The sequence below is a fragment of the Desmodus rotundus genome, chromosome 4, assembly GCF_022682495.2.
Source record: "Desmodus rotundus isolate HL8 chromosome 4, HLdesRot8A.1, whole genome shotgun sequence".
In the NCBI taxonomy this organism is placed as follows: Eukaryota; Metazoa; Chordata; class Mammalia; order Chiroptera; family Phyllostomidae; genus Desmodus; species Desmodus rotundus.
The window spans coordinates 26,459,125-26,531,213 of NC_071390.1; the positions used below are offsets into that span (position 1 = coordinate 26,459,125).

General features: G+C 40.3%; 1 protein-coding gene and 1 pseudogene across 1 annotated transcript; both read right to left on the reverse strand.

Annotated features, from left to right (window-relative positions):
- Positions 1-12,707: 12,707 nt before the first annotated feature.
- LOC112307379 (cytochrome P450 2C18-like) lies at positions 12,708-48,424 on the reverse strand. Its single transcript, XM_053922802.2, has 9 exons — positions 48,186-48,424; positions 44,110-44,272; positions 43,785-43,934; positions 29,120-29,280; positions 27,784-27,960; positions 24,167-24,308; positions 21,184-21,371; positions 13,954-14,095; positions 12,708-13,230 (listed from the first exon to the last, which is right to left on the reverse strand). Exons 1-9 carry the CDS (start codon positions 48,351-48,353, stop codon positions 13,049-13,051), a joined length of 1,473 nt encoding a protein of 490 aa, XP_053778777.1. The 5' UTR covers positions 48,354-48,424; the 3' UTR covers positions 12,708-13,048.
- Positions 48,425-49,053: 629 nt separating this feature from the next.
- Positions 49,054-51,835, reverse strand: LOC112307334 (vacuolar protein sorting-associated protein 37A pseudogene; annotated as a pseudogene).
- Between the last annotated feature and the right edge of the window lie 20,254 nt (positions 51,836-72,089).

The window sequence follows — 72,089 nt, forward strand, 5'->3', positions numbered from 1 at the left end:
TCTCTTGCTGCTTTAAGACTCTCTCCATATCTTTAATTTTGGGTAATGTAATTATGATGTGTCTTGGTGTGTGCCTCCTGGGGTCCAAATTCTTTGCGACTCTCTAAGCTTCTGTGACTTCCTGGAAGTCTGTTTCCTTTGCCAGATAGGGGAACTTCTCCTTCATTATTTTTTCAAATAAGTTTTCAATTTCTTGGTCTTCCTCTTCTCATTCTGGCACCCTTATGATTCCAATGTTAGAATGGTTAGAGTTGTCCCGGAGTTTCCTAAGCTTCTCCTCATTTTGTGAATTCTTGTTTCTTCATTCTGTTCTGGTTGAATGTTTATTTCTTCCATCTGCTCCAAATAGTTGATTTGAGTCCCATTGTCCTTCCCTTCACTGTTGGTTCCTTGTATATTTTCCTTTATTTCACTTGTCATAGCCTTCACTTTTTCCTCTATTTTGCGACCATACTTAACCATTTCTGTGAGCATCCTGATTACCAGTGTTTTGAACTGTGCATCTGACAGCTTGACTATCTCTTCATCACTTAGTTCTGTTTTGGGAGCTTTGGTCTGTTCTTTCATTTGGGCCATATTTCTTGTCTCAGTGCAGCTGCTACATTGTAAGGGGTGGAGCCTTAGGTATTCACGAGGGAGGGGCAACCCACAGCACTACATTGTGGTGGTGTATGTAGGGGAGGGTCAGAGAGGGAACCATGTCACTTGCTCAGCTCTTGGCTGGCTTTCAGTCACTTCCCCCACTACTCACAAGCAAATTGGGCCCTTCTGGTGCTGATTCCCTGCTGGGTGGGTTTGCGTACATTCTAGGACACTGGGGGTCTCTCCAACCACCTTCCCTGTGAGATGGTAGTTTCTCTTACCATCGCAACGCCCTCAGGTTTTTACAGCCAGAGGTTTTGAGGCTTTGTTTCCCTGTGTTGGAACCCTCAGTTTTCTTGTCTCTCTCCCTCCACAGTTGTTTCTCCTGGTTTATCTGCACACAAATATGGGGCACCTGGTCCACCAGCCACTGTGTTGCCCTCCCTGGTCCTCTAGCCACTGCCTTGCCACGCATCCTCTCCACCACGGCTGCCCATCTACGCCCCTCCTACCATCTGAATGAATGTTTCTTTTTTAACTCCTTGGTTGTCAGACTTCCATACAGTTGGATTTTCTGGCAGTTCTGTTTTTATTTTTTTTTAAATTTGTTGTTGTCCTTCTTTTGGTTGTGTGAGGAGGCAAAGTGTATGTACCTACACCTCCATCTTAGCCGGAAGTTCCCCTTCACCCCTTTTACCCATTCCCCTAAACCTCCACTAAACACTAAACACTAAATTCTATGAATTTGTGACGAAGCCATGTTCATTTTAAATTATGGCCTGTTAACAAGAGAAAGAGACAGAGAGCAAAGAGGGACTAGGATATTGACTAAATTATCCTATTCCCCAAATATTTTGCTTTCTGTCCTGACTCATGGTTGCCAACAGATTATTTTATAAATCTTACATAGTATACAAGAAATAAACATAAATATGGAATATTTCCAACCTTATCTTTAAATCTTCTCATCTTCTAAAAAGCATAAGAAGTATTTGGACTCAATAGAATACAAAGCATGAAGCACATATATGCTCTGAAACGAGGATTATAAAGAAACACATAGTAAGAATGAGTTGGAATTGATATTACAAAAAGTCATTTAAAGTAATTACTTGAACTATCTTCCATTTGGGTTTGGAGCTGGACTGGAACTACCCAGTCCTCTGGGAGAGGGTACAAAACAGGTAAGGTCTGACTGGGGCCTTTTACTCCTCCGCATTGGTCTCAAACTTCATCTTGAACAAGTTTCCTAGGAGCATTGTTTTCTTTTTTTCCATTGGTCTTGTCTTGACTCAGGAAGTCTGGTGTTGAATATCCTTGGTGTTTAGAGCACACTTCAGCCCTAGCTGGGTAGCTCAGTTGGTATGAGTATTGTTTCCGTATATCAAGCCTGTGGGTTTGATCTGTGGTCAAGGGCACACACAACAATCAACCAATGAATGTATAAATAAGTAAAACAACAGATATTTCTCTCTCACGTGCTTTCTCTCTCTCTCTCTGTCTCTCCCCTACATCCCTCTCCTTTCTCAAATCCCTTACCTGACCAATAGAATTTCATGAGCATCCTTCCAATGCACAAGAGCTCTTTCTCCTTCTTTCAAGAACTGGCTCCATTTGTTGCTGCTCCTAAAATTCAATTACAATGCATTGAATTTGGCCCAGAAAATTTAACCTATTACTCGGACTCACCATGACTTATTAGCTCTGTAATCAAGGTGTAAGAATTTTCTCTTCATGATCGTCAACATTTGTAGGATTTAAATTGGGACAAAAACTGATTCTCAGAGGTATTGTGAAGTTTAGAGGAGTTAATGGATGAAGAAGAGTTTAATAATGTGTAAAACCAAGAGTCTTGACCAGTAAGCTGGTAGGCTGGGGTAATAGAGAAGGCAGGCGAAGTAGGGCTCAGTGGGAATTCCTGAGGCTGACACCATTATATTTACATTTCTGCTTAAGTGACGTTATCATTTCCTGAGATAAAAGACCCTCACTTAGAATTACTGAAATCAAAATATTTTTAAAAGTTATGTTTTGTCTTGATAGGTCTTGCGTCCAGCAATGGAGAAATATGGAAGCAGACCTGGCATTTGTCCCTCATAGTTTTGCAGAATATGGGAATGGGAAAGAAGACTATTGAAGACAGACTTCAAGAAGAAGCCTTGTGTCTGGTGGAAGCACTAAGAAAGACCAATGGTGTGTAGGTCTTTGTGTAATTAGTAGGAACAGTTTGAGTAGACTGAATGCTGTTACAAGTAGACCACAGAGAGATATGATGGTTCAAGTACAGCTAAAGTTTACTTTTTGCTCATATAACAGCAGGAAGAGGTGAAGGAGTTGGCTTTTTCAGGCTTTTTGGGTACCGGGATGGTAGATGTTTTGAAATCTTCACCATGTGGCTTCCAGTGTCACCCAGGATTCATCTGTTTGCATGGTAGTGGGAGGAGCAAAGAACAAGGAAAAGAGCCAATAGTGTTTTCAATAGGCCAGGTAAGGCCTTGGTCCACAACACTTCCTTCCCATTCCTTGGGCTGTAGCCTAACCACAGGGCTACACCTCCCTCTAAGAAGAACTGGGAACTATAGTTATCTATGTGCTCAGGAAGAAGAGGAGAACACGGATTTTGCTAATCAACTAGTAGTTTTGACCACAATAACTCAAAAATCTAAGGAACTTCTCTCGTAACTTCTGGAGAAACATTGCAAAGATCTCACAACATATGTACATTAATTCATTATGCTGTGTACCTTAAAATTTTACAGTGTTGAATGTCCGTTATATCTCAGTAAAACTGAAAACAAAACACTGGTGGTTCAGGGGTAGAATTTATGTCAAAGCCTTTTCAACGCACAGGGCTGCATTTCAGCTAAGCTGGGAGTGTAGGGTGAAGGGAGGGAGCTGCGGGAGCCCACATATGCCCAGTGTGTATATCTGTGTATATGTGCAGCGTGTATGTGTGTGTACATGCAGGACTGGAGGAGGGGTGGGAGAGAAAGGCTTGGGCAGGAGAGTTGGCAGGACACAGGAAGATCAGCACTTGAGATATATGTGGCTTTTAACCTCAGTATTTAAATGTTTTTCATGAACATTATTAATTTAATAATACATTGATGAGAAAGTGAAACATCAGTTGGTTGCCTCCCAAACCTGCCCTGACCAGGGATCAAACCACACAACTTAGATGTGTGTTCTGACCAGGGATTGAGCCTGCGAGCTTTTGGGGTCTGGGATGATGCTCCAGCCAACTCAGCAACATGGCTAGTGTGCCGTTGTGTTTTTAAACTGTCTAGATAGGTTATTTCCCTTTCTCTGATAATTAATATTAAGAATGCCATTATTACACATACTTACGTAATTCTGCTCTCTTCCTTGGAATACATTTCAGGAAATAGTGGTAGATATCAATAAACAACATTGTTTGCAGTTTTGACACATATGACCGGGGAAGGGCAGGAAGACCAAGCAGAAGAAAAGATAAGAACACGAGGCCTGTACTGGGTATATTGTCCTGTAACCTTATGTTTAAATTTAATATATTAAATAAATGTTTTTGACATGTTTAATTTTTCAATGTTTTTAAAAAACATTATTAATGGAATAGTACACTTGAGCTTTTTTTTAATCAGTTTTTCCAGATGTGAGAAGAGGAAGAACAGTTAAAGCTTAAAAGCTGTCAGCAGCCAAATACCAAAAAATGGAGTCATATTCTGTTTTACATTTAGAAAGCCTGTTTCCTATACTATATATTTTTAAATATATGAATATAACTCCAATTTATCTCATTATTCACCTCTTCTTCAAGAAAAGCACACCCAACTTATTTCAACTGTATTTTGTAAAATAAGATTACAAATCTCTACAGTCTCTTGATTTTCTTTTCTTTTTTTGTCATTTTAAATCTAGAGGTTTTATTTTATTTTATTTTTTAGATTTTTTATTGTTGTTCAGTACAGTTGTCTCCATTTCCCTCCCACCAACCCCCCCTCCCACCACAGCCATCCCCACCTCCCACCCTGAATCCTACCCCACCTTTGGTGTTTATGTGTTCTGAAGACCCCTCCCCCCTTCCCCCCTTTATTCCCTCCCACCTCCCCTCTGGTCACTGTCAGTTTGTTCTTAATTTCACTGTCTCTGGTTATATTTTGTGTGCTTGTTTGATTTTGTAACTAGGTTGCTCATTTTGTTTTGGGCATCATGAAGAAGTATCCATGCTGAGGGCAAAATTTTACATCTTTACAGATATTTTTACCTTAAAAAAAATGAAATCTTACCATTTGTGACAGCATGGATGGACCTAGAGGGCTTTATGCTCAGTGAAATAAGTAGACATAAAAGACAGATACCATATTATTTCACTTAATTTAAATAACAATGTAAACTAACAAGCAAAACAGAAATAGACATGGAGAACAGACTGATGGTTGCCAGAGGGGACGAGGGTTGGGGGACTGAGTGAAAAAGGTGAAGCAATTGAGAAGTACAGATTGGCAGTTCCAAAATAGTCGGGGATGTAAAGTACAGCATGGGAAATGCAGTAAATAATGTCATAAAATAAATAAATACATTTTTAAAAGATATTTTTTCAAAAACTTCCTTCTTGTGGATTACCTTGTGGCTTTTATTTGGAGAATGCTGTAAACGGGAGAATACTTGGAGGGGGGAATTGATGAATATATTGGACTGCATTAAAAGGTTTTGTTTGGGGAAACACATGAATTTTATTTTAGACATGTTGACTTTATAGTGATGGTGGCATGTCTAGGTAGTTCCAATACTTAAAAAATCTTTGGAGTCAACCCTTTTTAATTATTTTTGTAAAAGGCAAAAGATTTATACCATCTGAAGAGAAACCAGAGTATTCCTTTTCACTTATTTTAAACAGTCTACTTGAGATTTAAATGAAAATTCTACTCTAACTTTTAACTCTTATAGTTTTTAGCATCTCCCTGTGATCCTTCCTTCCTTCTGAGCTGTGCTCCCTGCAAGTGATCTGCTCCATTATCTTCCAGAACCATTTGGAGAACAGTGATGGGCAATTTCTAAACATGATAAACAGTTTTCACAAAAACTTCAGAATTCTCAACACCATCTGGGTATAGGTAAAGTCAAGTTCTCTTTAAGTAGCAAATAATTATCAGACTAATCTATTGCTCATGCCTACCCCATCCCTTTGCCCTATTTCGAAATGCCTGAAGTATTTATCAGAATATCATTTATAAACAATTAGTGAGTTATCAAATTAATTCAGCATGTTAAAATTAAATTTAAAAAATGAGATACAGTAGTAGAAAGAAAAATGTTATAGTGCATCATGATAACAAGGTATGTATTTGAAAAACTATTTTTCTGATTTTTACACATACAGATGAAGAGAGTGATGGTGTGAAGTGTATGTATTTCTTACTATAGTAAAACACACTGTCAGATGATGTATATCAGAGTGGCCTATCTTATACAGTCATAACAACTAAAATCCAGTGTGGATGATAAGGTCATGAGATGTTCCACCTCTAAAAGACCCTGGTGAACAAATAGTTAACTCCCCGTTTTCTAGAACAGGAGCTATCACTCACAGATAGGATGCATGATTTCCAAAGTAGCCTAGCCAAGACAAAGAATGAACTAGACCTAGCATCTAGATTCCTCAATTCTCTATCTAGTTTGCTACAGGCTACCAGACTGAATAAATGGTTTCAGTGCCTACCAAGGGTACTACTAAATCATGAAGGCGCCGGCTAAAGCAAAGTCAATACACTGCGGGACTGGGAATGCCCAGTGAGTAAGGGTAAAATGTGCACATTCTGCAGGGTGTAAGTGCCTAAATGAAAATAAGCTAAGTACTTTGGGCGTTCTCTTAATCTCCCCGATGCACTCTTTATCCATTACAAAACAAGGGTATGAATGCCACAAACTTTTTAGATGCCCGTAGAAATATGTGTAGGGTATCCTGGGGAGAACACTGGCTTCTAGCTCTGTCACTAGTTTGGTCTTAGACTGGTGGACTGACCTTTCTGAAGCTCCATAGCCCCTTTTGGAAAAGGGTGGTATGCTCCTGAATTCTTTCTGAGACTTATGGTTAGGAAATGAATGCAAATGGTTGTGGAATTGCTTTGTCACTTGAGAGTTCTGTAACTCTGGTCATTTTATCAGTTCCCTGTCTTTCAAGCCCTATCCATCTTTACTTCCTCAACATATAGCAAAGTCTCTGATGTGCACTATAGGCCTGTAAAGGTTGGCTGAGTGAATTAATGAATGGTTTTTATTCTTTCAGCTCTACAATGCTTTCCCTTTTTTAATACATTATCTTCCAGGAAGTCATAATGAATTATTTAAAAACATTGCAGAAAATAATACATTTCCTTTGGAGAAAGAAGAAGAACACCAGGAATCCCTGGATCTCAATACCCCTCGAGACTTTATTAACTCCTTCCTGATTAAAATGAAAGAGGCACAAATGACCATGCAACTTCATCTTTGCAGATGCCGTGACTCATGGGTTAGTTTTGATCTTTCCTGTGAAATTGGGATGTTAAAACTAATGCTTCTTGCCCTCAGTGGTGTGACTCAGTGGGCTGGGCATCATCCCACAAAGCCAAAGGTCACAGGTTGGTTCCCAGTCAGGGCATATGCTTGGGTTGTGGGTTTGGTGCCTCGCTGGGGTATGGGTGAGAGGCAACCTATCAGTGTTTATGTTTCTCTCTCACACTGATGGTTCTCTCCTTCTCTTTCTTCCTGTCTTCTATACTCTCTAAAAATAAATGAATAATATCTAAAAAAAAACGCCCAATGCTTCTCCCTAAAGAGGTATTAACTTCTTACGTGTACAAACCATATTTGATATCTTGAGATAGTTCTAAATTCTCACTAAAATGACTTACAAGACTTTATATTTACCTTGTTAGCTGTTATTTATTTAGAACAGATTGAACACATACATACAAACAAGCACACACATTTAAGGTTAATGGTAAACAACATTGTCATTCATAAACTAAATTTCATGAATGCAAGATGCAACATGTGAGGGAACACAGGAATGGATAGGAATCAAGAAAGGCTTACCTTTGGAAAGATAGTAGGACATCTTCCCAGATGAGGCAGTTTTAGGGGATACTGGCTTAGATTAACAGAAGTGACACAATAGGTTAGGGAATGATGATCGAGTGTGTGGAATTCTCAGTGGTTATCTTGATTGTAACTGAGGAACTGTCATGGGTGTAATGACTGGTGACATTGGGAATAGTGATGCAGTTGTGGGGTGGGTGGTTCTGGTGCCTGAATGAGAAATTTAGACACGATAAAATAGACAAGAGATGCTAGAACTGACAGTGAGTAGCCATGATGACTTGATAAAAATTATGTTTGAAAGAACTGATTAGCTCTCATGGATGAGAAACTGAGAAAGCGGAAAGAACTTATTGAAAGCTTGTAACCCTGATTCTATTTTAACTATTTGAATGAACTTAACAACTCATCTAACTTTATTTTCAGCAATTACACTCTCTAATGTCTGACTTAATTTGTCAAATAAGGAAGTTAAGCAAATAAAGATGTTGTATTGAGTTATATTATGGTATCTCTAAGGCTCTTTTATTTCTCAAGTAATTCTAGTACATCATTCCTAGGAAAAGCACATTAAACAGTCTGTGTTTACCATGGACCTCTTGATCAGCACCATACTGGATGTGCTTGGTACAGGAACAGAGACCACGAGCTCCTCCCTGAAATGCAGAGTCCTACTCCTGCTGAAGCACCTGGAAGTCACAGGTAAGATCACAGATGATGGGCGGGATGAACATCCGGGGAGCCATTGCCAGGCAACACTGACAACTATCCCACTCTTCGCCTGCCTAGACCATGCACATGAAAAATTTCCATCACTGATACATCTTCCTATCATTGAATGAATTAAATTCAAATTACATTATGGTACAGTAAGATTTAAAAGTATTTAAAGAGCGTAGAATTAAAGGGCAGAGGTCATTGTTCTCCTTGCTATGGTGGAGTGTTCCTGTATTGGGTCAGACCAGATGAATAAGCAGAGTTGTCTTAGGATCTGGAAAGAATTAGCCTTCTTCTTTCTCTGAAAAGATATCACTTGATATGCCTTCCATGTCCAGATAAATATACAGGGTGTGGCAGAAGTAACGCTTTCTTGAGTGTGGTTCGCAGGGTAATGTTATGGATGTAATAAGTTATAGTTTCAATTTGAACATTTCACTGAAAATGCCATATGGTGTGCTTGGGTGTGAGATTGTTATTCGACAGAATTACATGGTTATGATTTTGTAACAAAAGATTTTGTAATAAAAAAGAGGCTTTATTTGTGCTGGACCCTGTATAATTTTTTTGTTGTTAAAAGATATTTCTTCTCAAATTCATCTGCAATTTGAAGAATGACTCAACAACATTGTAATCTTTATCTACTAAAGAGATGTATTCTCTAAATAAAAAAGTTATACACAAATAATTTTTTTTTAAATATACCCTTTTGGGCTAACAAATATTCCCTCATGAACATGATTTCTCTTGCTAATGTAACTTTCCCATTTTCCTCCTCATTTCCATAGAGTCCTCATGTAAGAGGATATTTCCTTCACCACTGTATCATTTTCTGTGTTTTGGCACATCGAGACACTTTTAGTACAATTAAACCTCATAATATTATCTCCATAACTTCAGCATCAGAGTTTCCTACTTTGTGTAAAGTCCTCTGCCCTCCGTTAAAAATGAGATGTTTTCCAAACGGTGCCATGTAGAAGCACAGCCTCCAAATTCCTTCGCTGGTGCACAGTGTGGGATATGGTGATGATGTGTTGGGGCAGAGATATCAGGGACTGACACAACATAGGGAGGGGAGACCTGAACAGAGATCTTGTTGAATGAAATAGGGAAGAAAACCAGTTTCCCCAGTCTCAAGTCTGTGAGAGGCACCCTGCTCCCCATCATGAGTTAATCAGCTGCTACTGCTGTGGCTTGTGGAGAGGAACCTTGCAGAATGGGAAAATTGCTCTGAGACTGGTTCTGAAATTTTCTCAGCTGCTCCAAGCCACACTAGATCTCCGAGTCTGTCCCCACTGAGTCCAGCTGGGTAGAGAGATCAGAAAGTTGCTCAACAAGGGGCTTGCTGAGGCCCACCCAGCTTGGCCAATGAGCAGCCTGGGAGCTGTGCAGAACATAGAAGTCTGGACTCTGTGTGATGCAAAGGCAGTGTGCTGGGATATGCTGGGCAAGAGTTGAGCCCCTAAGATTCTTTGCAGCCAGGCAGACCCTGCCCCAGGAGGGTACAAATCTCTGGGAAGAGACAGGTGTGCCCACCCGTTTCCTGCAGTATTGCAAACAGCACATCCAACAGGGAAACTCTGCAGAACAGTCCTGCCAGGCCCAAGATCCCCTGCAGGGCACCTTTCCACAGGGGAAAGAAAGAGAAACTCCTATCAGGGACTTTCTGAACTTTTCTCAGCCCAACAAGCCACACTGGTTCCCTGGGTCCTGTTCCATTGAAACCAGTTGGGCAGAGGGAGCACAAATGGGTGCAACAAGGGATTTTCAGGGCTCCATCCAGCCTCAGATCTTCTTCAGAGCTGCCGTCAGCACCAAGCAGGAAAGAGCTGACCCTGTTACACACATTGGACCCTCATTGAAATGGACAGGTAACTCATCAGAAACTGTACATTCCTGGAAATAATCGAGGACAGACTAAGTGTGTGGCACAGGGGCAGGGGGCAGGGGAACATTCCCTGCATCTTCCCTGAAAACTGAACTGTGCCTCCCAGGGGATGATCCAGGGGTCTCATCCTCCCAATTGCACTAGAGGTCCTCTCAGGAACAGACGGGTCAGTGGCAAGGCTAAGACTAATGGCAGAACTGCAGATAGAGACAGGTGGAGGTGGTACCTGCGCTGCTTTCAGACATTGAATAACCCACCCCTGGGCCCTGTGCTGATAAAAAGCCAGCAGTTCAGAGCAGAGAGGTCCATCCCAGACACAGCAAAGCCTGAAGGAGACAGCCAAAGACTGTGGATCACTTGTAGCCTTGAACAGGCTGCCTAGAGCTAGATGGGGACCGCAGGGGATATTACCAGAGATGTAGCCAGAAGGAGGAGCTGGCAGGCCAGCACCAAACTCCGCTGAGATGAATTCCACCTCATTCTTTTCGTTATTTGTGTTTTTCTTTTGCATAGCTTTTGAACACTTTTTCTTTTTCCTCAATTTTGTTCCTATTGTTTCAGTATTTTTATTTCAAGTCTTGTTTTATTCTGTCCCATTTACTTATCCCATTTTGCCTGCTTCCTTCCCCTTCTGATTTTCATTTCAAATTTTATTTTCCCTTTCTTCACCTTGTTTCTATTCCTCACTCGTATTACTTCTCCTCCCTCTATCCTCTCAAAATCATTTTTCTTTACTTTAGTCGCATCATAGTTATTTTTCTTTCTTAAAATATTCTTTATTCTCTTTCTACCTTTACTGATATTTGCCCGAGGAATTCCTACCTCTTGCAAATGCATGCATGGAACTGGAGACCAGTATGCTAAGTGAAATAAGCCAGTTGGTGAAAGAGAAATACCATATGATGTCGCTTATAAGAGGAATCTAATGAACAAAAGAAACTAATAGCAAAATAGAACCAGAGACATAGAATCATGGAATAGACTGCAGCTGGTAAAGGGGAGGAGGAAGGTGAAAACTGTTTGAATGAAGGAGAAGGGATTCGTCAACATATAGAAAGGACCCATGGACGTGGGCAATAGTGTGGGAATCGACTACAAAAGTGGGGGGCAGCTGGGTGAAGGTGGTCTAGGGGGAAACATCGGGACAACTGGAACAGCCTAAACAATCAAAGAAAACGTGCTCAAAGTCACCCATCTACAGCCAGAGCCAGAATTTGAACTCAGGAGTTTGACTGCAAGCTCGTGATTTTCATCATGGTATGTATTGCTTTCTCTCTTTCCACTTTTGAAATTATCTCAGAACTGTCATCATTTTTGAGAGGTAATAAAAGAAAACAAAGAAACTACATGAAAATGTTAACCATTTTTATCTCTGAGTAGTAAGGTGATCAGCGATTTATGAAAAAGTTAACCCATACTAAATACAAATTCCTTTTAGAAGGAAAACAATCTATGTGAAAAAAATATGACTCAGGCCTTGGGCTATACTTTTAGCCCAGCCAGCCTCTTAGAAGCCTAAGGATCACACCATCCATCCTGAGCAATAAGTCACTTACATCATTTCTCTACTATTAGCCCTTCCAGGTGTTCAAGGATGTCTATGGGGGTACAAGCTTGGATGAGGAAACATTTGAAATTGAATCCATTCTTGATACCGACTTACCCCCTCCTCCCAAGCCCCTACAATTCCTCTGAGCAGGGTAAGGAAGATGTATGTCCCTTGAGTTTTTATCTATTTAACCTCACTTGACTGACACATAAAACGATTTCATTAAATAAAACCCTCTGAACTCGCTGGTGTGGCTCAGTGGTTTGAGCACCGGCCTGCAAACCAAAGGGTCGCTGGGTCCATTCCCAATCAGGGCACATGCCTGGGTTTCAGGCCAAGTCCCCAGTTAGAGTGTGTGAGAGGCAACTACACATTGATGTTTCTCTCCCTTTCCTTCTCCCTCCCTTCCCTTCTGTCTAAAAATAAATAAATAAAATCTTAAAAAAAACAACTCCCTGAAATGGTTAAAAATATTAGTTGAGACCAGTATTGTTAAAGAAATGAAAACAGATTACAAAAAATTACCCTTTTTTTAACCTCTCCTCCAGTCTCAAGGTTTTCAGTCCTCAATACTCCGCTTCCCCACTCTGCAATCCCAAGGAATCATGACCAGAAAGTACTGAATTCATTCACTTCTACTCCTATAAATCATTTCCACCAAGGAAAGGATATTAAATAAAATTCTCATAATTGTTGTAGGTATATCCATACCGGGAAAGGCTTATTGACACATAAAAAGACAAGACAGTACACTCTTCTTAGGCACCTTGGTCTCCCTGATTCCCTGATTCCTCCCATTGTATTCTACCTGCTGTTCCTCCTATCTATCTGTTTCTCTCTCTCTCTGTTTGTCACTCTTTCTCTCCCTCCTACAGATCACGGACATACCCGTACACACACACAAGTATCCAAAGACTTTTCTGTTAACATTTAATATTTATATGTCTTTCTCATTCATGTGTTCATTTGAACCTTATCATCAGTAATTATCATACCTGGGTTACACATGAGGATCTGAGTATGGACAGTAGCAGAGTATAAAGAATAGCAGATAAACATGTGAAGTGTAACTCAGGAAACTTTCTTGAATGGAGGCTGGAAGCTCACTGGAGGGAATGGGGAGATGTGAGAGGGCAGGTCAGAGAAGACATTCCTGGGAAGAGGGTGAAGTGGGAAGGAAGTGAACAAAGCCCCCAGGGGTGTGATTTGTAGAGGACAACACAGCAGCAGCCAGAAGGTCTGCTCTTCCATCACACAGGAACAAAGCAGAGCTGGTAAGGAGGTGGCACAGAAGCAAGCCCATTGACAACTGGGGTGATGTCGATGTCCTTTGGGTTGACCACAGGTTTCAAGGTAAATTTCTGTAAAATGGCGGTCAGGAATAAGAACAGCTCCATGCGGGCCAGGCCCTCTCCTGCACACATCCGTTTTCCTGAAAATAACACACACACAGAGTAGATACTCCTTGAACGCTCATTTTCTGGATGCCAGAAAGAGAATGTGCAGTAATTGTATGATTCGTGGTTGAACGGGGGAGGGAAGGCAGAATAGTTGGAAAAACACATGGAAAAAGGGTGGACATATATCCAATCCACCTAACATCCTACCCAACTTATCCAAACAGGTACTCTTCTTTCAACAAATATTTATTGAGTATCAGCACCATGCCAAATATTCCATTAAGTGTTCCACAGTGTAACTTCTATTTCGAGTGTCCATCAATCTTTTTGTGGAAACACACATACATTGATAGTACTTTCTGTTCCTAGTCTGATGTTTCAGGATCCTTCTTCACACCCTCTGCACTTGCTCTAAGAATACCTACTCTTCATCAATCTCCAACACACCCTGAAGTTTTGAGTTCTACATAACACTGTTCTTTTTGGTTGGGATGCATGTACTTCTCTCTCAGCACCAAGCTCCAAGTTCATTTCTGATTTCGAAGAAGTGAGTCAACTCTCCAAAGCGCCAGTGATCTGGCCTCACAGTGAGGCTGCACCATGAGGAAGGAAAGTGTGTGGGTATTGGCAGTGGGGCTTCTGGTAATGAACAAAGAGCAATCCTACCAGTCCTACAGTGAGCACTACACCAGTTCCAGCTGTTCCCCCCAAAGTATCCTGTCCTCTGAATACAAAAGAAAACAAACTTGTATTACCTGCTGAGAAAGGCATGAAGTAGTCACTCTTCTTAAAGTTGCCCTTCTCATCCAGGAAGTGGCCAGGGTCAAACGTTTCTGGGTTGGGGAATTGTTTGGCATCACGCATTACAGAAGTCAGAGATGTTACTATGGTCGTGTCCTGGAAAGAAGAGAAGATAAACTGAGTTATGGAAAAGTCATGGAGCTGGAAGAAAGGTTGCAAGTCACTTAGTCCAAAATTATGATCTATGGATGAGGAGTCTTAGGTCCAAAGAAGGCAGAGCATTTTGAGCCCGAGAGAACAAGTAATAAACAATGATCAGTTTAAGATCAGTGGCAGTGCTGTTGCTAACGTGAATTCCAATAGCATTTGAAGAACGGAGGCCCTGGGTCCTAGGGTGTCTAACCTTCTGAATCCATCCTGCTTTTCACCATGTTTGGACACTGGTGTATGACCCCACCAGCTACTTTATTTTACACTTAAATCTTCACTCACCTCATATATGGATTATGGTTTGAAATGGAAGTCTCTGTTGGAGCTGAAAATGTCTGGAGTTATCTGTTCATAGGGCTTTTATAAGTAGACATCTGATCTAATTTAAAAATCTGTGATAACAACAGTAAGTACAGTGGCAACGATTAGTGCTATCATCGCCATGTAGATTGTCTTAATTTAAAAACATAGAAACAAAGAACACACTGATGGCTGCCAGAGGGCAGAGTGGTAGAGGGTTGGATAAAAAAGGTGAAGAGCAACATAATCAATAATAGTGTGATAACTTTGAATGGGGACAGATGGTCACTAAACTCCGTGTGGCGAGCACATCATAAGATAAATGTTGGAGAGTCACAAGGATGTAAAAGTACAGCATAGGGATTATACTCAATAATATTGTAGTAACTGTATGTGGTGGCAGGTGGGTACTGGAGTCTCTGAGGGGGGAACACTTTGTAAAGTATATGATGTTCTAACCACGATGCTAAGCACCTGAAGCTAATACAAACTAAGATTGAATGTAAACTAAACACAGTAACAAGCAAAATAGAACCTGAGACATGAAAATAAAGAATAAACTGACAGTGATCAGAGGGGAGAGGACTGATGGGAAAGAAGGGGAAGGGGCAAGTCAAGGAAAATGAATAGAGGACTCATGGGAACAATGGAGTGGGGACTGACTGTGAGAGTGGAGAGGGGTGGGGCAGGGGAGAGCAATGGGGAAACAGGTGGGACAGCTTTAACTGGACAACAATAATAATAAGTTAAAAATTTAAAAGATACAAGGACAAAAAAAAAGTACAAAAAAGTAAATGTTGAGTTACTGTATTATATACCTGAAATTAATATAACATTGTATGCCTATTATTTTTAAGTATATTTTATTGATTATGCTATTGCAGTTGTCCCATTTTTTTCTCCCTTTCAACCCCCTCCACCCTGTAAACTCCTCCCTCCAGCATTCCCCCCACCTTAGTCATGTGAATTGGTCATACATATAAGTTCTTTCCCTTCTCCATTTACCATACTCTTCTTAACCTATTTTGTGACCACCAGTTATGCTTCTTAGTCCCTGTAGCTTTATCCCCCATTTTCCCCTCATCCCCTCCCTGCTGATAACCCTCCCTATGATCACCATTTCCGTGATTCTGTGCCTCTTCTAGTTTCCTTAGTTTTTGTTTGATTTTTTAGGCTCGGTTGTTGATAGTTGTGAGTTTGTTGTCCTTTTACTGTTCCTGGTTTTGATCTTTTTCTTAGATAAGTCCCTTTAACATTTCATATATTGAGGGCTTGGTGAAGATGAACTCCTTTAACTTGACCTTATCTGGGAAGCACTTTATCTGCCCTTCCATTCTAAATGAGAGCTTTGCTGGACAGAGTAATCTACGTTGTAAGTCCCTGCTTTTCATGACTTTGAATACTTGTTTCCAGCCCCCTCTTGACTGTAAGGTTTCTTTTGAGAAATCAGCTGATAGTCTCATGGGAACTTTGTAGGTAACACTCTCCTTTTCTCTTGCTGCTTTTAAGATTCTCTCCTTGTCTTTAATCTTGGGTAATTTAATTATGAGGTGTCTTGCTGTGTTTCTCGTTCAATACAACTTCTTTGGCACTCTGTGAGCTTCCTGGACTTCCTGGAAGTCTATTTGGCCAATATTCTTTACATAGGACCCCCCCGCCCCCCCCCCCCCAAAAGCAGAAATCAGCCTCACATCACTGCAAGGTGTTCCGTTGATAGTCCCAGACATTGACAAATAATAAGCCATGCATTTCAAAGACACGACTAAGTGGCCACAAGAAGAAGATGAGAAGACAATCAAAATAAACACATTATGGCACATTTGTCACATGCATTGGTGAGTCCAACAGACCTTATATCAGAAACATGACAAGAAAATTTTGAAGAGGAAAAATTGTAGACCAAAATATTCTTATCAATATAAATTAGAAGTCCTGAACAATATGTAGCAAATCAAATCCATCTGAGCGTGTATACTTAGAATATATATTTTGAGTGGGAAAAGTGAGTCCAATATACAACTATTCCAAAAGATGTAGAAAATTGATATGAAAATATTACGTACAGATTCATGACAAAAAATTGTGAGAATAAGAAAAGAAGGCAAACTGTCCAATCTAATAGAGAATATCTACCACCCTGGCTGGTGTGGCTCAGTGGATTGAGTGCCAGCCTTCAAACCAAAGGGTTGCAGATTCAATTCCCAGTCAGGGCACATGCCTGGGTTGCAGACCAGGTCTCCAAAAGGGGGCGCCCAAGAGGCAACCACACATTGATGTTTCTCAATCTCCCCCTCTCTCTCTCTTCCCCTCTGTCTAAAAATAAATAAATAAAATCTAAAAGAACCCCAGTGTCTACCAAAATGTACATAAAACATCATTCTCAATAGTGAGGTATTAAACCTCCTCTTCCCTGAAAAACAGAAATAAGCATTAAAGAAAGATATTAGCTCAAATAGCAGGATAATATATGTAGAATTTTCAGATCAATCTAAAGACAAATTATCACCAATGATTTTAAATTTAGCAAGGTTGCTACATATAAGGTCATCAAAGTAATAAAATCAATTATAATTCCAAGTATTAGATTTTATTTTATTTTTTTAATAATATATTTTATTGATTATGGTATTAGTTGTCCCATTTCCCCCCCTCTATTCCCCTCCGCCCTGCACACCCCCTCCCACTCACATTCCCCCCCTATAGTTCATGTCCATGGGTCATACAGATAAGTTCTTTTTTTTTAAATATATTTATTGATTATGCTATTACAGTTGTCCCATTTCCCCACCCCACTCCACTCCATCCTGCCCACCCCCCTCCCTCCCACATTCCCTCCTCATAGTTCATGTCCATGGGTCATACTTATAAGTTCTTTGGCTTCTACATTTCCTACACTATTCTTACCCTCCCCCTGTCTATTTTCCACCTATCATCTATCCTACTTATTCTCTGTACCTTTCTCCCCTCTCCCCCTCCCACTCCCCTATTGACAACCCTCCATGTGATCTCCATTTCTGTGGTTCTGTTCCTGTTCTAGTTGTTTGCCTAGTTTGCTCTCGTGTTTGTTTTATGTGTGGTCGTTAATAATTGTGAGTTTGCTGTCATTTTTACTGTTCCTATTTTTGATCTTCTTTTTCTTAGGTAACTCCCTTTAACATTTCATATAATAAGGGCTTGGTGATGATGAGCTTCTTTAACTTGACCTTATCTGAGAAGCACTTTATCTTCCCTTCCATTCTAAATGATAGCTTTGCTGGATACAGTAATCTTGGATGTAGGTCCTTGCGTTTAATCTTGGGTAATGTAATGATGATGTGCCTTGTTGTGTTCCTCCTTGGGTCCAGCTTCTTTGGGACTCTCTGAGCTTCCTGGACTTCCTGGAAGTCTATTTCCTTTGCCAGATCGGGGAAGTTCTCCATTATTTGTTCAAATAAGTTTTCAATTTTTTGTTCTTCCTCTTCTCCTTCTGGCACCCCTATGATTCGGATGTTGGAACGTTTCAAGGTGTCCTGGAGGTTCCTAAGCCTCTCCTCATTTTTCCAAGTTCTTGTTTCTTCATTCTTTTCTGGTTGGATGTTTGTTTCTTCCTTCTGGTCCACACCATTGATTTGAGTCCCAGTTTCCTTCTCATCACTATTGGTTCCCTGTACATTTTCCTTTGTTTCTCTTAGCATAGGCTTCATTTTTTCATCTGTTTTTCGAACAGATTCAACCAAGTCTGTGAGCATATTGATAACCAGTGCTTTGAACTGTGCATCTGATAGGTTGGCTATCTCTTCGTCGCTTAGTTGTATTTTTTCTGGAGCTTTGAAGTGTTCTGTCATTTGGGCCATTTTTTTGTTGTTGTTTGTCTTGGCACGTCTGTTACTTTAAGGGGCGGAGCCTTAGGTGTTCCCTGGGGCGGGGTAATGCTGGTCGCTGTGCTGTGACACTGTACGTGGGGGAGGGGCCCAGAGGGAGCAATGGCGCCCGCCTCACTCTCCTCCGGATTTCAATCTTTCACTCTGATACCCACAATCAAACTGGGCCACTCTGGTGCTGGTTCCCGAGTAAGTGGGCCTGTGCACACTCTAGGCCCCTGTGGGTCTCTCCAACAACCTCTCCTGTGCGGCTGGGAGTCTCTCCTGCTGCCGCCCCAACCCCCACGGGCGCTTTCAATCAGAGGTTTGAGGCTTTATTTCCCCCAGCTGGAGCCCTGGGTTGCGCGGTCTGCTTCGCTGCCCGCCGTTTGTCCGGTTTATCTGTGGGCGAATGTGGTGCCGCAGGGTGCTACCCACCACTCTGCCTGCCCCGTTCTCCGCCACTCTGAGTCGGGCCCTCTGGGTTTATCTGTGCAAATGTGGGGCCGCAGGGTCTGCTAGTGCTCGGACTGCCTGCACCATTTGTCCCACACTCCGCCAGTCTCAGTCCCGCCACAGCCACGGGAGTCCTCTCCACCCCGGTGCCCGTCTCCGCCCCTCCTACCAGTCTGGATGAATGTTTATTTTCTATTTCCTTGGTGTTGGTCCCCCTTGCTGTTCAATTCTCTGTCAGTTCTGGTTGTGCGAGGAGGCGCAGTGTGTCTACCTACGCCGCCATCTTGGTTCCTCCCAGATAAGTTCTTTGGCTTCTATATTTCCTACACTATTCTTAACCTGCCCCTGTCTATTTTCTACCTACCATTTGTGCTACTTATTCTCTGTACCTTTCCCCCCCTCTCTCCCCTCCCACTCCCCTGCTGATAACCCTCCATGTGATCTCCATTTCTGTGATTCTTTCCTGTTCTAGTTGTTTGCTTTTGTTTTTGTTTTAGGTGTGGTTGTTAATAACTGTGAGTTTGCTGTCATTTTTACTGTTCCTATTTTTATCTTCTTTTTCTTAGATAAATCCCTTCAACATTTCATATAATAAGGGCTTGGTGATGATGAACTCCTTGAACTTGACCTTATCTGGGAAGCACTTTATCTGCCCTTTCATTCTAAATGAAAGCTTTGCTGGATAGAGCAATCTTGGATGTAGGTCCTTGCCTTTCATGACTTGGAATACTTCTTTCCTGCCCCTTCTTGCCTGCAAAGTTTCTTTTAAGAAAGCAGCTGACAGTCCTATGGGAACTCCTTTGTAGGTAACTGTCCCCTTCTCTCTTGCTGCTTCTAAGATTCTCTCTTTATCTTTAATCTTGGCTAATGTAATTATGATGTGTCTTGGTGTGTTCCTCCTTGGGTCCAGCTTCTTTGGTAGTCTCTGAGCTTCCTGGACTTCCTGGAAGTCTATTTCCTTTGCCAGTTTGGGAAAGTTCTCCTTCATTATTTGTTCAAATAAGTTTTCAATTTGTTGCTCTTCCTCTTCTCCTTCTGGTACCCCTATGATGAGGATGTTGGAATGTTTAAAGATGTCCTGGAGGTTCCTAAGCCTCTTCTCATTTTTTTGAATTCTTGTTTCTTCATTCTTTTCTGGTTGGATGTTTCTTTCTTCCTTCTGGTCCACACCGTTGATTTGAGTTCCAGTTTCCTTCCCATCCCTGTTGGTTCCCTGTACATTTTCCTTTGTTTCTCTTAGCATAGGCTTCATTTTTTCATCTACTTTTCAAACAAATTCAACCAATTCTGTGAGCGTCTTGATAACCAGTGTTTTGAACTGTGCATCTGATAGGTTGGCTATCTCTTCCTCGCTTAGTTGTATTTTTTCTGGAGCTTTGAGCTGTTCTTTCATTTGGGCCTTTTTTTTTTTTTTTTTTGTCTTGGGGTGCCTGAGCCACGTAAGATTAAGTGCCTAAGGCAGGTTCTGCTGAAAGGACCTATGCGCCCGACTGTCTCCGAACGTGCAGGTAAAAATGCTGGAAGAACTTGTCCCCGTGTAAAAAGTCTAACCGCATCCACACAACTGCGGCTCCTCGGAAAAAAGCACGTTCTCGGTGGAAGGGATCACTGCTCTTTTCTTTCCAAGTTTTCTGCCTGCCGCATTCCTTCCCTCCAGCGCATCGGCCCAAGTATTAGATTTTAAAAATGGAAAAGGAATTTAAAAATTTATAGTAACAATAGTAACATTAAGTACCTATGAAAGAGGAAACAAAAGATTTGCAAGCCAATGCCCAACATCCTAAAAAAAATTAAGAAATTTTGAAAAGCCCCCAAACCCCAACTAGGAGCATATACCATATCTATTCATTGAAAGATTCAATGTGTCATGATGTTAGGAATTCCAAATGATCTAATTTCGTCCTGATAAAAATCCCAGCAGATTGTTTTGGTAAATCGACAAACTGACTCTAACATTCATTTAGAAATGTAAGCAGCTAAAATTAGCCAAACAATATTAAAGACGCAGAACAACGCTGACTAGTGTGTCTTAGTTGGATGGGTGTTGTCCTGCAAAGCAAAATTCCTTTGGTTCAATTCCTGGTCAGGGCTCATGCCTGGGATGAGGGTTTGGTCCCCGGTCTGGGAGTGTAGGCAATGAGTCGAAGTTTCTCTCTCACATCAATGTTCTGTCCTTTTCTTTCTCCCTCCCTTCCCTCCTCTCTAAAGATAAACAGATTTGAAAAAGAGCAGAACAAATCTGGAAGACCTACAGTGCCAGGTGTCCAAACCTGTTTTAAAGGTTTATAGTCTGAACTGGAAACCACACGGAGTCCATCAAGCGGCCACATGTCTGATTTCTGCCCTTCTCTCACCTTGTGTTGGTGCAGGATGAAACCCATACTGTGAAAATGGGAACTTCAAGACCACTGAGGTCAGTATAAGAGAAACAAATCTTACCTTGGGGATGAGGTAGTCTCTGAATTTAATGTCACAGGTCACCGCATGGGGGAGGCTGGTGGGGAGAAGGTCAATGTATCTCTGGGTCTCGTGCACCAGGGCATCCATGTAGGGCATGGAGCTCCTGTCCCGCATGCAGGGGCTCCTGTCTCTGCCAACCACACGGTCAATCTCTTCCTGGACTTTAGCTGTAAGACACAAGAAAGACTGATGGAAAAGGAGAAAAATGCATACCAGAATTACATACTGGTCCAGGGAATATGAAGCACTATGAAGGTGCCTCAACATCATTATAAACATCAGTTCAGTTATATGCCCCCAAATACACCTAGAGAAAAAGAAATAATTGCCACAGTAGATACCTGTAACTCTCCTACAAGCTACACTTAACAAAGATCAACCCATATCTATATGTCAGCATACATGATAATATAAACAGAAATGATGACGTTTCAAAATATAAGCTGAATATAAGTCAAGAAATTACAGTCTTTGCAGGAAGAAAAACAGGAAATCAAGTATTAGTTTTCTATCAAAATAATCTGTGGGTTGAAAAACTCAGTGACAAGGTGTGTTTTGTGTGTACGTGTTGTTTGTGCGTGTGTACGACTTGTAATGGTCCTCTCTCCATCCTCCAGCTCGACAGTGTGACCGAGATGAACATTCTAGCAGTTTCTCCTGAAATGAATGTTCAATTTCTAAACAATGATTCACTTTATTTCTTACTCACATATTTTTAGGCAATATCTGATTTCCTGGGATGGAAAGAGAGAATTTACTTCTCCAAGCCCGCCTCATGCAAAATACACACAGACACACACACAATTCCACTTACTCCATTTCCCCCAGCCCAGTTAGGTTAAGAGTCTCTGTGTTCAAGAAAGATTCTTCCCAAAGCTTTCTTTTCAGCCCTACACCTCACTCTTTGCCTGTCGTTGTCCAGTGTCCCTGAGTGTAGGGCTCTCAGGTTCCATGTCTCCAGAGAGTAAACCCCCCTCATTGTGTTGGGCAAAAACAATTACTTGACAAAAGAAGCAGTCAAAGGGGCCTGGGCAGGGAGAGCTACCTTTTTCAGCCTGTGTCTACCTCTACCTTTGTTGACCCTTGGTACTTCTAAATACCAGAACGTATGGGGATGTAGGGACACACAAATAACTTTTCCTCTTCGTGTATCTTCCTCTTCTGACACTGAGGTCACAATTTCATTCTCTCTATCGAGTTCATTATCTCCCCTTCGCATGCTCTCTGTGTTTCAGAAATTGGTTGGAGATTTGTTAGCTGTTTCCTGACCTCCTCAATCTAGCTTTAAAAGACTACTTCTCATTTGTAGTAGGTTATAATCATTTTAGTGGGATTTTGACACAGGACAAAATAATGTATATTTCTAAACTGCTATGCATGACCATACTGTTTAAAAATAAGTTCTGACAGTAACCAGAGAGGAGAGGGGAGAGGGACAATAGGGGAAGGGACATCAAGGAACATGTCTAATGGACACATGGACAAAGCCAAAGAGGGTAGGTTGAAGGGTGGGAGGCCGGGATGGGTGGGGTGTGGGGCGTGGTGAGGTGAAAATGGATACAACTGTACTTGAACAACAATAAAAAACTTTAAAAAAGGAAATTTCTGACATGAAGTGCTTTATGACAGATCGAATTTTGACCTCCTCCCCACAAATTCTTATTTTCGCAATCACCACCTTTCTGGAAACAGACTTCTGAAATAACAAAATCCCTTCTTTTTCCTATTATAATATAGTCATTTTATTTTATCATTTTTTCACTAGTTCTAAGTTATTTATTTATTTATTTTTATTGTTGTTCAAGTATATGTGTCTCTATTTTCACCCTACCACGCTCCCCTCGCTCCACCCATCCCTGCCTCCCATGCCTGAATCTACCCCCTTTGGCTTTGTCCATGTGTCCTTCATACATGAACCTGATGGCCCCCCACTATCCCCTATTATCCCTCTCCTTCCGTCTCTCTGATTACTGTCAGATTGAAATAAAGAACAAATAACAAAATTCCTTTACGCAATATCTTTTTTTTTTCAAATCATCACCCAAGGATATTTTTTTTTAATTGGTTTTAGAGAGGACGAACATCAATTAGTTGCCTTGTCAAATACCACCCAACTGGGGATTGAAACCACAACCTGAGTATGAGCTCTGATTGGGAATTGAACATGTGATCATTCCTCCTATGCAATGATGCTCCAACCCACAGAGCCACTTCTCCCTGGCCTCACAGTGTCTTAAGCCTGAAGAGTAACATAATTCATGAGAATCTAACATTTTCTAGACCGTGGAATCTATCTCAGACAGCCACACTAAATGTCTTGGATTTTAACTTATGCTTCAGTAAGGAGAGTTTCCACCAGAACCCTGCGTTTGAAAATGAGGAGAGATCTGTGCAAAAATACACCTACTGTTGAAAGTGGATAACCTTTTAATAACCAACCAATATGTAGTCCTCGCCCTGCCTGGGTGGCTCAGTTGGTAGGAGTATCATTCTTACACCAAAACCTTTTGGGTTTGATCCCCGGCCAGGGCATATACCTAGGTTGTGGGTTTGCTCCCCAGTCAGGCTGCATATGGGAGGCAACAGATTGATGTTTCTTTCACATCGAGGTTTCTCTCCCTCTCCCTTTCTCTCTTCTAATCAATTAAAAAACATATCCTCAGGTGAAGATTAAAAAAAGTGCAGTCCCAGGTGAATCCATCCTGGCTGGGCCTGCCACATTGACCTCCTGTGAAATCCAGACACTGCTTTACTGTTTCTGCTACTGCCCACAGGGTCTTCACTCCTCTCAGTCACCTCTCTGTGTTATAGGAAGATGTCCATTATCATCCCCCCTTTAAATCTGGAATATTAAGCAGGTCAAACAGAAATTTTAATAATGACACTTCCCTAACAGACGCAAGACAGAATGCACTTGCCCACACCTTTTCTGAAATTCCCCCTCCCACCAATTCTGGCATACCTGAGACTTCTGGGTGCTTCAGCAGGAGCAGGAGAGCATACCTCAGGGTGGTACTTGTTGTCTCTGTTCCAGCTCCAAAGAGATCAGATACAGTGATTGTCAAGTTTTCCAAAGTAAACAGTGACTGTGGGTTGTGCTTTTCCTAGAAATAGTTTGGTAAAATATCTAACACATTAATTTGTCAGAGTTACATTTTACCCAAACTAAGTCACATGGTTATCAAGTTAAGGAAACATATTAACTGCAAGGTGCGATTTTAGAAAACAAATGGCTGTATGGTATGGCAAGAGACTGTAAATTTGTTGACGCAAATTTCATTTTCTATGACGCAAAGCATCATTTTCTACTGCCTGTCCTTCACTTGCCTGAATGTTCCTTCATCGCCTCTTTTGCAGGTAAGTGAGCCATGCAGCCTAGTTATTCCATTGAGATATAAGCAGAAGCCTATTAATGTCACTTTTCTACTTCCTCCTCCTTATGCAAAACTGATATGAGAAGGAGGAGGTAGAGTAGACATACTCTTGGGGTGAGGGGGCTTAATCATAAAATGAAGCCTATCAATGAAGTGTGGGTGAAGAGAAATGAAAAGTATTTGTCTCTGATGTGTTGAGACCTCAGTCCTATCCCTCTGCTGACACGTCATAAGACTCCTTTTATGTGAGGTCAATAAACCCACTATTTGTTAAAGCCATTCTTAATGGTTTTTCTTTCATTTGTAGAAAAACACAATCTGAATTGGTCAAAATAGGTAAAGAGGTAAAAGGCTTGTACTTTGAAAACTAAAGCCATTGTTAAACAAAATGAGTAAGTAAATGAAAAAACCATCCCACATACAAGTTTTGGAAGATCGAACATTGGTACGATGGTGATGCTCCTTGAAACTATACAAAGGTGTAATGCAATCCCATTACAATTCCAAAGGCCTTTTTGCAGTAATGGAAAAATCCATCCTCCCAATTCCTGTGGAACTACAGTGGAAGGATGCAACTTCACAACTTGAAAACTCACTACAAAGCTACCATAATCAAAACAACAAACTTCTGGCAAAAAGATAGAAGACAAAACCAAAGAAGTAGAATTGAATTCTAGATATAAACCAATACACCTATGGCCCATTTATTGTCAACAGTGAGCCACGACTATTTAATTCATAAGAAGAGTCTCTTCAACAAATAGTGCTGGAACAACTGGATAACCACATGAAAATGCATGAAGTTGGACCTCCACTTTACTCCAAAAGCAAAATACAACTCAAAATAAATAAAAAACTTAAATCCGAGAACAAAACCTATAAAATTCTTCAATGAAAACATGGGGAAAATCTTCACAAATTGAGGCTTGGCAATTAATTCTTAGATTTGACACCAAAGAAACAAAAGAAAAATATGTAAACCAGACTCCATCAAAATAAAAAAGGTTGTACATCAAAGGATATAATTAAGAATGTCAAGTGACAAGCTATGGAATGGGAGAAAATATTTCCCTGTCACATATGTATAAAGATTTACTGCCCGAATTATATCAACAACTCTTAGAGCTGTACAACAAAGAGAAGCAACCCAATGTTTAAGAGGCAAAGGCTTGAATGACATTTCTCCAAAGAAGATGGACAAATGGGGAACAGCACAGGAAAATACGTTCAACATCATTGGTCATCAAGGAAATGCAAATCAAAACCAAGAGTTACAACTTTATGTTAACTAGAATAGCTTTAATAATTACCAAAAAATTAGAAAATAAACATTGACAACTGTGTGGGAAAGTGAAAACCCTGCTCAGACACTGCTGGTGAGAATGTAAATGCTGTAGTCACTGAAGAAAAGTTTCACTGCTCCTCAAGTGTTGTACATAAAATAACCATATGTCTCATTAGCTCCTGTCTTAGAAATGTACCCTCCAAAATTAAATTATATCCATGAATAGATGTGTACTCAACACAAACATCCATCAATAGATGATGAATTAATAAATCATGACACGTACATAAAATGGAATATTATTCAGCCACAAAAATAGGAAAATACTGATACATATCATAACTTGATGAACCTCCAAAACATTATTCTAGGTGAAAGAACCCAGAAGCAAAAGATCACAATGCTATGAGTGTTTTTAATATGATATTTCCATAACAGCCAAACCTGCAGATTCATAACGCAGATTACAGGTTAACACATGATAGGGTAGGAGAAAAGGGGAGATCATTTAATGGATGTGATGTGTTTTTACATAGTGCTGGGAAAGTTTTGAAGTTAGAGAAAGCTAGTGGTTGCACAATAGTGTGGAATGCACTAAATACCACTAAATTGTATACTTTAAGGTGGTTAATTGTATGGTATGTAAATTTCACATCAACTCTTATAATGGTGGGTAACTCCATGAACAGATCTACAAATTAATGCAATCCCCAACAAAATACCACCAGCTTCTTTGCAGACTCTGACAAATTTGTCCTAAAATTTACATGGAAATTCAAGGGACCAAGAATAGCTAGAAAGTCTTGAAAAACAGTTTTGGAGAACTCGTACTTCATGATTTCATAACTTACTAAAAAGCTAGTAATTAAGACTACTACACAGTGTGCCACTGGAATAAGGTGTGACATATAGATTATCGGAATAGAATTGCAAAAGAATAAATACACCCTTACACTTTCAGTAAGTTGATTTTTCATGAGAGTACCAAGGCAATTCATGTGGGAAAAAGTCTTTTCAACAGCCCTGGCTATTGTGGCTCAGTGGACTGAGTGCTGGCCTGCAAGCCAAAGGGTCACTGGTTTGATTCCCAGTCAGGGTACATGTGAGAGGCAACCACACATTGCTGTTTCTCTCCCTCTCTTTCTCCCTCCCCTCCCCACTCTCTAAAAATAAATAAAGAAAATCTTAAAAGAAACAAATGGTGCAGGATTCATGCTGACCAATACCAACCTCCAACTCCATTCCTATGCCATTTCACTTACTTTACACTCAACTAAGTCTTCTTTCTTCCATCCAGCTATTTATCACCACATCGTCTGCACTTCTATGTCCACCATTCACCCATCAGAAAGTGCCTCCCCAGTTCTTCACTCTAAATATATTAAGATTTCTTTCCAACCACTGGACACACAGGACCCCAGCAGCTTAAACCAGTCTTTTAAAAAAGTTTTTTTATTGTTGTTCAAGTACAGTTGTCTCCATTTTCACTCCATCAGTCTCCCCTGCCCCACCCACCCCACCTCCCACACTCAGTCCTGCCCCTCTTTGGCTTTGTCTTTTCCATTCTTTTATGCACTGTGTGCAGTGACCATGTCCGTCCTCACAGTATGCTATTCTGTATTTCCTAACATGTTTGTAATTGTTTCCATGTGTCCTGAGGTGTCATTGTGTCTCCCCTCAGGTAGATTATTAGTACCCCAAATTGGGTTAATGTAGTCCAGTCATTTGATGATTTACTTTTAAGAAGTTAATATTATATCTTCCATAATGCTTAGTGGAGATTTATGCATACCGTATGCCCTTAAAATGCTTTTCAGAGTCACTTGCCTAACCATTGAAATATCACTGGTAAATACAAAAAATATTCAATTAACCAGAAGATACACAAGCAATCAAATCCCTGAGCTCTTGTTAGTTTACCTGTTCCATTTTGATGAGGAAATAATCGATAAAGTTCTGAGGATTGTTAATGTCCAGGCATACTTGATGTTCCCTTATTTTCTCCATAATATAACTTCTTAAATTAGCAATATTTTTAAATATTTTGTTGTGACTCCCTGGGAAATAGTCAAGCAGAACAGGGAAGTTATTGCAGAGCTAGAAGAGAAAATGATAGTATATTAGATAAAACTCTTAATGAAGACATATAACATATGCTAAAATCTGGTTAGACACCATACTGTAAATATTAATGAAATATGAATTTTTAATATATAAGTAATTTTCTACATTGATAGGTGTTTTTGAGGGAGAAAATTCTCACCAGGGGATTAGAAATTACAATCATTGCCTTTACACATAACTTATGTTCATAGTATAAAATCATCTGTTTATCAATTTTCTCACTTTTAACATCAATTCTTCCCTACAATCTTGAAATATGTGATGGCATGAAATACAAAGATTCACATTTTGTAGGTGACAACAAAGGTGAAGGGAGTGTGGGAAGCCTGATGGAGCACACAAAAGTAATCCCTGCTGTTTCTATTTCTGTCTAGTAGCCTCAGACAGCAAATCAGTAGTTAGAACTGGGAGGATGCTGACAAGACCATGAAACACAACTCAACATTTTATATATAAGGTAACTGTGCACCAGAGCAGTTAAGTGACGTCTCCAAGATGACATCATCATCTTTCAGGCAGACTGTCATCTCAGCACAGTGTAAAAATTGTGATGTTTCTTTATGGTTCATACACTAAATGACCAATCATTCTGTCATCCCCCAAACAATTACCTTGTCAGGATGCCAAGTGAAGCATCAAATACTCTTACCCTTAGTGTTCCCTAGCAGCATCTGTGGTCCCAAATATTCTCCCTTTTTGAAGGAGATATTCTCTTCCTTCCTAAGTGCTAACTAATGTACTAAATAAGTCACTCTAAGTGTGGATCAGATGACAAGACTTGTGGGTAATGGAAGTCCTTTAAAAAGAACTGAGAAGTCCATTTAGTGCTATAGGCATGTTTTGGGGAAGTTAACAAAGTACTTTATGGAAAATTGGGCTTTAGAATTTAGTAGAAAATCCACTGGACCAGGTCAGTGGGTTGAATTCCAGTTCTGAGTTCTGTCCATGGCTTTTCCAGTCTATCATTAAAGGGCTTGGCCAAACTTCCCAGATGAGCACTTCCTGATGCTGCACTCTGGGAAGGACTATGGTGTCCACCCATTCACTTTACAGCTTGATACATACAGAGATTTGGGCTTTTCTGAGAAAAGAGCATGAAGGATTTCTTGTGAAGAAACAATCTTGGCCTCACCTGTATCCATGGAGAGCTCAGAATCCTGATATTCTCATCAAACATTTCCATTATATTAAGAAAATTATGGTCTTTATAATCAAAACGATTCTGGAAAATAATGGAGCAGATCACATTGCAGGGAGCACAGCCCAGGATAAAAGTGGGATCACACGGTGATGCTAAAGAATGAGAAACAGTTTTAAAACCCCATTAAAATAGACATATGAAACACTTTATTTATGAAATCATAGGTAAAGGTAATTTTAGAAACTTTGAAACAATTTTCCCTTACAAATTGCCTAAGAGCAAAATATTCAGCATGCATAAAAGCAACTCATCACTTTTATCTTAACTTGAGTGTTCGATTTCTACCTAGCTAAATAAATAACGATTTTCTGCAAAATACTCAATTGGCATCCACTGCCTTTATTTGTACCCTTTTCACCCAATGTTCCTGCTAATTTGTAGGATAAGAGAAAGATAAAAACATTTAGACAGGCCATTTTTATATCATTTCATAATTAAAGTTGTCAGTGCTGAAAGTCATTTGTCTGCAAAATCTGTAGAAAATTAAGTGCTGATATAGAGAAACAATAGGGACCTCACAATGTTTTAGGTATAAAGAATAGTTGAAAGAATCACTATAGAAGCAAGAGGGGAGTCTAAATAGAGGGAGATTGCGGGTAAATTCATGTATTTGAAGAAATAAATGTAAAAAAAGCAGGAAGCATCTATGTTGTGTGATAAAAAAAATACAAGTGAATAATTATTATAAAATGGAATGTTTTGTCTGAAACAAAAATACCATGTAGCCCTGGCTTGTGAGGCTCAGTGGACTGAATGCCAGCCTGTGAAACAAAGTGTCTCCAGTTCAATTCCCAATCCAGGTACATGTCTGGAGCCAGGTCCCCGGTAGGGGGCGCCGAAGAGACAACCACACACTGATATTTCTCTCTCTCTTTTTCTTCCTCCCCCCTCTCTAAAGGTAAATAAATACAATGTTAAAAAAAAAAAAACCCAATGTGATCTCACCTATAAGCAGAACCATATGAACAAAGCAAACAAATCAGCAAAATAGAACCACTGGTGTGGAAATAAGGAACAAATTGACAGTGACCAGAGGGGAAGGGTGAGAGGAAAAATGGGGGAAAGAAGGGTTATGGTCTAGTCAAGGAACATCTGTAAAGGACCCATGGTAATGGACAACAGGGCGGGGATTGACTGAGTGAGCTGTGGAGTGGGTAGAGCAGGGGAGAGCAACAAGAGGAAAAATTGGGACAACTGTAATCAAAATGTTAAAAAACAATGAAAAAAAATTTTTCCAACATAAACCACAGGTAAGTGAAACAAAGAAAAGAGGTAAATTGATAAATGGAGTTGTTTAATCTTTTATTTCAATGTTTGATAACATTTCCCTCATGGAGGATCCAAGATGGTAATGGAGTAAGCAGATATCATACTCACCTCCTACCAGCTGGAATTACAGCTAAAATATAGAGCAATTTACCTGAATAACCAGCTGAAGATTAGCTGAAGAGATGTCTTATAACCAAGGATTTACAGAAGAATCAACGTCAAGCCTGGTGGCAAGGGCAGAGATGTGAAAAGTGCTGCCTCTCTCCCACAAGTAGCAGCTGCCTTTCTAGAGGGATATCTCAGCTCAGGGTTCCCCTGGAGAAGTGTGGGGTCTCTACCCTAAACCAGGCTCCCCAACCCAGAGCACCAAGCCAGGCAGACGTACCACATAACTAGTATCTGGCTGTGAAAGTCAGCAGGGAATCTGTCCACCAGAGAGAGTCAGGAGTCTGTTAGAGACCCAGGTGCCCTCTTAAATGGCCAATGCACAAAATCGAATTTCAACACTCACCCTGGGCTCCAGTGGAGGAAGGGCAGAGCAGACTAGAGTTGTGTGAGGAGAGACTGGAGCTTGTGTCTCTGGGGAGACAGCTGAATGAACAGCCTCCAGGGTCCCTGTATTGAGTCTTTCTCCCACACTGCAGACACCATCTTTCTTGGTTGGAACTCCACTTTCCAGACTCCCTTTGGCCCCAGATAAGCCCCTCAATATTTAGAGCACTATTGTTATATAAATTGCTATGAGTAGAGCAGTTATTCACTCATTCACTGAACAAATGTAATAGAAACTGAAAGTTTCTGAACCTTCAGTTATTTCCCTAACTGCACATCGGTGTACTTTTAGGAAAATTAAGTGTTGTGATGCTATAAATCTAATTTGTTTCAAAAGTTGAATGTAGTTTCATGGCTATTAGAGTTCACTGAAAATTAATTACTAGAAAGAAGTCCCTGTTCATACAAAGTAGGAAGTATGGACAGGGATTCCTACTTTTGGCAATTTTAACAATCACCTCAAAGTTCTCATTCCCTTCTGGATGCCTCCAGCTGTATGCCATTTAAAATCACATCAGGTGGAAAAGGTTTATAGTCTGGTGGACAGAGCAATCTTGGATGTAGGTCCTTGCCTTCCATGACTTCGAATACTTTTTTCCCAACCCCTTCTTGCCTATAAGGTTTCTTTTGAGAAATCAGCTGACAGTCTCATGGGAACTCCTTTGTAGGTAACTGCCTCCTTTTCTCTTGCTGCTTTTAAAATTCTCTCCTATCTTCAATCTTGGGTAATGAAATTATGATGTGCCTTGGTGTGTGTTTCCTTGAGTCCAAATTCTTTGGGACTCTCTGAGGTTCCTGGACTTCCTGGAATTCTATTTCCTTTGAAAGACTGGGGAAGTTCTCCTTCATTATTTTTTCAAATAAGTCTGCAATTTCTTGGTATTCCTCTTCTCCTTCTGGCACACCTATCGTTCAGATATTGGAATGTTTAAAGTTGTCCCAGAGGTTCCTAAGCCTTTTCTCATTTTTTTGAATTCTTATTCTGTTCTGGTTGAATGTTTATTTCTTCTTTCTGGTCCAAACCGTTAATTTGAGTCCTGGTTTCCTTACCTTCACTTTTGGTTCCCTATACATTTCCCTTTATTTCACTTTTCACAGCCTTCAGATTTTCCTCTATTTTGCGACCATACTCAACCATTTTTGGTGAGCATCCTGATTACCATTGTTTTGAATTGTGCATCTGAAGGTTGGCTATCTCTTCATCACTTAATTGTATTTTTCCTGGAGCTTTGATTGGTTCTTTCATTTATTTTTGTCCTGGGGCACCTGTCCTGTAGGAATGTGGGGAATCTTAGGTATTGGTCAGGGTTGGCAACCCATGTTGCTGCTTTGTGGCGCAATATGTGGGGGAGGTTTTCAGAGGGAACAATGCAGGTTCCTGGGCTCTTGGCCAGCTTTCAGTCACTTTCTCTGCTACCCACAAGCAAATTGGGTCCTTGTGGTGCTGATTCCAGGGTTGGTGGGTTTGTATAAGTTCTAGGACCCTGTGAGTCTCTCCAAGGAAGTCTCCTGTGAGGTTGGGAGTTTCTCCCACTGCCCTAACCCTCACAGGTGTTTTCAGTCAGGGGATTAGAGGCCTTATTTCCCTGAGTTGGAACCCTGGGTTACAGGGTGTCTCACTCTCCAGTTGTTCCTCCCAGTTTATCCACACCCAGATGTGGGACCACTCACTCTACTAGCTGCTGCCTTGCCCAGTACTCCAGTACTTGCTGTGGGTCCTTTCCAACCTGGTTGCCAGTCTTTGCCCCACAAACCACTCTGGATGAATGTTTCTTCTTTAATTCCTTGGTTGTTGGATTCCATACAGTTCAATTTTCTGGCAGTTTTAGTTGCCTTTTGTTTTTAAATTTCTTGCCCCTCTTTTCATTGTGCGAGGAGGCACGGTGTATCTACCTATGCGTCTATCTTGGCCAGAAGTCCCATTTTCACCACCTCTATTCAACATAGTATTGGACATCCTACCTATAGCGAATACACAAGAAAAATAAAGTCATCCAGAGAAGAAAGGTGGTGGCGAGATAGATGGGAGCAGAGTTCACTTCCCCCTGCACACGGGTGAAACACCTAGCCAATCTACTGAGGAGCAAAGCGAACAGCCAACAGTACCCCAGCGTTTATGAAGATAAGAGACCAAAAATTATAGAGGACACTGAAAAAACAGATGGTAAGGGGACTGCTTCAGGATAAAAAGGTCCCTGGGAACAACGCAGGAACCAGGGCAACTGCAGCCCCAGGCCCGCGCCAGCCAGGCCTGCCACAGGATTCCTGGAAGAGAGCCAGGTTAACTAATGGCTCCCCCTCACCCTCACTCCCCGTCAAACAAGCAGCTTGGAGAGAGACCTGGTGGCTTGAAGTCGCAGGGAGGGGAGTAAGGATAAAGTGGTAAACACAAGGAGACTGTGGGCGCCAGCTGGGGAGAGTTGAGAGTTCGGCCCTATGGGGCCCTGACCTGGACAGTTCCCAGTGTAGTTGGAGAAGTAGGTTGTGTGAGAGGACAGGCCCTTCCTTGTATGCAGTGTCAGGATTGAGCACGAGGATTTTCCTAAAAAGAAAAAGACCCTTGGGGGCACTTTGGGGAATTCCCCTACAGCAGCAGCTCCAGTCTCCTCGCCACCTGGCTGCCTGGAGCTCATGCAGGGCTGTGGGGGACATTGAGCCCAAATCCTAAGCACAGGGTTGGGGGGGTGCACACCACACCAAACACAAGCACTGGCCAGGGAGAGTGCAACTCAGAGAGACATGAGACCAAAGGCACTAGGGAGAATGTGAATTACAAAGGCCCTGGGCACGCACATCCATAGCCCAAAGGAGTGCCTGAACCTGTGGGTCCAGGGGGCCGCTGGAGAGCTGGGCAGGAGGCTGCCCGAGTGCTAGTCAGGACAGAGAAGAGCTAGGCTAGGCTGCCGGAGTTGGCTACAGCCAAAGAAGACCAGCAAAACTGGCTTGGCCAGCAGGATTGGTTTGTTTGTTTTTTTTTAATTCTTCATTATTATTATTATTTTCTTCTTTCTTTTTTTTAACACCTTCTTCCTCTATTTCCTTCTTTCTTGTTCTACTCCTTCCTTCGCTCCCTTTATGTCTCTTCTTCCTTTCATCTTTTTATTTTTTTAAATACCCACAAGTGAGACAATAAAACCTGGAACTCTGAAAAGACCAAAGTTGGACCCAAAGAGGGGGCATCCCAACAGCTGAGACAGTGAAACAAATTTCACTTTGCTACTCCAGAGAACTTGCAAGATATTGTATATTTGTATTATTATGGTTTTTCATTGTCCTTACATCACTCATTTTATTAATATTTTTGTATCTCTCTTCTTTCTGTTTAGTCTTTTTTGCTTGACTGGTTAATTTGCATTGTTAGACTGGTTTCTGCTTGTTCTCTCTTTCACAGTGTATTGTTAATTAACTGTCTTTCACTTCACTTGGGTTCCCTTAGCACACTACTCTAGGACCTATACTCCCTATTCTAGTTATCCAGATCACATAGATTCTGTCATATGATTGTTTCTCCATTACTATTGTAAATAATAGCTGTTCCATACATCTGTAAATACTACACAGAACTTCTCCCAGCTCTCAGCCCACTTCACTGTCTCCTGAACTTTATTACTGGTGTGGTTAAATCTATTCTCTCACACATTACACCTATTTTCTACCCTTTACTCTCACTTTACCTCATAATCTGACCTCCCACAAGCTCAAAGCTTTCTAGAGCCAACTGACAATCCTTCCCCCGCCAACAACAAGAGTCTTATCTTCTTTCCACCCTTTATAAAGGCTAAGTGGATGAAATATCACAATTAACACTATATATATATATATATATATACATATATATATACATATATATATATATATCTATCTCCAAAGGATCTCCTATCTTTTCTCTAAGGGTTGGTACTTTAAATATCATATAATATACTCCTCCTCTATTAAACCATTTCGCCTTCCCACTACAACCTACCATAAAAAAGAGTAGATAGAAGCCATGAACACCAGATACCTCCTGGAAGAGGAAACCCACCAACAAAGGTAACACCAACAGCTAAGAACAGGAGAAGGTGAAGGAGGGAGTGGAAGTCACACTAACTCAACCCAGGACCTATCTGGAAATACAACTAAATAGTGAAGAAATTACTAAGAACAAACAACTGAACAAGAGCAAGAGAAAAGCCTCAAAACCTTCTACACACAGAAGGACGAGCTCCAACAAAACTTGCCCGCACCTGCACAACAGAAAACAGGAGGTGAGGGACAGACTGACCCTCAGATAACCAGCTGGTGGGAAAGACCCACCAAAGAAAGTCTCAACAAGAACCAAAAACCAAAGACTTACACAGAGCCAACATAAACCACAGCCCAAGATCAGTAAGATCCGGAGATCAAGAAGATTGTACCATTGAATGTCACAGGCATTTTACCACAGAAGTTCACACCATAAACCCAGGGGGACAGAACAGAGCAACTTAAGAAGCAGAGACTAGCAGGAAGAGTCTCACAAATAATGGGAAGACAAAGAAACAAGCCCCAAATGAAAGGAAAGGAGGAAGTCTCAGAAACAATGCTAAATGAAAAAGAGGCAAGGCAACTATCAGATATTGAGTTCAAAGAATTGGTTATGAGGAAGCTTCATGAGCTCACACAGAATTACCAAAAACAAGAGGGAAACTACAATGAACTCACTACAAACTATATCAACATGAAAAAGGAAATAGAAACTATCAACAAAGGCCAAGAGGAAATGAAGAATACAATTTCTGAACTCAAGAACACAGTAGAGGGAATCAAAAGCAAGCTCAATGAAGAAGAGCATCGGATCAGCAAACTGGAGTACAGGGTAGAAAAAACACCCAGAATGAGCAAGAAAAGGAAAAGAGGCTCAGAAAGAATGAAGAAGGGTTAAGGGAAATGCAGGACAATATGAAATGCAATAATATCCATATAATAGGGATACCAGAAGAAGAGGAAGAGCAAGGGATAGAAAACCTGTTTGAAAAAGTAATGATGGAAAACTTCCTTAATTTGATGAGAGAAAAAGTCACACAAATCCAGGAATCACAGAGAGTCCCAGTCAAGAGAAACCCAAAGAGGCCCACTGCAAGACACATCATAATGAAAATGGCAAAATTCCAAGACAAAGAGATGATCTTAAAGGCAGCAAGGGAGAAACAGGAAGTAACATACAAGGGAACCCCAATAAGGTTAGCAGCTGACTTCTCAATGGGAACTCTCTAACCCAGAAAAGAATGTCAAAAAATATTCCAAGTAATGAGAACCAGAGGCCTGCAACCAAGACTACTTTACCCAGCAAGTCTCTCAATCAAGATGGAAGGCCAAATAAGGAGTTTCCCAGAAAAAAGAAGTCTAAAAGAATACACCTCCACCAAACCAGCTCTGCAAGAGATGCTAAAGGGGCTGCTGTAAGTAAAGGAAGGAAAAGAGAGAGAAAGAGAGGAACATAGGTACAAAAAATCGGCAATGAATAAGTACCTATCAATAATAATCTTAAATGTAAATGGATTAAATGTTCCAATCAAAAGACATAAAATAGCTGAATGGATAAGAAAGTATGACCCACACATTTGCTGCCTACAAGAGACCCACCTCAGGAAAGAAGACCTACACAGACTGAAAGTGAAGTGCTGGAAACAAATTTTCCAAGCAAACGGACAGGAAAAAAAAAACCCAGGGTAGCAATCCTCATAACAGACAAAATAGACTTCAAAAAAAGGGCCATAAAGAGAGACCCAGACGGTCACTTCATAATACTCAAAGGAAGAATCCACCAAGAAGACATAAACATTGTAAATATATATGCTCCCTACATAGGAGCAACCAAATACATAAAGGAAATCTTGGGGGACTTCAAGAAAGATATTGACAGCAACACAATTGTAGTAAGGGATTTTAACACCCCACTGTCAAAGATGGACAAATCTTCCAAACAAACTATCAACAAAGATATTTTGGCATTGAACAATGCCCTAATGCCCTAGATGAAATGGACTTAACTGATATATATTGAGCCTTTCATCCCAAAGAAGCAAATGCACATGGATCATTTTCAAAGATAGACCACATGATAGGACACAAAACAAGCCTCAACAAGTTCAAGAAAATTGGAATCATATCAAGTATTTTCTCTGACCACAAGGGACTGAAACTACAAACAAATCTCAAGGAAAAAAACCCCAAAACACTAAAAAAACATGGAGATTGAATAGATGCTATTAAACAATGAATGGGTGAAGAATGAGATTAGGGAAGAAGTCAAAAAGTTTCTGGAAACAAACAAAAATGAACTCATAACAATCCAAAACCTATGGGACACAGCAAAGGCAGTCCTGAGAGGGAACTTCATAGTGATACAGGCCTACCTAAAAAGAATAGAAACATTTCAAATAAACAACCTAACCTACACCTACAGCAACTCAAGGAAGAACAACAAAGACAACCCAGAGCAAGTACAAGGAAGGAAACAACCAAGATCAGAGCAGAATTAAATGACATAGAGACTAAAAGCACAATTGTAAGGATCAATGAATCCAGAAGCTGGTTCTTTGAAAAGATAAACAAAATTGACAAGCCCTTAAGCAGGCTCATCAAGAAAAAAAGAGAGAGGACCCAAATAAACACAATCAGAAGTGAAAGAGGAGAGACTACAACTGAAACCAGTGAAATGCAAAAGATTGTAAGAAATTACTACGAAAAACTATATGCCAAGAAATGTGAACACCTAGATGAAATGGACAAATTTCTAGAAAAATATAACCTTCCAAAACTCCATGAAGAAGCAGCAGAAAGCCTGAACAGAGCAATAACAGCTGATGAAATTGAAACAGTAATCAAAAAGCTGATGACACACACAAGCCCTGGACCAGATGGTTTTACAGGAGAATTCTACAGAGCATTGAAGGGAGAGCTAACCCCCATCCTCCATAGATTATTTCAAAAAATTCAAGAAGATGGAAGACTCCCAAACTCGTTTTATGATGCCAACACCATCCTAATCCCAAAACCACATAAAGACATAACAAAGAAAGAAAACTTCAGGCCAATATTGCTGATGAACATAGATGCTAAAATCCTCAACAAAATATTGGAACTCTGCATCCAGCAATACGTTAAAAAGATCATACACCATGATTAGGTGGGATTCATCTCAGGGATGCAAAGATGGTACAATATTCATAAATCAATAACCATAATACACCACATAAACAAAAGCAAAGACAAAACTACATGATTATATCAAAAGATGCAGAAAAAACATGGATAAGGTACAGCACCCATTTATGATAAAAACACTCAGCAAAGTGGGAATACAGGGAGCATTCCTCAATATAATAAAGGCCATATATAAGAAACCTACAGCCAACATCATACTCAATGGACAAAACCTTAGAACTTTCCCACTAAGATCAGGAACAAGACAAGGATGCCCTCTCTTACCACTCCTATTCAACATAGCATTGGAAGTCCTAGCCACAGCAATCAGACAAGAAAAAGAAATAAAAGGTATCCAAGTTGGAAAGGAGGAAATGAAACTGTCACTGTTTGCAGATGACATGATAATGTACATGGAAAATCCTATAGACTCTACCAAAAAACTACTTGACCTAATAAATGAATTTGGCAAAACAGCCGGATACAAAGTCAATATTCAGAAATCAAAGGCATTCTTGTACACCAACAGTGAAACATCAGAAACAGAAAACAGGAAAAAAAAAATCCCATTTGATATAGCAACAAGAAAAATAAAGTACCTAGGAATACACCTAACCAAGGAGGTAAAAGACCTGTACTCAGAAAACTACACAACAGTAGAGAAAGAAATTACGGAGGACACAAACAAATGGAAGTATATTCTGTGTTCATGGATTGGAAGAATTAACATCATCAAAATGGCCATATTACCCAAAGTGATTTAGAGATTCAATGCAATCCCTATTAAAGTACCCATGACATATTTCACAGATATATACCAAACACTTCAGAAATTTGTATGGAACCAAAAACAACCCCGAATAGCTGCAGCAATTTTGACAAAGAAGAACAAAAGAGGAGGGATCACAATACCTGATATTAAACTGTATTACAAGGCCACTGTGATCAAAACAGCCTGGTACTGGCATAAAAACAGGCACATAGACCAATGGAACAGAACAGAGAGCCCAGAAATAAACCCAAGTCTCTATGGTCAATTAATATTTGACAAAGGAGGCAGGAGCATAAAATGAAGTAAAAATAGCCTCTTCAACAAATGGTGTTGGGAGATCTGGACAGCTATTGCAAAAAAAAAGAAACTCGATCACCAACTTACACCATACACAAAAATAAATTCAAGGTGGGTAAAAGACTTAAATATAAGTCGTAACACCATAAAAGTCCTAGAGGAAAACATGGGCAGGAAAATCTCAGACATTCCACACAGCAACATCCTCACAGACATATCCCCTAAAGCAAGGGACATAAAGGAAAGAATAAACAAATGGGACTTCATCAAAATAAAGTGTTTCTGCATGGCTAAAGAAAACATCAGCAAATTGAAAAGGGAACCGACCATACAGGAAAATACATTTGCAGATGATACCTTGGACAAGGGTTTCATCTCCAAAATATGTAAAGAACTCACACAATTCCACTCCAGGAAGAGAAACAATCCAATTAAAAAATGGGCAAAAGACCTGAACAGACACTTCCCAAGGAGCACATACAGAGGGCTCTGAGAAATATGAAAGGATGCTCAGCATCACTAGCCATCAGAGAGGTGCAAATTAAAACCACAATGAGATACCACTTCACACCAGTCCGAATGGCCGTCATAAACAAATCAACAAACAACTGATGCTGGTGAGGTTGTGGAGAAAAGGGAACCCTAGTGCACTATTGGGAATGAAGAGTGGTGCAGCCATTGTGGAAAACAGTATGGAATTCCTTAGAAAACTAAAATGGAACAGTCTTTTGACCTGGCAATTCCACTGTTGGGATATACCTCAAGAATCCTGAAACATCAATTCAGAAGAACCTATGCACCCCAATGTTCATAGCAGCACAATTTACAATAGCTGAGTGCTGGAAGCAACCCAAGTGCCCATCAGTAAATGAGTGGAGTAAAAAAATCTATGGTACATTTACACAGTGGAATTCTATGCAGCAGAAAGAAAAAGGAGCTCCTACCCTTTGTGACAGTATGGATGGAACTGGAGAGCATTATGCTGAGTGAAATAAGCCATGCAGTGAAAGACAAACACCATATGATCTCACGTATAAGTGGAACCTAATCAACAAAACAAGCAAGCAAGCAAAATATAACCAGAGCCATTGCAATAAAGAACAAACTGACAGTAACCAGAGGGGAGGAGGGAGAAGGATAACAGGGGAAAAAGGGAAGGGCTATCAAAGGACATCTATAAAGGATACATGGACAAAGCCAAAGGGTGTAGGTATGAGGGTGAGAAGTGAGGATGGGTGGGGAAGTGGGGCATGGTGGGGGAAAATGGGGACTACTATACTAGAAAAACAATAAAAAAAAGAAATCTTATATACTACAACGCTGATGAAACTTGAGGACATTTTCCTAAGTGAAATAAGTGGATCACAGGACAAATAATGCATGGTTCCACTTATGAAGTACCTAAGTAGTCAAACTCTCAATATGTACAGAGTTTTGGCTGTGCAAGATGAAAAGTTCTAGAGACCTGCTGTACAACAGTGTGATTACAGTTAACAATACTGTGATGTACTCTTAATAATTTGTTAAGAGAGTAGATCTCATGTGTCTTTTTTTTTACTTTCTTTTTTTTAATTAAAAAAAAAATTTTTTGTTATTCAATTACAGTTGTGTGCCTTTTCTCCCCATCCCTCTACCCCACCCCAGCTGAACCCCCCTCCCTCCCCCACCTCCACCTTCCCCCTTGATTTGGTCCATGTGTCCTTTATAGTAGTTCCTATAATCCCCTCTCCTCACTGTCCCCTCCCCACTCCCCCCTGCCCATTGTTAGATTGTTCTTAACTTCAATGTCTCTGGTTATATTTTGTTTCCTTTTTTATTCTATTTATTATGTTCCAGTTAAAGGTGAGATCATATGGTATTTGTCCCTCACCGTCTGGCTTATTTCACTTAACATAATGCTCTCCAGTTCCAGATCTCATGTGTCTTTTAACTTTATTTTTATTGTTGATGCTACTACAGATGTCCCCATCCCTCCCCTCTTGCCCATTTCCACCCAGCCCCAACCACTCCTTCCTTCTGGCCATCACCTCACTGTTGTCTATGTCTATGTATCATGTGTATATGTTCTCTGGGTAATCCCTTCACCTTCTTTCATTAGGTGCCCTCTCTCTGCTCTCCTCAGACCACTGTCAAGTCTGTTCCATGTATCCATGCCTTGGTTTCTGTTTTGTTCATCAGTTTATTCTGTTCATTATATTCCACATATAAGTGAGATCATATGGTATTTGTCTTTCTCTGGCTTGGTTAGCATAATCTCCAGGGCCATCCATGATGCTGCAGAGAGATTTCATTCTTTTTTATGGCCATGTGGTATTCCATTGTGTAAATGTATCATTGGTTTTTTTTATCCACTCATCTACTGATAGGCACTTGGGGTATTTGCAGACCTTGGCTATTGTAAATAATGTTGCAATGAACATAGGGGTGCACATATTCTTTTGAATTAGTGTTTTGGAATTCTTAAGATATATTCCCAAAGGTGGAATTGCTGGGTCAAAAGGCAGTTCCATTTTTAGTTTTTTGAGAAAACCCCATATTATTTTCCACAGTGGCTGCACCAGTCTGCATTCCCACCAACAGTGCACAAGCGTTCCCTTTTTTCCACATCCTCACCAGCACTATTTTGTTGATATATTGATGATGCCATTCTGATAGGTGTGAGGTGATATCTCATTGTGGTTATAATTTGTATTTCTCTGGTGATTAGCAACATTGAGCATATTTTCATGTCTATTGGCCATCTGCAAATCCCCTTTGAAGGAGAAGCAGGGCATTTGTCCACTTTTTAATTGGGTTGTCTTCCTGGTTTGAGTTGTATAAGGTCTTTATACATTTTGGAAATTAACTCTTTATTAGACATATCTTAAGCAAATATGTTTTCCCATATACTAAGATCCTTTTTCATTTTGTTGTTGGTTTCTTTTTTTTTTTAAGATTTTATTTATTTCTTTTTAGAGACAAGGGAAGGAAGGGAGAAAGAGAGGGAGAGAAACATCAACGTGTGGATGCCTCTCTGATTCCCCTACTGGGGACCTGGCCCGCAATCCAGGCATGTGCCCTGACTGGTAATGGAGCTGGGCAACCCTTTGGTTTGCAGGCCGGTGCTCAATCCACTGAGCTAAACCAGTCAGGGCTGTTGTTGGTTTCTGCAGCTATGCACAAGCTTTTTATTTTGATGTGGTTACATTTGTTTATTTTTATCTTTGTTTTCCTTGTCCTAGAAGCCATATTGGCAAAAATTATGGCTGTGAGAGATGTCTGAAATTTTATTGCCTATGTTTTCTGCTAAGATTTTTCTGTTTTACAACTTACATTTAAGTCCTCTTTCCTATTGAGTTTATTTTTGTGTATATGTTTTTTACTATAAATTTTTTTTAAGCATGGGGGGTAATGCAATAAAAGGAAACATGTAGTTAGCAGCTTTTAGGCCCGGTTTTGTGAATTGTTCCAGGGCTATAAGCTTTAAAACAACTTTTATTGTAGCCTCATAGGTAGAGGATAATTCGAAAAGCCTTGGTGATTTCTCTGTCTGTATGAGATTCGCAGGTGAAATATGATTTTCAGTTTTTCCTTTCACTTAATATGAAAGAAAAATTTAAAAGCAAGTACTTTGTATTCAAAGCTAAAAATAAGACTCATTACAACAAGTACTTTACAGGTCATTACATCTGACTGTAGAAGGCAAATATTTGCCATTACTTGCTACCCAAATCCAACAAAATTGGGGCAAAGTTTAGCAAACTGAAAGCAGAGCCAAATTCCACTAAGAGAAGGCAGGGTAAGTAATTATTGATGATACTTGAAATCTGGTTTAATGAAACATCTCATAACTTGGTATTTGTGTATTTTGAAGACATATTGTATAGCATGTATCGAAAATACATAAATCAATACAGTAAACACTAGGGACAAAGTAATTAATGTTCATGTTTTAAAATAGTGCTGTCTTCACAGAGAAATGATAATTGATGAGAATTTAATGAAGACATGGCTAAGCATTGAAAATGCTTAGATGGTATCATTTTGGGCCAGAAATGTAGTCCTAGGCCCTAAAAGCTACTCTCAGAGATACCTTTGAGGCTGAGCAAACAAATACAGGCATTTTTAATGAAAGCACACAATATTTGTTACATGCTCTATAAGGGTGTGATGAGTCATTCTCTCACCTTGCCCACTTGACAAGTACCACCTGGTGAAAGGCTCTAGAATAAATAACCCATGTTTATGCTGCAGGAAAAACAATATTCCCTAACATTTTCAATAAAGGTCTCAAAATTATTCTTTGTGATTTCAGATTTGAAAACAATCAAACAATGTTCAGGAGAAAATAGGATTGAATGACCCCTTCTACCCACACTGTCTGCACAATTGTGGGTGTACACAAAAGAAGCATAAACACACCACCCTCCCTCCTTCACAAGGGGGCTGACACCATCACCCATAGAAAAGATTTGACCACCCCTGAAATGTTTCCAAGGACGTCACTAGGGAACACAGCAGTCTGTTAAGGTCAGAGTTACAGTGTACAGAATCACCCACCATTGGTTTTCCTCAGCTCCTCCACAAGGCAGAGGGCTTCCTCTTGAACACGGTTCTCAATACTCCTCTTGCCCATCCCCAAATTCCTCAGGGTCATGAGGGTGAAGCGCCGCATCTCTTTCCATGCATTTCCAGTGCTGAAAACGACTCCTACCAGGAGGGGAAACAGAAACTGACATGGAGGGGCTAGGCACGGAGGAGGAAGCTGAAACTTGGCAGACACACACATGGGCCAAAATCTGCTGAAGGTATATTCAAATTCCTGTTGTGCATTTTCTCCACCCCCATTATGGAAATGAACATATATGGGTACACAGGCACCTACCTTTTCCATTGTTAGCTTTTTCAATAACTGGGAAACTTCCTCTGCCAGAGAACTCCTCGCCCCGATCAATCAGGGCTTCCTTCACTGCCTCATATCCATGCAGCACTACAGTGGGCTTCCTGCCAAAGTACACAGTGAACACGGAGCCGTAGACTTTGGAGAGCTGGCAAATGGAAAGGAGATGCAAATAGTAGCAAAAAAAGTCCCTCTTTGACAATGTATTGTGCCTGATTCAAAATGATATCATCCTAATTTTGTGTTTTTATTCTGACACAGCCTAACATATTTCTGAAATTAATACATAAATATGAGGGCGATTGTGAATAGCTGCCACTTACGTTCCTATAAATGGCCTGGGTAATTTCTACACATTTTACAATTTATCCTCAAAACAGTACCATCAGCAGGTTCATTTGCTGCTATTACAAAAAAGGAAACTGATGTCAGACATTCCAATTCATTGTCAGCATCCCCTAGCTACTATGTAGAAGATCAAAATTTGAACCTCTTCTTATTTGACCACTGCTATTTCAGTAATATGAGGGGACCCTCCTAAAAAACTGGGATTATCCTCTGGAGTATGGGCCCCTTGTCGTACAGGCTTCCCCCACTGGGTGAGTGTTCTAGGAACCCATCTGTATCAGTGTACCATCTAGCATTGTTATGAGAGGCTGTGTTCAGCCTCAGTACATTTTTTTGGAAGACTCTTTCAACTCATTTGCCCAATTCATAATGGGTGATTTATGAGCACACCTGCCTACACCACACTGAGTGTTCAGAAGTTTTTGATTAAAAACAGCATGACTTCCCGTGCCACACCCTCCCTATCTACCTGATCTCACCCCCCTGAATTAAAAAAAGTCCTTAAAGGTAAATGTGTTCTCTATGTGGAAGTGGTAAAACAAAAAACGGCAGAAGCACTAAAAGGTGTCAAAATCGATGAGTTAAAAAACTGGTTTGGTTTTTTAAACATATTTTATTGAATATGCTATTAGAGTTTTCCCAATTTTGTCCCCTTTGTCCCCCTCCACCGGGTACCCCTATCCCCTCCAGCAATCCACCCCCACTTAGCTCATGTCCATGGGTAATGCATATAAGGTCTTTGTCTTCTCCATCCTATACTATTTTTGACATCCCTATTTTATACCTCCTAACTATGCTTCTTACCCCCTGCCTCTTCTCCCCCATTCCCCCCTTCCTCTTCGCAGCTGATAACACTCCAAATGATTGCCATATTTATGATTCTGTTCCTGTTCTGGTTGTTTGCTTAGTTTGCTTGTTTTTTTGTTTTTAGATTCAGTTGTTGATAGTTGTGAATTTGTTGAATTTTAATGTTTATAGTTTTCATTTTCTTTTTTAAAATAAGTAATCCCCTTTAACATTTCATGTAATAATGGCTTGGTGAAGAACTCCTTAACTTTACCTTGTGGGGGGAGCACTTTATTTGCCCTTCCTTTCTAAATGATAACTTTGCTGGATAGAGTAATTTAGGTTGTAGGTCCTTGTTTTTCATGACTTTGTGTACTTCTTTCCAGTTCCTTCCTGCCTGCAAAGTTTCTTTTGAGAAATCAGCTGATTGTATTCTGGGAATTCCTTTGTAGGTAACTCACTGCTTTTCTCTTGCTGCTTTTAAGATTCTCTCTTTATCCTTAATTTTGGCATTTTAATTATGATATGTCTTGGTATGCTTCTCCTTGGGTCCATTTTATTTGGGACTCTCTGTGCTTGCTGAACTTGTATATCTATTTCCTTCACCAAAGTAAGGAAGTTTTCTTTCAATATTTTTTCAAATAAGTTTTCAGTTTCTTGCTCTTTCTCTTCTTCTGGCATCACTATGATTCAGATATTGCTATGTTTAGAGATGTCCCAGAGGCTTCTTATACTATCCTCATTTATTTGAATTCTTATTCCTTCTTGCTGTCTGGTTGAATGCGTATTTCCACCTTATGTTCCAAATCAATGATTCACATCCCGGCTTCTTCCCATTCACTGTTGGTTCCCTGTAGATTTTTCTTTATTTCACTTCGTGTAACCTTCATTTCTTCCTTTATGTTGTTGCCGTACTCAGTGAGTTCTTTGAGTACCCTGGTCACCAGTGTTTTGAACTCTTGGTCTGATAGGTGCGTTATCTCCATTTCGTTTAGTCTTTTTCTGGAGTTTTGTTCTGTTCTTTCGTTGGGGCCATATTTCTTTGTCTCCTCAATTTGTCAGCCTCCCTATGTTTGTTTCTGTGTTTTAAGTAGAGCTGCTTTGACTCTTGGCCTTAGTAGCATGGTCTATTGTAGTAAAGCACCTGTATACTGTGTGGGGTAGAGGATTACATAATCACCAGGGTGGGGAAACCCTCTTCACTGCTTTATGTCTCTGTGGGGGGGAGGTCTCAGAAAGGGGTTCAGTGTTGCTGCCTTTCTTCTAGAGGTTGCCCAGCTCTCACCCCTTTTCCTGTCACTTCACCACTCCCCATATGCGATTGGCATCCCTGCAGCTGTTGCCCTGGTGCTGAATCCCAGAATGGGTGGGTTTGTGTACATTCTAAGACTGTGAGGGCCCTTTAAGCAGTGTCCTGAAATTCCAGCAGTTTCTTCCACTGCCCCAACCTGCATTGGAGTTTACACTCAGAAGCTATGGGGATTTCTGTTCCTGGAACTGGAACCCTAGGCTGTGTGGTCTGGCCTGGGGCTCTGATCGTTTTCTCCCAAGGTATCCCTCCTGATATTTATCCACCACGTGCATATGGGACTGTCCATTATACCACCACTGCTGCCTTTCAGTGCCACAGTGCATCTCCATGCCTCTGGGTCTCTGGGTCTCCACCCCCTCCTACCCATCTGGATGAATGTGGCTTCTTTAAGTCCTTAGTTGTTGGACTTCTATACAGTTTGACTTTCTGAGAGTTTTGGGTGTTATTGTTTTTGATCCTTAGTTGTAATTCTCTCTGTGGTTGTGCAAGGAGCCAAAGTGTGGCTACTTACTCCTCCATCTTGACTGGAAGTCTCCCCAAAACTGTTTTGAGCAGTGGGAAAAGGTCTCAATAGGTATATTACATCAAATGGAGAATACTATGTAGGTCACTGAAGTTTAAATGTAAGAATAAATGCACATTTTAAAAAAATATAAATTCCGTGTTTTTTTCCGGTCCCCCATCAGATATCAATCCCTGATGACCATCACATGAGCAATAACCAGCTGACTACTTCAGGATCATTTGCAGAGCTTTTATTACCAGAATTCTGATTCAGTAGCCCTGTGATAAATATGAGTAATCTATGCTTTAAAAAATCACTCCAGATGATTCTAATGACCAGCCCAGTTTGTGATCCACTGGCATCACTATCACAGAGGAAGGTGAGCACCACAGAGGCAGTGCTAGGACTGCCATCGTTGCACAGATGGACAGTTTTGTGCTGGCTCTGGCCAAAGGATCCTGTTTCCAGGAAGGCAGCACTGATACCTATTTTTCTTTCATTCACTTATACTGATCCCAGAGTTTCTTTCTTGACACCAGGCTTACTTTGGATCTTAGGACAAGTTTTTATGGCTATTCTGAACAAAACACATTGCTTATGTAGTAGACGACTTTTTTAAATTAAATTCATTGGAGTGACATTGATTAATAAAATTATATAGGTTTCCAATGTGCCATTCTATGATACATCATGTGCATATTGTATTGTGTGCCCAGCACTCAATACAAAATCTTCTTCTGACAACTTTTGGAATGAAATCTCTAATCAAAACATTTTCCTTACCATTTACCTCCAGCTAAAAATTATAGCAAATCATGCAGAAACTAAAAAGGGAAGCAGTTCTCTTGTCTTTTGCTACTTTGTTTCTAGCATACAGAGACCTAATGTGCCTCACTCGTAAAACACATTATTTTATTTCACTATTCTTATAGATGAGAAAGAAAAAATAAAACTTCAGGGGGTGTATTTGCTTTACAATAATATATATAATAGTTTTATTTAATATACTATGTTTATTCAAATATATTTTAAGAAATACATTTTGTTTAAAAGTAGGTGTTAATTTACTTACCCTTTGTAAGCTGCTGGAGGAACATAAAACATACTTACATTGCTTAAGGATTTGTTGATGTTATTCACATCCAACTGTAGCATATTTCCAATAATTGGCAGAGGCGTGGGGCCCGGTGGAAGTTTCCTTTTTCCAGAGCTCTGTTTCCACAGTGAAAAGAGAAACAAACAGGAGAGACAGATCACCAGGACCACAGCTGGGTCCATCGTTGCTGTCTCTTTCTACCGAGGCAACTGAGAGCTTAAAGTCCAAACATTTATAACACTCCTTGCTACCCAGCATTACCTGTTTGAATCATGGGGTGATTACTGAGCTAGGTCTATTTGCTATCATCTTTCTTTTTTGAGTGCCTCACTGTGGAGATTCTGGGTTAACAGATTTGGGGTACAGCCAAACTGCTGTTAGTTATTTTTAAACACCCCATGTAGTCGAGAACCAGAGAAGTAAATGTTTTGATTTTTAAAAAATGCTCAATATTCTGGATTCTCAGAATAATGATGATCAGTTGAGAATTTATAACTTTGGGGCAATCCTTGTACATAAAAATGTTTATCCTTTAATGTTTGTTTTTTTATTCTTTTGATTTACTGTACATTTTAAAAGTTACTTTTTGAGAGGGTACATTGTCAGGTTTAGTGTTTACTGACATTAGGAATATTTAAAAGAAATTGTTTTTGAAGGCTTGGTTATCCAGAAAGAATGAGGAAAAATAAGAGTCTTTCTACAGCTGGAAACAGTAATTTTTCATAAAAGTTTAAGAGGGAAAATATCTAAACAAACCATTTTTGATAAAGGAATGAGGTAGTTACAAATTAAAAATACAAATTAAATGAAGTAACTATAAACTACCAAAGCTAGCTAAATTACATGCATAACTATTTAATAAGAGAAGAACAGCAGTGGAACTTAAATAATATATAATAAATTTACCAGTAACAAATAAACATTTTTAGTGCAAATTGTGCAGAAAATTTTCTCAGTCAAGATCACAGCAGTCATTCTGACCTGTACAAAATCAGTCTCAGTTCTGTGTATATTCTATGGAGTATAGCTGTGTGTTCAACTGCTGTGGGGAATGATGATTTGCAAATCATAAATACAAATGTGCTTCGTTACGTGTCCCATTTCTCTCTTGGCAGTTTATGTTCCCAGGAAAGTCTACAGTAGAGCAGGGCACTGGCTGTGCATTGCTATCACCTGCTGAAGTTTCTCTTCCTCGGCTCTTCTACCATGGCAAATTGTTCTCTTTTCCATGAAGCTAGTGAGAAAATCACGTATTTCAGTTTTTCCTCCCAAGGAATCTTCAGCTATGTTGTCAGATTCTTCCTCAGCTTCCTGTGCACCTACTTTTTTCCTGCCTGTATGGCACTCACACTACAGCTCTCAAGAAGTTCCTGCTGTCTTCGCATCTGTTTTTCAAAAGCAGATTTCTTTTGTGTAAGTAGTTCATACTTACCTGAATCAGGCTTACAACCTGCACTTCAAAGGCAGATTTTTTTCTTGCCAGCTACTCAGTACGTTTTAGTTAGTCATCCTTGTCAGTAATAACTTGTTTTAGTTGAGGGAAAGTAAGAAACTGTTCTAGTAATATCTCCTCTTGTTCATTCATGTCTATAAGTTGTGTCACACTTCGTTCTGGGGGTGCTGGAAATGCATCAGGGACATCTGGAATCTTGTAACCCAAACCACTTTGGTTTACCTGTGCTCAAGTGTCTGTTGTGGGAACAGGTATTGGCAGATTTCAAAGGACAGTAAATGAAGGACCAGTGGGGTTGACAATTGTATAATTTGTCATTGATGAAGAAAGAGTGTCAGCAACAGATAAAGAGCTGATCGTCCTATTAGCTTCTTGTGGGGGATATGGAGGAATAAATGGAAAACCCTGAGAAGCACAAGGAGGCATCACCCTGGGTTACTGTATTGGTAGGGGAATGCTGCTGAAGTCAGAGGTAAAATTGAAGATTCCTCCAAAGCTCATCCAATAGACTCTGAATAATTTTTCCAAGATCTGAGTGCATTGTACACTGTTGACTGTCAGTTTGTTTATACAGAATGCCAACCCGTATTCCACATCTTTCTGTATTTCAGCTATACTGGAGCAGGAGCTCTGGAGGGACCCTATCAGAGCCTCCTCTGCTGTTGGAGGCTGCCAAGGCCATCAGGGGAACCAGATGCAGAGGAGGAGGCTCTCCTGGTCAGGGGGAGGAGCCAGATCATCCTCCATGGGTCTCTGGACTGAGGCCCTAGACGGTTCTGGTCTGCTTCACCCAGCCGCTCAGCCTGGATGTTCTCCATGATCAAAAAACAGGTGTTCACGCCCTGGACGAAGTGCATGGCAGCTGCGTCTTCTCTAAGCAAGCCCAGCTGAGAGGACTCAGATCCTGCGAGGCATTACTGCGGGGGAGCAGAGAGAGAGGACTTGCTGCCCAGGACAGTCAACCCCTCTACATCTTTATCCTTTAATGGTTTAGCAAACACTAGTACACTTTATCCTTGAAATGAAAGCCTTTTGAAATATTTTAGTGTACCGTACTAACAGCATACCGAGATAAATATTAACTAGGGAACATAACTCACTCATCTTGAATGCCCAAATTGTATCAACTAATTAGCTAAGTAAATTTACATATACATTTTTACATCAAACAACACACTGAAAAGAGAATTATTAACTTTTCAAATGGGGAAAAGAAAATCCAGAGAGAACGGGACATCTATCCAGTGTCACACAGCTCATAAGTCACAAAACTGGGATTGGAAATTATATTTCCTAATGCTTACTGCGAGGCCCTATGGCTGCCTCAAGAACAGTTTTAGGAAATTTGTATCAAACCCCCATAACATTAGTTTACCTGGGTGTGTGTGCCACTGACTGTTCACTAAATAATAGACTTCACGTTAAATAGAAGCCCTTATTTGACTCCCAGGATATAAGGACTATAGGAAACAAAGAAAAGAAAAGAAAGACAGAGATTCTCCTCCTCTCCATCTCTCCATCACTGAGGGAAGAACCCATGTCAGAGAAGTTGTGGGGGAAGTGTTGAAAATCCACTCACCTCTTGGTCACCTCCAGGCACAGCTCCTTCCGTGGATTTGTTGGCCTGCCATTGCCAAAAATAATGGAATGACATATGCACAGCAAGGAAGGGGGATTTTAGACGGGATCACAGGTATGGATTCTGTGGAGGATGGAAGACAGGGACTTCCATGAACAGACCCACAGCACGAACCAGCATAACATGCAGACCCGATCAAGGAACATGTAAAGATCACGAGGATCCACATATCACTGCAATGATATGCCTTACTAAATCGCTAACAGTAATGCTGTCCAAAGGCATACTCTGTAAAGACACCAACATTTTGTCCTAACTACATTACTACGATTATGTCTACGGTCCTTTAGTAAGGAAAATTAAGACTTGTCAAGTCCTCATTTATACAATGTTTTGTCCCTCATGGTAACAGGGAGACTGACAAGTTACAGAATTTTCACATCTATCACATCTCTTTTGATACACTCAGTTGCCATTGCCGAAGGTAGAATTATGCCCATTTGAAGGATGAGGCAGCTGGCTGTGAAGTTTCGGCACCGTGCCCAAGGACACAGAGTCCTGCACACTTTCTCACAAGTAAACATTCAGTTCAAGCAAGTTCCCCAGCATGTACTGAGTGTGTACTGCATATGGTTCAGTGTTCTGTGTCTTACCTTAATCAGTAACTATGAATTAAACATTAACTGGGTCAATATTGCAGGACAGGCTGATGAAAACAGGGGTTAGAAAAGTTTAGTGTTATAAAAGTAGAAGTTGGGTGAGTCAGATGTTGGCAAACCCTTATCCAGGACAAAGAGCAGCACAAAATTGCTGCCTCAGTAACATGCTCTGGACTCTAAAGAAGCCATGTTGCCAAGTCCTGGATGAAGTGAACTCAGCGACTCTGTTTTCACATAACCACCTCAATCTTTGAGAAATACCTTCCTTTCTGACACAACCACGTACCCCAGGCTCATTTGTCCTGCTCCTGCCCCAGCTCTCTAGTGGGCCATTTTTCCAAAGAACCACGGTTCTTAGTCTAAAGTGTGGCTTAGAAGTCAAGCTCTGTGCACTAGGTGTGCCCACTGTTAGGAGTGTCACAGCTGCCAGGCTTCTCAGTGAACAGAACTAGGGAGTATATGCACTCTGTGTTTGTGAGTGTGTGTGTGTGTATGTGTATATGTACATACATATTATCTACACATTCTGGGTACCTTGAATTCATACTGATATATCCTATTCTAATCCAACACAACAGGGTTTTTTACCCTGTCTGTATTTATACCTTCCTTTGCCGACAATGATCAACTTGTCTCCCTTTATCCTTAATATATTTACTTATTTGATCGTTTCCCTTAGAGAACCAATCTTTTATGTCTGCCACCCTACCCTCCCCTGGGTAAGGATGTTCTTCTTTTCCTACTTGGACTACAACAGTCACACAAGACCACCACACCTGTGGATGCCCACCTTGTCCTGATGAGGCCCAATACTCCACAACTGACTGCTCCAGATGTGGACACTGCTCAGTCTCTGACTCTCCAGGTCAAACAGCCACCTTTGTGTGGCCACATTCACTAGCATAGGAGAACTTTGGTCCCCTGAACCAGGCAGCTTCCCTCATCTGTCCTTGGAGGTGCCTGCCCCACCTCTCCTGGATGTGACACCCCATGCTTGACTGCCCCTCCATGAGGATGCCTTCTTTCCTCTCTTTGACTCTAGGTCCCATTGTAATGTAGCCTTATCCTCTGCATCAATACCATCTGCTGCACTCTCAAGTCCTGACAACCCAATAAATAAACAATAAATAGGTAAATCTCAACCATAAAAGTACAAAGAAATTTTAAATGGCATAAGCATTGAAAGCCAATTCACAAAGAAATGAAAGCACAAGGAATACATGCAAAAGTGATGCACATCATTGTACACCAAAGGAAAACTAATGAAAAAATGGGATACCAGCCCTGGCTGGGGGCTCAGTTGCTTGGAGCATTGTCCCATACACCAAAAGGTTGTGGGTTCGATCCTTGGTCAGGGTACATACCTAAGTAGTAGGTTGAACTCTGGGTTAGGACGTATATGGGAGGCAATTGATTGATGTTGCTCTCTCAAATCTCTCTCTCTCTCTCTCTCCCTCTTTTTATCCCTTCTTCTCCCTCTAAAATCAATAAACATATTCTCAGGTTAACATAAAAAAAGACAGAGTCCTGGAATATTGTTGAAATAAGATGCATCCATAGATTTACTATTTACTATTAGAGACATTACCTAAAAGAATTCATAAAGATTAGACATAAAAGCCTGGAATGATGCCTCAGGTGAGTATCAAGTGAAAGAATGCCAGTGTGGCAACATTAATAACTGGCAAAACAGAATTTGAATGAAAAACATTCGTGGGGACATTCTGTATACTGGCAAAAGAAGTGTATACGCATCTAACAAAGTAGTTCTAAAATATATAAAACCCAAGCTAAGATTATTAAATTTATAACTATAATTGATGATTTTAACATATTTCTCAGAAAATAAGCAGAGGAAGCAGGAAGAAAAATAAGAAATATTTAGAAGATTTGCATAATGTTAAATAAACAGGAACGTATTATAGAGAAATTAATCCTCAATAATTAGAAAATATATATTATCTTCAAGGACAAATGGAGACATTTACAAAACTGACCATGTGCTAGGCCACAAATGAAGCATCAATATATTCTTAAAACATAAACCTCCTGTGGGAGACAAAAGAAAATGGTGACAGAGTAGGAGGGTATATCGCACACCTCCCCCTAGAACCATTTTGGAAATGAAACTAAAGAAAGGACTAGACACCTGAAATAAACTGAAGACTACTTGAAAAAGAGGCTTTTAACCAAGGACTGTAAAAATAAAAAATAAAAAAACCCACAAAAATGCCTGACGGGAAGGTTGAAGTCATTAAAGAGGCTGGTCCATTCACAAGGGCAGCAAGCTAGGGCAGCAGCACAGCTGTGCGAGCTTACCCTTAAAAGGAGCAAAGTGGTGAACACAAACCAGGCTCCTGGATGCAGAGCCTCAGGGCCAGAATCAGCAGACCACTAGCACCCAGCAGTGAAAGTCGTGAGGTTTGTCTCTGCTGAGCAGAGGTGAGACCCACTAGTGACAAAGCCACTAGTATTTCTTCTTGTTACTGCCTTAATTCTCGAAGGGGCCAAAGCACAGGTCTTGTGTTTGCAACCACTCACCTTGGGCCACAGCAAAAAGAAGGCAGCACAGACTGTAGTCTCACAAGGAGAGTCTAGTGTGGGAGGCACTAGGGAGCCATGCAGGTGAGTGGCTGTGGGGCTTTCTGTGACAGGATGTATCTGGATTCTGCAGTAGCCATCTTGCTTGAGAAAAAGCTACACCCGCCCCCCCCCCCCGTGGGAAAAGCAATGACCTTACCCTCACCCTTTGCTTCCTCTGGAATCCTGCTCCCTCTGCCCTGCATCTTTTACCCCCCTTTTATATGGTTTACTTTTTTGCTTTCTTTGTGTGAGAGGTTTTTATTTTATTCTTTCTTTTCTCCCATTCTGCATTTTAAGCCCTGCTGAGGAGACAGCAGCATACGCAGAGTAAGAGTGTGTCAGAGACTGGCTGTAAGGTACAAACATACCATGTATTCTCCCAGGAAACAGACTGGTGTCTCCCCTTTGGGGAAAGCCATAGAAGCACCCTGCCGGTTTCTGGCAGACCCAAAACCGGGACTCTGGAGGCCCCACCTGATAGCCTAGTAGGGGCCCCACCCTGCTGAATACAGGGAAATAATCCTGAACAGACTGAGACCAGTGGACTGGAGGAGGTGGAACACACCCACCATCTTCCCTGAAGTCTGAAAGGCACCTGCCATGGGACCCGCAGGAATCTAATCCCCCCGATCCCACCAGAAGACTTCTTAGAAACACTCAGGTCTATGACCAGGCTAAGACAACAACAGGTCGACACGTAGAGGCAGACAGAGCAGATCCTCCAGTGACTTGGGTTGTTTGCTGACATACCCCTAATGTTGTTAAAACCGAGCTGTACAGAGCAGCATGGCCCATCCTTGGTGCAGCCAAGCCTGGAGGAATCAATCACAACCTGGGGATTGCTGGTAGCTTTAAAGAGGCTACCAAGTGCTACAAGTGGACAGCATCTAACCCAAACTACAGTAGAGCCATAACCGAAGGGGGAATCCAACAAGCAAGCACTAAACTTGGCTAAGACGAATTCTACTTTGTTTTTTTCATTACTTCATTGCTGTCTCTTTTTAATAGCCCTTTCTTGACTTTTTTTCGATATTTACTTTTTATTCTATTTTTATTGCTCTTTTTTCCTTAACTATCTTCTTTTTACTCTTACCATTGATTACCCCATGTTTCCCTTCTTTCCTTTTCTTATTTTTGTAATTCTTTCCCTTTGTCCTTTTTCCCTCTTTTAGTCTTTCAATTCATTATTCATATAAGTTCTCCTCCCTTTTCTCCTCCCTTGATCACATTTCTGTCCTTTGGTCTTGTCCTATTCTTCTTCTTCTATTTACCCCCTTTCTAGTATTCCATTTCTCTTCCCACTTTTCTTATTCTCTGATCTTTTGTCATTGAAATTGCTGTGGTGGTTTGAGGTGTTGCTTGTTTTGGTTTCACTTTGTGTGTTGTTTTGCTTTGTTCTGCCAGCACCTGTACAACAGCATACAAAACATTGTGGGGTGTTTGCAGCCAGAGCCAGGCAGCCAGCGGGATGATTCCACCAAAGAATCAGCCAACAACAATCAGGATCCAAATATAACAGGAGAGCCCACAGAACCCACACAAAGAGTATCTCTAGAGGACCCAGAGCAGGAGATCAAGGAGTCAACATCACTGGTTACCATAACAGGACTCCTAACATATAAAGCTACCCCACAAGACAGGGAGTCAAAGCAGATCCATTTAAACATAAAAACAAGTACAAAGAGACAGCTAAAATGGGGAGTGAAAGAAACAACCTCCAAATGAAAGGAAAGGAGGAATCCCCAGAAAAAGAGCTAAAAGAAATTGAGGCCAGCAATTATCAGCCACTGAGTTCAAAGTAATGGTTATCAGGAGTTCGGGATACTTAGAGGGAACCCAAAGAATTTAGTGAAAACTACATCAGCCTGAAAAAGGACATAGAGACCATGAATGAGAATCAAAAGGAAATGAAGAGGGCAACATCTGAAATGAAGAATACACCAGAAAGAATTAAAAGAAGGCTGGAGGAAACAGAAGATCTAATCAGCGGCTTGGAACACAGATAGAAAAAGACACTCAGTCAGAACAACAAAACAGAAAAAGACTTAAAAAGAATGAGGAAGGTTTAATGGAGCTTTGGGACAACGTGAAATGTAATAACATTTGCATCATAGGAATACGAGATGGAGAAGAAACAGAGCAAGTTATAGAAAACTTGTTTGAGAAAATAATGAAAGAAAACCACCCAAACTTGAAAGAAGAAGTCATACAAGTTCCAGAAGCACAGAAAGTCGCAATCAGGATGAATCCAAAGAGGCCTACAGCAAGACACATCACAATTAAAATGGCAGAGTTTAAAGACAAAGAGAGAATCTTAAAGACAGCAAGAGAAAACAATTTGTTACCTATTAGGACACTTTGATAAGGCTATCAGCTGATTTCTCAACAGAAACAATACAGGCCAGAAGCAATTGGCATGAAATATTCCACTAATGAAACCAAAGACCAGGAACCAAGACTTCTCTCCCCAGCAAGCCTCTCATTTAAAATGGAAGGAGAAATAGAGAGCTTCCAAGACAAAACAAAAATGACTAAAGTACATTTCCACCAAACCAGCACTGCAAGAAATGCTAAAGGAACTCCCTTAAGAGGGGAAGGAAATGGAGAGAAAGAGGAACATAGGTACAAAAGGGGAAATATGGCAGTGAAACAGTACTTATCAATAATAACCTTAAATGTAAATGGATTCAATGATCCAATCAAAAGGCATAGAGTAGATGAATAGATAAGAAAACATGACCCACATATGCACTGTCTAGAAGAGAACCACTTCAGGACAAAACATTTACATGGACTGCCAGTGAAGGGATGAAAAAAATATTCCATGCAAATGGAGGTGAAAAGAAAGCTGGGGTAGCAATACTTGTATCTGAGAAAATAGACTACAAACAAAGTCCATAATAAGAGACAAAGGAGGACACTACATAATACTCAAGGGTTCATTCCAACAAAAGGATACAACCCTTCTAAAAATAGATGCACCCAATATACAACCACCTAAATATATAAAGAACACCTTGGAGGACTTTAAGAAAGATAGCAACAGCATTGCAGTCATAGTTATGGATTTTAACATCCCACTGCCAACAATGGACCGATCTTTCAGACAAAAAAATCAACAAGGATATAGCAGCATTAAATGATAAACTAGAGCAATTGGATTTAATTGATATCAACAGAACATTTCACCCCAAAGAAGTAAAATATACATTCTTCTCAAACGCACATGGATCATTCTCAAAGACAGACCACATGGTAGAACACAGATAAGCCTTAACAAATCAAGAAAATTGAATTCCTCAAGAATTTTCTTGGATCAATGGCCTGAAACTAGAAATCAGTATCAAGAAAAAACCCCAAACTTTCAAGTATATGGAGGCTCAATAACATGGATTCCATTCAATAATGAATGGATTAACAATGACATCAAGGAAGAAATCAGAAAGTACCAGGAAACAAATGAAAATGAACACACAACGACCCCAAAGCTATAGGACACAGTGGAGGCAGCCGTGAGAGGAAGTTCATAGCTATACAGGCCGACCTAAAGAAGAAAGAAAAATCTCAAATAAACGTCCGAAACCTACATCTAAAAGGACTAGAAAAACACCAAACAAAGTCCACAGTGAGGAGAAAGAAAGAAAAAATAATCAGATAAAAGCAGAAATAAATGACATAGAGACTAACAAAAAACAAAACAAAACAACAACAACAACAACAGTTCAAGGGATCTATGAATCCAGGAGCTGGTCTTTGAAAAAATAAACAAAATTGACAAACCTTTAACCAGATTCATGAAGAAAAAAATAGGAACCAAATAAAACCAGAAATGAAAGGTGAGAAGTAACAACTGATATCACAGAATACAAAGGATTGTCAGAAATTACTATGAACAACTATATGCCAAGAAATTGGACAACCTGGGCAAAATGGATATATTTCTAGAAACATACAATTGTCCATAACTGAATCCAGAAGAAGCAGAAAACCTAAGTAGACCAATAACAACTAGTGAAATTGAAGCAGTAGTGAAAAAATTCCTGACACATAAAAGCCCTGGGCCAGATGAGTTCACAGGTAAATTTTACCAGTCATTCAAAGAAGAACTAACACCTATCATTTTCAAAGCATTCCCCAAAATTCAAGAAAAGGGAAGACTTACAAACTCTTTTTATAAGGCCAGTATTATCCTAATTCCAAACCATGTAAAGACATAACAAAAAAAGAAAATTACGGGGCAATATCTCTGATGAACATAGATGGTAAAAGCCTCAACAAAATATTAGCAAACCACATCCAGCAATAATCCCAAAATCATACACGCTGATCAAGTGGGTTTTATCCAGGGATGCAAGGATGGTACAATGTCCACAGATCAATAAATGTGATACATAACATAAACAAAATGAAGGACAAAAATCATATGATCATATCAATAGATGCTAAAAAAAGATTTGATAAAATTCAGCATACCTTTATGATAAAAACACTCAACAAAGTGGGAATAGAGGGAGCACAATTCAACATAATAAAGGCTGTACACAAAAAACCTATTGCCAATGTCATACTCAATGAGAAAAAACTAAAAGCATTTCCCTTAAGATCAGGAGCAAGACAGGGGTGTCTGCCATCATTACTCTCATTCATCATAGTACTAGAAGTCCTAACCACAGCAATCAGAAAAGAAATAAAAGACATCCAAATTGAAAAAGAGAAAGTGAAGCAGTGTGGGGAACCATTCCAACCGTGGGAAATGTGGCTCAGCCCCCACTCGGGAAAGCCAGTGGGGCGCGAGGTTGGTGGGCAGGACCCACGTCCATGGATACGTTCTCCAGTGGGAAATCAGGCCTGCATTGTACCTTGACTGCTCTGAGACTTTCTCTTGCTAAAGCTCCCTTACCCTGAATTGAGGCAACAGATGTTTACTAAGTATCTTCATCTTCCTAAAATTTATGCTAAAGCACCCAAGTATGGAGTGTGAGCAGCTTCCCCCTTGAACTGTAACATCCTTCTCTTTGAAGTAATTAGCAGTGTTCTGTCCTTTGTCGTCTTTAAAAGGTAATCAATCACCTGTGGTGAACCTGTGCATAGTAAATGAGGATCATCCTCCATGTAATGTGCCCAGAAAAACAATAAAAGCCTGTCCAGGCGGGGGTCAAGGGGCCCTCTCTCTAACTTGTAGAGCGGCCACGCATCCCCTTTTTCTCCATAGGATTTATGTAGTCTGTGTGTATTTGAATATTGCCGCCACAACACAGGATCCCGTGGGCTGGGATCTGTGTCAAAGCAGTCATTATTCAAAGACAAAATGATATTACATATAGAAAACTCTTTATGTTCCCCACCCAAAACTATTCATCCTAATAAATGCATTTGGCAAAGTAGCAGGATACAAAGTCAATATTCAGAAATCTATGGTATTTTTATTCACCAATAATGAACTATCAGAAGAGAAACTAAGAAAACAATCCCATTTACTATTTCAAAAATAATCATAATAATAAAGTATTTAGGAATAAATTTAACCAAGGCATGTGGGAGGAACTCGGACCCACAGAATTACTCCCGTCCAATGCAGATGAGAAATAAGTTGTCCCGGTGGGAAAGGGGATGGTGATTCCCTCTAGTGGAGAATGCCCCGAGTCCTTCTCCCAAGTGGCTTTTATTGGGAATGGTATGTGTAGGTGTATACATGCATAGCTCATCAATCAATGTTAAGAGGCTACAATCATACAAAAACAGGTATTATCTATAGATAACTGATGCGGATCCTGGCCAGCAGGATCCTGTGTTGTGGCTGCAATAGACAAATACACACAGACTACAGAAATCCTATGGAGAAAAAGGGACAGCATGGCCACTCTCTAAGTGAAAGAGGGCGAGAGGGCTACAGAGAGCCCAAGAGAGAGAGACCAACCGCTGCCTGGACAGGCTTTTATTACTTTTCTGGGCACATTACATCGAGGATGGTCCTCATTTACTGTGCACAGGTTCACCACAGGTAATTACCTTTTACAGACAACAAAGGACAGAATATTGCTAATTACTTCAAAGAGAAGAATGTTACAGCTCAAGGGGGAAAGTGGTTGAACTGGTTACACTCCATACTTCAGTGGTTTAGCACAGGCTTTAGGAAGTTAAAGATACTCAGTAAACATTTGCTGCCTCAATCCAGAGTGAGGGAGTTTTAGCAAAAGCAAGTCTCATAGCAGCCCATGTACAATGCAGGCCTGATTCCCCACAGGAGAACCTGTCCGTGGGTGTGGGTACTGCCTGCCGAACCTCACACCCACTGGCTTTTCCAAGTGGGAGCTGAGCTACATTTCCCATGTGTGGAACAGTTCCCTATAGATAACAATTGAAGGAACACAGAGATTTGTCATAGGTCAGGGTCTGTTAGTCATGCTGACGACAGAGGGTCTTTAAGACATGTTTCATGAGATAAGGACTTTACTCCTTATGCCTTGCACTTAAACATCTGGTTTATATCGACAGGGCTATACCAAGCCAAGCAAGCTTCAAAGGATACAATATATTTACCAGGCCTGATTCCCCCAGGAGCCCTCAGTGTTAGAGTCAGGTCATGTCTGCCACCTGTGTTACCTGGTTTTCCAGGGAGACTTACTAGCACTTTTCAGAGCCTGCTTTCACAGGGCTGCACTCTCCAAAACCACACAGAGTGGTTCCCAACAAAGGAGGTGAAATACCTGTACTCAGAAAACTATAGGACACTGAAGAAAGAAATTGAGGAGGCTACAAATAAGTGGAAGCATATATGGTATCCATGGACTGGAAGAATTAATGTCATTAAAATGTCCAAAGCAATATATAGATTCAAAGCAATTCCTATTAAGATACCAATGCCATATTTCACAGATCTAGAACAAATATGCCAAAAACTTATATGGAAGAAGACCCCAAATAGCCTCAGCAATCTTGAGGAAGAAGGAACAAGTTGGAGGGATAACAATACCTGATATCAAATGATACCACAAGGTCACTGTAATCAAAACAGTCTGGTACTGGCATAAGAGCAGACACATAGATCAATGAAACAGAAATAAACTCTTGTTTTTATGGTCGATTAATATTTGACAAAGGAGGCAAGAGCATACAATGGAGTAAGGACAGTCACTTCAATAAATGGTGTTAGGAGGACTGGACTGGTACATGCACAAAAAAGACTCTAGAACATCATCTTATACCATACACCAGAATAAACTCAAAATGGATAAAAGATGCAAATATGAGTTATCATACCATATAAATCTTAGGAGAAAACACAAGCAGTAAATATTTTAATATCATGCACAGCAATATTTTTGCTGATTTAACTCCTCAGGCAAGGGAAATAAAGGAAAAAGTAAACAATTTGGACTACATCAAATTAAAAATCTTTGGCACAGCTAAAGAAATCACATCAAAATGACAAGGGCACCAACATGGCATGGCATGTATCATTGGCATGGGAGAACACATTTGCCAATGATACATTGGAAAAGGGTTTAATCTCCAAACTATATAAAGAGCTTATATGACTCAACACAAGGAAGACACAAATATCAATTAAAAAAAGGACAAAGGACCTGAATAGACACTTCTCCAAGGAGGATATATAGATGGCCCATAAACATACGAAAAAATGCTCAACATCACTAGCCATCAGGGAGATGCAAATTAAAATCACAAAGAGTTATCACTTCACACCCACCATAATGACCATCATTAATAAATCAACAAACAAGTGCTGGAGAGGATGTGGACAAAAGGGAACCCTAGTGCACAGTTGGTGGGAATGCAGACTGGTACAGCCACTGTGGAAAAGAGTATAGAATCTCCTCAACAAACTAAAAATGGAGCTTCCTTTTGATCCAACATGTCTGCTCCTGAGAATATACCCTAAGAATCCCAAAACACCAATTCAAAAGAATTTATGCACCCCATGTTAATAGCAGCACTATTTAAAATAGCCAAGACTTCGAAACAGCCTAACTGCCCATCGGTAGATGAGTAGATTAAAAACCTGTGGTACATTTACACAATGGAATACTAGGCAGCAGAAAGAAAGAAGGAACTCTTGCCCTTTGCAACAACATAGATGGAACTGGAGAGTATCACGCTAAGTGAAATAAGCCACACAGTAATAGACAAATACCATGTGATCTCAGTTATAAGAGAAAACTAATGGACAAAATAAGCTAATGAGCAAAATAGAACCAGAGGCATGAAATCATGAAACACACTGACAGATGTAAAAGCAGAGGGAAGAGTCAGGGACTGATTTAAAGAAGGAGAAGGGATTAGTAAAAGAACATATATGAAGAACTAATGGACTACGGTGTGGTGATTGACTATGGCAGTGGGGTGTAGGATGGGCAAAGGCCAGAGAAGGGGGAAAAATTGGGACAACTGTAATAGCATAAACAATAAATCCTTAAAAAAGAAATATCTTCGGCTTCCAGCCACGATGGAGGCATAGGTAAACACACTGTGCTTCCTTGCACAACCAAAAGAAGGACAACAACAATTTAAAAAGACAAAACAACCCAGAACTGACAGAAAATCAAACTGTTTGGAAGTCCGACAACCAAGGAGATAAAGAAGAAACATTCATCCAGACTAGTAGGCGGGACAGAGATAGGGAGCGGGCAGAGAGGACTTGAGGCAAGGTGGCAGCTGGTGGAGCAGGTGGTCCCACATTCACCTGTGGATAAACCAGGAGGAACACCTGGGGAGTGAGACAGAATGCACAACCCAGGGCTCCAGCTCGAGGAAATAACACCTCAAACCACTGATTGAAAACACTGGTGGGGGTTGAGGCAGCAGCAGGAGAAACTCCCAGCATAACAGGACAGTTCATTGGAGAGACCCACAGGGTCCTAGAATGTACAAAACCACTCACCCTGGAATCAGCACCAGAAGGGCCCAATTTGCTTGTGGGTAGTGGGGTAAGTGACTGAAAACAGGCAGAGAGCAGAGCAAGCACCATTGTTCCCTCTCGGACCCCTCTCCCAAATACACCATCACAACTCGCCGACATGGGTTACCACATCCCGGTGAACATCGAAGGATCTACCTCTTACTATGTAACTGGAGTGCCAAGACAAAAAAAAAAAAGGCCCAAATGAAAGAACGGATCAAAGCTCCAGAAAAAATACAACTAAGTGACAAAGAGATAGCCAACCTGTCAGATGCACAGTTCAAAACGATGGTAATCAGGATGCTCACAGAATTGTTTGAATTTGGTCACAAATTAAAGGAGAGGATGAAGTCTATGCTAACTGAAATAAAGGAAAATGTACAAGGAATCAATAGTGATGGGAAGGAAACAGGGACTCAAATCAATGATGTGGACCAGAAGGAAGAAAGAAACATCCAACCAGAAAAGAACAAAGAAACAAGAATTTAAAAAAATGAGGAGAGGCTTAGGAACCTCAAGGACATCTTTAAATGTTCCAACATCCGAATCATAGGGGTACCAGAAGGAGAAGACGAAGAGCAACAAACTGAAAACTTAGTTGAAAAAATAATGAAGGAGAACTTCTCCAATCTGGCAAAGGAAATAGCCTTCAAGGAAGTCCAGGAAGATCAGAGAGTCCCAAAGAACCTGGACCCAAGGAGGAACACACAAAGTACATCATAATTACATCACCCAAGATTAAAGATAAGGAGAGAATCTTAGAAGCAGCAAAGAAAAGAACACAGTTACCTACAAAGGAGTTCCCATAGGACTGTCAGCTGCTTTCTTAAAAGAAACTTTGCAGGCAAGAAGGGGCTGGAAAGAAGTATTTGAAGTCATGAAAGGCAAGGAAGGACCTACATCCAAGATTACTGTATGCAGCAAAGCTATCATTTAGAATGGAAGGGCAGATAAAGTGCTTCTCCGATAAGGTCAATTTAAAGGAGATCATCATCACCAAGCCCTTAGTATATGAAATGTTAAAAGGATTTATCTAAGAAAAAGAAGATAAGAAATGTGAACAGTAAAATGACAGCAAACTCACAGTTATTAACAACCACACCTAAAACAAAAACATAAGCAAACTAAGCAAACAACTAGAACAGGAACAGAATGACAGAAATGGAGATCACAGGGAGGGTTATCAACAGGGAAGTGGGAGGGGGAGAGAGGAGTAAAAGGTACAGAGAATAAATAGCATAAAAGTAGGTAGAAAATAGACAGGGGAGGTTAAGAGTAGTATAGGAAATGTAGAAGCCAAAGAGGTTATATGTATGACCCATGGACATGAACTAAAGGGGGAGAATGTGGGTCAGAGAGGGTGTGCAGGGTGGAGGGGAATAAAGGGGGGAAATGGAACAACTGTAATAGCATAATCAATAAAATATATTTTTTAAAAAGAAATATCTTCATCAGATTCATAAAGACAAGTGATATCAAATGAAGATTCAAAGCTGTAAGAGAAATGATTACAAGTTAAGCTATCACACAAAACAATGATAATAATATGTGTTTTACATTTTTAATTTTATATTAACATGAACATTAAAAATCAAATTTTTAAAAATTATTGACTTTGGATAGAGAGGAGTGGTGAAAAAGAGAAAATATAGATTTGTTTTTTCACTTATTTATGCATTCATTGCTTGATTCTTTTTTTTTAAAGGACATCACTTTTTTTTTTTACTTTTTCACTAGTTGAACTATAAGAACTTCATAGGGCACTTCAATTTACAAAAACATTCAAGTGTTCATATATTTTTATTATAAACAATATTTAAGTATTTTTTATTAATTATGCTATTATTCAAGTACAGTTGTCTGCATTTACCACCCCCCACTCCCCTCCCACCCCAGCCATTGCTTGATTCTTGTATGTGCCCTGACAGGGATCAACCCGCAAACTTGGTGTATCGGGAGAACCAACTGAGTTACCTAGCCAGGACAACATGAAGTTTTTTAAAATATATTTTATTGATTATGCTATTAAGGTTGTCCCATTTTTTCTCCCTTTTATTCCCCTCTGTACTGTACCCCCATCCCACCAGCATTCCACCACCTTAGTTCATGTCCATGGGTCAAACATATTAAGTTCTTCGGCATCTACATTCCCCATACTACTCTTAATCTCCCCTTTTCTATTGTGTACCTACCATTTATGCTTCTTATTCCCTATACCTTTTCCCCCATTCTCCCCCCTCCCCATCCCCGCTGATAACCCTCCCTGTGAACTCCATTTCTGTGATTCTGTTCCTGTTCTAGTTGTTTGCTTATTTTGCTTTTGTTTTTAATTTTTTTTAGGTTCACTTGTTCATAGTTGCATTTGTTGTCATGTTACTGTTCATAGTTTTGATCTTCTTTTTCTTAGATAAGTCCCTTTAACATTTTATAGAATAAGGACTTGGTGATGATGAACTCCTTTAATTTTACCTTATCTGAGAAACACTTTATCTGCCCTTCCATTCTAAATGAAAGCTTCACTGGATAGAGTAATCTAGGTTGTAAATCCTTGCTTTTCATGACTTTGAATACTTCTTTCCAGCTCCTTCTTGCCTGCAAAGTTTCTTTTGGGAGATCAGTTGAGAGTCTTATGGGAACTCTTTTGTAGGTAACACTCTCCTTTTCTCTGGCTGCTTTTAAGATCTCCTTATCTTTAACCTTGGGTAATGTAATTATGATGTGCCTGGTGTGGGTCCTACTTTTTGGGGACTCTCTGATCTTCCTGGACTTCCTGGAAGGCTATTTCCTATGCCATATTAGGGAAGTTCTCCTTCATTATTTTTTCAAATATGTTTTCAATTTCTTGGTCTTCCTTTTCTCCTTCTGGCACCCCTATGATTCAGATGTTGGAAGTTTAAAGTTGTTCCTGAAGTTCCTAAGCCTCTCCTCAGTTTTTTGAATTCTTGTTTCTTCATTGTGTTCTGGTCGTTATGTTTATTTCTTCATTCTGCTCCAAACCATTGATTTGATTCCTGGTTTCCTTCCCTTCACTGTTGGTTCCCTTTACATTTTCCAGTATTGCAGTATGTATTGCTTTAACTTGTTCGTCTGTATGTAGACCATGCTCAACCATTTTTGTGAGTATCTTGATTGCCAGTGTTTTGCACTCTGCATCTGTTGGGTTCACTATCTCCTTGTTGCTTAGTTCTAGTTTTTGAGCTTTGAGCTGTTCTTTCATTTGGGCCATATTTTTTGTTTTTGTTTTTGTCTCAGCCTGCCTGTTATGTAGCAAAGGGTAGTGCCATAGGTATTTGCTGGAGGGACGGGGAGGGGCCAGATCACTGTGTTCTGGTGCTGTAGGGGAGGGGTCTGAGAGGGAACATTGCTGCTTCTTTGCCTTTTGACTGGCTTTAAGCCACTTTCCCCGCTACCCAGAAGCAAATTGGACCCTTCTGGTGCTGATTCCCAGGTGGGTGGGTTTGTGTGAATCTAGGACCCTCCAACAAATCTAGGTCTCTCCAACAAACTCTCCTGTGATGCTGGGAGTTTATCCTGCTGCCTCAATCCCTACAGATTTTTACAGCTAGAGTTTTGAGGCTTTATTTCCCCACGTTGAAGCCCTGGGTTGTGCAGTCTGTCTCACTCCCCAGTTGTTTTTCCTGGTTTATCTGCACACAAACGTGGGATGGCCTGGTCCACCAGCCGCCTCTTTGCCCACCAGAGACCTCCAGCCACCACCTTGCTGCAAGTCCTCTCCTGCCAGGGTCCAGCCTCGGCGGGTCTCAGGGTCCCCTAAGGATGGACGACACTGGCGAAGAATGAGGGGTCAGACACCAAGTTTGATGCCGGGGAAAGTCCAGCCCTTCGGGGTCTGACCAAACTCTCAGAGTTTAATCAAGCTTTATTTTTATAGGGATTTGTTATATGACATCAAAGGAACAGGTGCATGGCATCATTTCTCATGCAGAAAAGGTCTATACAGAAATACCAAGAAAATGTACAGGAAGTTCTACAGATTTATTCATACTAAACAAAGGTTATTTTGACTAGGACGGTTATCAATCAGACAACTACAAGTAACTACATGTACAAAGTTTCAAATGTCTATCGATCATTGGATGTCAAGCAAAGTTTTCAGAATTTGGTATAGGTCAAAAAGATACGCTAGACTAGACAGTGGTTATATGTGAACTATTAAAGGGCCTATGTGATTAGGCTTTCTAACTCAGCCATCTATCTTCCCGTCTAGGTTCTTTCTTTATGCACTTTGCAGGGGATGATCTTTGTATTTGTTCCCTCGTGCTTAAATCATTATAGTTCACCTATTTTCCTTGCCTTTTTACCCATCTAGTTCTGTCAATTATTACTCCTATCCAATTATAGAGGGTGTTGTACTAAGGGGGATATGTAGTAAAATTTTTCTCCATTTTTTGGGCAGCTGGCCTGCCCATGGTCTAATATTAATCTTCCAATAAGTAGGAGAAGTAGGCTGCGGAGGAGTTATAAGGGACTTCTGTTCTATGGCCAAGAAGGCATTTTGTACGATTGCATTGGAATTCTGCAGATCAGTGTGCCCAAAATACAAGTGCTCAAAAATCCCACCACCTAGTAATAGCAAAGACAGACATGCAAGAAGAGATATACAGGAAATCCAGCCACAGTTGCCTCTGCTGTGCAGACGCATCTCATCTGTCCTGACTGTGTCAAGGGTCAGCCGTTGGTCGGCTCCTGACACTCTCCTCCCTGGCTGCCCATCTCCGCCTCTCCTACCAGTCTGGGTGAATGTTTCTTCATTAACTCCATGGTTGTCGGACTTCCAAAGAGTTCAATTTCCTGGCAGTTCTGGTTATTTTTCATTTTTAAATTTGTTATTGTCCTTCTTTTGGTTGTGCGAGGAGGCAAAGTGTATCTACCTAAGCCTCCATCTTGGCTGAAAGTTTTGCAACATGAAATATTTTTAAATTAAAATAATTAGGGTAACATTGGCTAAAAACCTATATAAATTTCAGATGTACAAATTTAAAGTAATACATCTGTATATTCTATTGTGAGTTCACCACCCAAAGTTTAGTCTCCTTCTGTCACCATATATTTTACACACTGTACCTTCCTCTGATCCTATCCCTACTCATCTTCCCCTCTGCTGACTACAATTCTGTTGTCTGTATCAATGAATTTGGGTTTTTGTTTTTGTTCTACTCTCTAAAAGCAGACCAAAGAACACTGAAGAAAAAACAATATTTACACAAAAGTTCACACGGAGTGCATATTGGGAAATCAGTTTGCACATAGTATTTATAAATTTTTGGATTATAAATGTTCAATTGCACTTATGCAAAGCACATCAATGGATCTCTTCATAGTCCTCACGATTTGCCTTTATTGTTGGATTCTCCTCTTCCTATGGAACTGAAGCTATGCCAAAAGGAGCTGCCACTTGGCCCTACTCTTCTCACTGTTGCTAGAAATATTCTACAGATAAATATTAAAAACATCAAGGAATCTGTAAGCAAGCTTAAGTATGATTAATTTTCTTCCAACCATTTGCAATGAGTAAATAAGACAGCCCTATACCTAAGTAAAATATGGTCCTAGACACCATAGTCTAAATAAAGTTTGATCTTTTTCTCAAAATTGCAGCAGCTATTCAGGGTCATTTATGGTTCCATATAAATTTTTGGAGCTTTTGATCTATCTCTGTGAAATATGCCTATGGTACTTTAATAGGAATTGCATTAAATCTATAAATTGCTTTGGGTAGTATGGACATTTTGATGATGTTAATTGTTTCAATCCATGAGCATGGTACATGATTCCTCTTGTTTGTCTTTCTTAATTTCTTTCTTCATTGTCATGTAGTTTTCTTAGTACGTATCATTTACCTCCTTGGTTAAGTTATTCGTAGGTACTTTATTTTTCTTGTTACTATATCAAAGAGGATTTTTCTTCTTATTTCTGTTTCTGATATTTCATTGTTGATGTACAAAAATCCCTTTGATTTTGAATATTGACTTTGTATCCTGCTGTTTTGCCAAATTCATTTATTAGGTCGAGTAATTTTTTGGTGGAGTCTATAGGATTTCTATGTACACTATCATGTCACCTTCAAGCAATGACAATTTTGCTTCCTCCTTTCTGATTTGGATGCCTTTTATCTCTTTTTCTTGTCTGATTACTGGAACAAGAAATACTATGTTGACCTCCAATACTATGTTGAATAGAAGTGGTGAAAGTGGACATCCTTGTCTTGTTCCTGATATTAGTGGGAAAGCTTTTAGTTTTTGCCCATTGAGTATGATATTGGCTGTAGATCTCTCGTATATAGCCTCACAGTGCCTGTTATCTCAAACTGTATTACGAGGCCATTGTAATCAAAACAGCCTGGTACTTGCATAAGAACAGACATATAGACCGATGTAATAGAATACAGAGCACAGAAATAAACCCAATCTCTATGGGTTTATATTCAACAAAGGGAGAAGAAGCATAAAATGGAGTAATAGCCTCTTCAACAAATGGTGTTGGGAGAGCTGCACAGCTACATGCAAAAAAATGAACCTTGATCGCCAGCTTACAACGTACACAAAAATGTATTCAAGGTGGACAAAAGACTTAAATGTAAGTTGTGACACCATAAAAGTCCTAGAGGAGAACATAGGCAAGAATATCTCAGCTATTTCAGGCAGCAATGTTTTCACTGATATGTCCCCTAGAGCAAGGGACATAAAGGAAAGAATAAACAAATGGGATCTCCTCAAAATAAAAAGCTTCTGCATGGCTAAAGAAAACAGCATTAAAACAAAAAGATATTTGCCAATGATACTTCAGACAAAGGTTTGATCTCTAAAATATATAAAGAACTCACACAACTCCACTCTAGGAAGACAAACAACCCAATTAAAAAATGGGCAAAGGACTTGAACAGACATTTCTCCAAGGGAGACATACAAAGGCCCAGAGAGATATGAAAGGATGTTCAGCATCATTAACCATCAGAGAGATGAAAATTAAAACCACAACCGGAAACCATTTCACACCGGTGAGAATGGCCATCATAAACAAAGCAACAAACAAAGTATTGGAGAGGATGTGGAGAAAAGGGAACCCTAGTGCACTGTTGGTGGGAATGCAGACTGGTGCAGCCACTCTGGAAAACACTACGGCATTTCCTCCAAAAACTACAAATACAACTGCCTTTAGACCTGGCAACTCCACTGCTGGGATTGTATCTAAGAACCTTGAAACACCAATTCAAAAGAATCTATGCACCCCAGTGTTCCTAGCTGCATAATTTACAATAGCCAAGTCTAGGAAGCAAGCTAAGTGCCTGTAAGTAATTGAATAGATCAAAAGTCTAGGCCAGGCTGGTGTAGCTCAGTGGATATAAGGAAGGCTGGGAACCAAAGGGTCGCCACTTCAATTCCCAATCAGGACACATACCTGGGTTGTGGGCCAGGTCCCCAGTAGGGGGTTTGTGAGAGGCAACCACACATTGATGTTTCTCTCCCTCTCTTTCCCCCTCCCTTCCCCTCTCTCTAAAAATAAATAAGTAAAAATAAGAAAAATCTATGGTACATTTCCATGATGGAATACTATGCAGAAGAAGGAAAGAAGGAGCCGTTGCTGTTTGTGGCAGCATGGACGGAATTGGAGAGCATTATGCTGAGCTAAGCCAGGAAATGAAAGACAAATACCAAATGATCTCACCTGTAAGTGGAACCTAAGCAACAAAACAAACAAGTAAGCAAAATATAAATAGAGACAGTGCAATTAAGAACAAACTGACAGTAAGCAGTGGGGAGGAGGGAGGGGATAATGGGGGGAAAAGGGCATGGGTTTTCAGGAACATATATGAAGGACACATACATAAAACCAAAGGTGGGTAGGACCAAGGGTGGGGACAGCTCAAAGTCATAGCTGTGGCCGCTGGCAAGAAGGAAAGATGATGAAGAGCCATCCTAACTCATTTAATAATGTCTCCCAAATACTCATTCACACGCCCTGCCTTTCTCTACGTTATTCTGTAACCAAAAGCTATACGCAAGGCAAAAGAAAAATATTAGGAGAAGCTATTCTTTTAAATCCTTATACATCGTAATTAAAACTATCCCCACAGAGTCACAGCTGTTTGCAAAGCCTGGAGGTAATAACCATTGATAAAAGAAAGAAGAGGGGAAACCCTTTCATACACTGAGAAGTTGAAATAACTGAGTGTAGGTCCCAGGAGGAGAAGAGCAAAGAGAGACAAAGAAGATGAGGTCAGATATCTGAAAAGTTACAAGTCAGAAGGAAGAAATCCATATTGCTGTAGAAGAAAAATGAGTAGAAATTACTAAAAGTACTACGTTTTATTTTAAAAAATAAAATAAGATGTTTTGTTTGTTTTGTTTTCAAACTGCAAGTCTAGGTAAAGAAAGGAAGAAAGAAAAGGTCTTGTTACCTTATTTCAATGAATTAAAAAAAAAAAGCAAAGCAAATTTCTAGGAAAGGTATCCACTCAGGCCTAAAGTTCTGCTTTTCTAGGGGAAGGCACGTCATCTTGTGGAACTTCAGGATATTGCCATGACCACAGTGAGCTTGCACGTTTTAAATTTCCACCATAATTTAGTTCAACTCCTTTACCTGATAGACAAATTTATAAAGAATAAGAAAGTTTCTTTCAGAGACGTTCGTCCATTACGTAAGACTATTATGCTAGTCAGGCTAAAAACTGACCTTCACCCTATCTCTTCATTCCTTTAGACT

Excerpts from the sequence above, each read along its gene's own strand:
- LOC112307379 (XM_053922802.2), bottom strand. The coding sequence starts at position 48,353 with ATGGACCCAGCTGTGGTCCTGGTGATCTGTCTCTCCTGTTTGTTTCTC. Across the intron at positions 27,961-29,119 it reads TGAGCTCTCCATGGATACAG|CTCTGCAATAACTTCCCTGT; the intron begins GTGAGGCCAAGA and ends TTTCTCTTCTAG. Across the intron at positions 14,096-21,183 it reads GAGACTACCTCATCCCCAAG|GACACGACCATAGTAACATC; the intron begins GTAAGATTTGTT and ends TCTTCTTTCCAG.